Source organism: Schistocerca gregaria, chromosome X (genome assembly GCF_023897955.1).
Source record: "Schistocerca gregaria isolate iqSchGreg1 chromosome X, iqSchGreg1.2, whole genome shotgun sequence".
Classification (NCBI taxonomy): domain Eukaryota; kingdom Metazoa; phylum Arthropoda; class Insecta; order Orthoptera; family Acrididae; genus Schistocerca; species Schistocerca gregaria.
Window position 1 is genome coordinate 796,683,369 of NC_064931.1, and position 72,089 is coordinate 796,755,457.

Sequence of the window (72,089 nt, forward strand, 5' to 3'; positions counted from 1 at the left end):
AGCATTTAAACATCCCTTCACAAAAGGATCCAACGTTATTAACACGGGGAACCAGGGAGGCCATGGTACGGCGGGCTACGACCGATAGACTTCTGTCTAAACGGTATTTACCAATACCTAGGTATTGATCCACAGATATAAACAAAATGGTTCAAATGGTTATGAGCACTATGGCACTTAACAGCTGAGGTCGTCAGTCGCCTAGAACTTAGAACTACTTAAACCTAACTAACCTAAGGACATCACGCACATCCATGCCCGAGGCAGGATTCGAACCTGCTACCGTAGCCGTCACGCGGTTCCAGACTGAAGCGCCTAGATAAAAATAATGTAGTAGGAGACCTAGTGACGCCAGAGATAGTGAACAATGTGGGATATGTATCAGCCTCCGTAGCAGAGGTCGCCAACGCACGCCTGGATGCTGGCCCTCGACTCGGGGATATGTTGGTTCAAATCCTCGTCGTAGATGAACTTTTCACTCTCAGTAATTGTCCGGTGAGCGGAGAAATGAGTTTTCCATTTGCGCCAGTGCCCTATATTAAATTCCAAATCTCTCCACTGCGTCCCATTAAGCGAGGGTATGTAACTATGTTGGTGGTGATCTGTCCGTCGGATGGGGACGTTAAGCTTGGTCCTTTTTGATGCGATTCCAAAGGAGTTGGCTATGCGGGGACATCGGGCTTCCCTCTTCTTTCTCTCATCATTGTCATACAACACAAAAACTGCGTTATGCAGGTAACCATACGACTGACTTACGATCCGCAAAAACACTTGCGACACAACTTTCACATATTCACAAGGAAAAAGGATCAATATGCGGGAAGGAGGAACATAGTTTTCCTCAAACCGTGGAATTTCATTTCATTTTCCTCTCCCCCTCGTGGATGCTTCACTTCTGTTTCAGGATATATATATTTCTAGATTCCTCACTGGATCCTGGTTTTTGAAACGTTGTAAGCCAGCTTTCGTGTGGAACCAAAAAGAATCTGCCAGTTCACATTTTGTCAGCGTCACCGTGTTGACATGTGTGGGACAAACATTTGTGCTGCCCTTCTTTGTATGTGTTTAGTATCTCCAGTTAATACCAATTGCTACAGGCTCCATAAAAATTAACAATACCCTTGACTGCGTCGCGAGAATGTTTTGTAACCAGATCTGAAGTGACTGACAACATTTTTCCAGTATCCTAGCAACGAACTGGAGTCTGCTATCTACCGAGCGAGGTGGCGCAGTGGTAGCACACTGGACTCGCATTCGGGAGGACGACGGTTCAATCCCGTCTCCAGCCATCCTGATTTAGGTTTTCCGTGATTTCCCTAAATCGTTTCAGGCAAATGCCGCGATGGTTCCTTTGAAAGGGCACGGCCGATTTCCTTCCCAATCCTTCCCTAACCCGAGCGTGCGCTCCGTCTCTAATGACTTCGTTGTCGACGGGACGTTAAACACTAACCTAACCTAACCTGCTATCTACTTTAGCCTAGAACTTAACCTGTCTGATCAGTTCATTTCATATCCCTAGAAAGTGTTACACTCAGGTATTTGTTTTGCATCCCATCTGAGCCCAAAGCTTCGTGGCCAAACTTAAGAAGCTTAGCAGGGCTGCTGTATGGAAATTATATACGTTTATGTGCCACGTGACTTCAAAAATAGTACAGAAATTGTAGTACACTTGAGAAGTGTGCATATACCAAAATTTTCGGACGTAATTTGAATTGCATCTTTGAAAGTGATAGCTAAACTCACAATTTTATCTCGTGTGAGATGCTACAAGTTCAGATACATCAATACATTGCTGCACTGTATGGCAGGGAACTCACTCATATGCTGTAGCTTATTCGTACGCTAATGAGAAGGCGGAATGCAATCTGTCACGGGGTTTTGTAAGTGCACTCAGACCTCTTACCCCACTTAACCAAGCAGAATTTTAGTTCCTTATATTTTCGGAATACACCGCATATCATACCCAATTAAAATTCGAGCCACTTTAAATTATTCAGAGGGAGTGGCCCGCGTCGGCTTCGCTGTGATCTCTTGAATGTCATGCAACCTGAGGAACGGTTGCTACAGTTTCAATAATATTTTCGAAACAGCTTTATTAAACACGTTAGTGGCATCACTTGGAAGTAACCAAACCTAAGATGATCCGCTTACTAAAAATGTACGAGGGGTGTTCAGTAAGTAATGCACCCCTTTTTTTCCTGAAAGCAGGTAGGTTTCATTCAGGATTTCGATGCCTCATATCATATCCCACCCTTTTGGCTACAAAACACTATTTTTCAAAATAATCTCCGTTCAGTGCGACGGCCTTACTCCACGTTCCTGGGAGGGCCCGTAAGCCAGAGTGGTACTACTCTACTGGTCGACGTCAGACCTAACGTTTTGCTGCGTCAGTAGCTCTCCCATAATCCATGTACTGCTTCCCACCGTTCATTGGGCCCAACAGAAGGGAGTCGGAAGGTGTGAAATCCGGGCTGCAGTGTGGATGAGGGAGAACAGTCAAGTGAACTTCTCTCAGCTCTTCTCAGGTATGCAGACTTGTGTGAGACCTTGCATTGTCAGGGAGAATGAGAAGTTCGTTTGCATTTTTGTGGCGATGAACACGATGAAGTCGATCCTTCAGATTCCGAAGAGTAGCACTATGCACTTCGCTGGTGGTACTCGCACCATGACAGAGGACATAGAACAGAATAATCCATTCAGAGTCCCAGAAGACCGTCACCCTGATTTTACGAGCTGACGGTGCGGCTTTGAAATTTTTCTTCGTCAGAGGTGTCATATGGCGCCACTCCATGAGTTGCCGTTCTGTTTCCGATTCGAATTGATGAACCCATGTTTCATTCCCTATGACAATGTTGGAAAAAAATTGTCTCGCTCAGCCTCGTAACACGCAAACAACTGGGCGCACACGGTACTTCGTTGCTCTTTTTGGTCATCTGTTAGGCGGCGTGCAACCCAGCATGCACAAACCTTCGAGAACACCAACTGGTGTGTCAGCACAACCAACAGAGACGTCCAGTTGTGAAGCGAGGTCAATGATTGTGATCCGTTGATTACTTCGAATGAGAGTGTCAGCACGTTCCAACATTGCATGTATCACTGTTGTGTGCGGCCGGCTGGCAAGCCGGAGAACAGACAGGTTTGTGCGACCTTGTTGCGATGATAGCAGATTAGCAGATGCCTCGCCCGACGACTCACTAACACGTCACCATAGACATCCTGCAAGCGCCTGCGGATATCTACGATGCTCTGGCTTTGCGCCAAAAGAAATTCAGTGACAACTCTTTCCTTGGAACGCACCTCCGTTGCAGACGTATGGCACCGCCACTTACCGGAAGTTCATGAAACTATAGGGGCTCAAGCGGGAATATTTCACAATTTCAGACAACAAATACCACATTTTGGTAACCAAAATTGGCCGAGAAAAAATGTGTTGCATTACTTATTCGACGCCGGACGGAGTGGCAGTGCGGTTCTAGGCGCTACAGTCTCGATCCGCCCGACCGCTACGGTCGCAGGTTGGAATCCTGCATTGGGCATGGATGTGTGTGATCTCCTTAGGTTAGTTGGGTTTAGATAGTTATAAGTTCTAGGGGACTGATGAACTCAGAGGATAAATCCCGTAGTGCTCAGAGCCATTTGAACTAACTTAATGGACGCCCCTCGTATTAAATACAGTAGGAATCTATATAAAGAAAAATTAAATTTTCTGTTTCTGTGGTCAGAATATTCGGTATTTTAGTACTTGTGAGCAATGTATAGTTCATAAAGAAAGAAATATTGCATATCAACGAACTCTGGACATTACTACACTACTGGCCATTAAAACTGCTGCACCTCAAAGATGAAGTGCTACAGACGCGAAATTTAACCGACAGGAAGATGATGCTATGATATGCAAATGACTAGCTTTTCAGAGCATTGACACAATGTTTGCGCCGGTCGTGACACCTACAACGTGCTGACATGAGGAAAGTTTCCAACCGATTTCTCATACACAAACAGCAGTTGACCGGTGTTTCCTAGTGAAACGTTGTTGTGATGCCTCGTGTAAGGAGAAGAAATGCGTACCATCACGTTTCCGACGTTGATAAAGGTCGGCTTGTAGCCTATCGCAATTGTGGTTCATCATATCGCAACATTACTGCTCTCGTATGTCGAAATCCAATGACTGTTAGCAGAATATGGAATCGATGGGTTCAGGAGGGTAATACGGAACGCCGTGCTGGATCCCAACGGCCTCGTATCCCTAGCAGTCGACATGACAGGCATCTTATCCGCATGGCTGTAACGGATTGTGCAGCCACGTCTCGATCCCTGAGTCAACAGATGTGGATGTTTACAAGACAACAACCATCTGCACGGACAGTTCGATGACGTTTACAGCAACATAGACTATCAGCTCGGAGACCATGGCTGCGGTTACCCTTGACGCTGCCTCACAGACAGGAGCGCCTGCGATGGTGTACTCAACGACGAAACTGAGTGTACTAATGGCAAAACGTAATTTTTTCGAATGAATCCACGTTCTGTTAACAGCATCATGATGATCGCATCGGTGTTTGGTGACATCGTGGTGAACGCACATTGGAAGCGTGTATTCGTCATCGCCATACTGGCATATCACCCAGCGTGATTGTATTGGGTGCCATTGGTTACACGTCCCCCTCACCTCTTGTTCGTATTGACGGTACTTTGAACAGTAGACGTTACATTTCAGATGTGTTACGACTCGTTGCTCTAACCTTCATTCGATCCCTGCGAAACTTTACATTTCAGCATGATAATGCACCACCCCCCATGAACCATGGACCTTGCCGTTGGTAGGGAGGCTTGCGTGCCTCAGCGATACAGATGGCCGTACCGTAGGTGCAACCACAACGTAGGGGTATCTGTTGAGAGGCCAGACAAACATGTGGTTCCTGAAGAGGGGCAGCAGCCTTTTCAGTAGTTGCAGGGGCAACAGTCTGGTTGATTGACTGATCTGGCCTTGCAACATTAACCAAAACGGCCTTGCTGTGCTGGTACTGCGAATGGCTGAAGGCAAGGGGAAACTACAGCCGTAATTTTTCCCGAGGACATGCAGCTTTACTGTATGATTAAATGATTATGACGTCCTCTTGGGTAAAATATTCCGGAGGTAAAATAGTCCCCCATTCGGATCTCCGGGGGGGACTACTCAGGAGGACGTCGTTATCAGGAGAAAGAAAACTGGCGTTCTACGGATCGGAGCGTGGAATGTCAGATCCCTTAATCGGGCAGGTAGGTTAGAACATTTAAAAAGGGAAATGGATAGGTTAAAGTTAGATATAGTGGGAATTAGTGAAGTTCGGTGGCAGGAGGAACAAGACTTTTGGTCAGGTGAATACAGGGTTATAAATACAAAATCAAATAAGGGTAATGCAGGGGTAGGTTTAATAATGAATAAAAAAATAGGAGTGCGGGTAAGCTACTACAAACAGCATAGTGAACGCATTACTGTGGCCAAGATAGACACAAAGCCCATGCCTACTACAGTAGTACAAGTTTATATCCCAACTAGTTCTGCAGATGATGAAGAAATTGATGAAATGTGTGATGAGATAAAAGAAATTATTCAGGTAGTGAAGGGAGACGAAAATTTAATAGTCATGGGTGACTGGAATTCGTCAGTAGGAAAAGGGAGAGAAGGAAACATAGTAGGTGATTATGGATTGGGGCTAAGAAATGAAAGAGGAAGCCGTCTGGTAGAGTTTTGCACAGAGCATAACTTAATCATAGCTAACACTTGGTTCAAGAATCATAAAAGAAGGTTGTATACATGGAAGAATCCTGGAGATACTAAACGATATCAGATAGATTATATAATGGTAAGACAGAGATTTAGGGATCAGGTTTTAAATTGTAGGACATTTCCAGGGGCAGATGTGGACTCTGACCACAATCTATTGGCTATGACCTGTAGGTTACAACTGAAGAAACTGCAAAAAGGTGGGAATTTAAGGACATGGGATCTGGATAAGCTGAAAGAACCAGAGGTTGTACAGAGTTTCAAGGAGAGCATAAGGGAACAATTGACAGCAATGGGGGAAAGAAACACAGTAGGAGAAGAATGGGTAGCTCTCAGGGATGAAGTAGTGAAGACAGCAGAGGATAAAGTATGTAAAAAGACGAAGGCTGCTAGAAATCCTTGGGTAACAGAAAAAATATTGAATTTAATTGATGAAAGGAGAAAATATAAAAATGCAGTAAATGAAGCAGGCAAAAAGGAATACAAACGTCTCAAAAATGAGATCGACAGGAAGTGCAAAATGGCTAATCAGGGATGGCTAGAGGACAAATGTAAGGATGTTGAAGCTTATCTCACTAGGGGTAAGATAGATACAGCCTACAGGAAAATTAAAGAGACCTTAGGAGACAAGAGAACCACGTGTATGAATATCAAGAGCTCAGATGGCAACCCAGTTCTATGCAAAGAAGGGAAGGCAGAAAGGTGGAAGGAGTATATAGAAGGTTTATACAAGGGCGATGTACTTGAGGACAATATTATGGAAATGGAAGAGGATGTAGATGAAGACGAAATGGGACGTAAGATACTGCGTGAAGAGTTTGACAGAGCACTGAAAGACCTGAGTCGAAACAAGGCCCCCTGAGTAGACAACATTCCATTAGAACTACTGACAGCCTTGGGAGAGCCATTCATGACAAAACTCTACCATCTGGTGAGTAAGATGTACGAGACAGGCGAAATACCCTCACTTCAAGAAGAATATAATAATTTCAATCCAAAAGAAAGCAGGTGCTGACAGATGTGAAAATTACCGAACTATCAGTTTAATAAGTCACAGCTGCAAAATACTAACGCGAATTCTTTACAGACGAATGGAAAAACTGGTAGATGCGGACCTCGGGGAGGATCAGTTTGGATTCCGTAGAAATGTTGGAACACGTGAGGCAATACTGACCTTACGACTTATCCTAGAAGATTAAGAAAAGGCAAACCTACGTTTCTAGCATTTGTAGACTTTGAGAAAGCTTTTGACAATGTTGACTGGAATACTCTCTTTCAAATTCTGAAGGTGGCAGGAGTAAAATACAGGGAGCGAAAGGCTATTAACAATTTGTACAGAAACCAGATGGCAGTTATTAGAGTCGAGGGGCATGAAAGGGAAGCAGTGGTTGGGAGGGGAGTGAGACAGGGTTGTAGCCTCTCCCCGATGTTATTAAATCTGTATATTGAGCAAGCAGTAAAGGAAACAAAAGAAAAATTCGGAGTAGGTATTAAAATTCATGGAGAAGAAGTAAAAACTTTGAGGTTCGCCGATGACATTGTAATTCTGTCAGAGACGGCAAAGGACTTGGAAGAGCAGTTGAACGGAGTGGACAGGGTCTTGAAAAGAGGATATAAGATGAACATCAACAAAAACAAAACGAGGATAATGGAATGTAGTCGAATTGAGTCGGGTGATGCTGAGGGAATTAGATTAGGAAATGAGACACTTAAAGTAGTAAAGGAGTTTTGCTATTTAGGAAGTAAAACAACTGACGATTGTCGAAGTAGAGAGGATATAAAATGTTGACTGTGAATGGCAAGGAAAGCGTTTCTGAAGAAGAGAAATTTTTTAACATCGAATATAGATTTATGAATCAGGAAGTCGTTTCTGAAAGTATTTGTTTGGAGTGTAGCCATGTATGGAAGTGAAACATGGACGATAACTAGTTTGGACAAGAAGAGAATAGAAGCTTTCGAAATGTGGTGCTACAGAAGAATGCTGAAGATTAGATGGGTAGATCACGTAACTAATGAGGAGGTATTGAATAGGATTGGGGAGAAGAGAAGTTTGTGGCACAACTTGACTAGAAGAAGGGATCGGTTGGTAGGACATGTTTTGAGGCATCAAGGGACCACAAATTTAGCATTGGAGGGCAGCGTGGAGGGTAAAAATCGTAGAGGGAGACCAAGAGATGAATACACTAAGCAGATTCAGAAGGATGTAGGTTGTAGTAGATACTGGGAGATGAAGCAGCTTGCACAGGATAGAGTAGCATGGAGAGCTGCATCAAACCAGTCTCAGGACTGAAGACAACAACAACAATGCACAACCTCATGTTGCAGGCCCTGTACGGGCCTTTCTGGATACAGAAAATGTTCGACTGCTGCCCTGGCCAGCACAGTCTCCAGATCTCTCACCAACTGAAAACGTCCGGTCAATGGAGGCCGAGCAACTGGCTCGTCACAATACGCCAGTCACTACTCTTGATGAACTGTGGTATCGTGTTGAAGCTGCATGGGCAGCTGTACCTGCACACGCCATCCGACCTCAGTCTGACTCAATGCCCAGGCGTATCAAGGCCGTTATTACTTCCAGAGGTGGTTGTTGTGTGCACCGAAGTTTGGTGAAAATGTAATCTCATGTCAGTTTTAGTATAATATATTTGTGCAACGAATACCCGTTTGTCATCTGTATTTCTTCTTGGTGTAGCAATATTAATGGCCAGTAGTGTAATTAGCTATACTAAATTGAAATAGGGTAGCCGCCGACCGAGGGATGAAACTACTACATAGTACGTCACCCAGCGAGAAGGACAGCCATGGTGACTGTTTCGTCTCGAAAATTTATCGTCACTAGGTGCGTACGTCTTCATAAACCTCAAATGGATCTTGTCAATTACATTTATTTCATTGTTGCACCCCAACGTATAGCGTTGACGATGGTAACGTTCAATGATATGTCATGATAGTTATTGATTAGTGACAGATGATCAGAGAGATAATGATTGCTTTTATGTGATAGACTGAAACCACAATAACTTGAAAATGAGTTTCCCCAATCTCTTAGAAGTCACAACGGCTGTCTGTGTTTCCAGGTATCGTCCCTGCCATAAGTCTCGAGATACCTGATGTGCTGGTTTTGAGGCGTGCGACAGCAAAGATTAAATTTTATTGCCAGGCCTTGTATCGCTGGAGGAAAGGTAGTATGCCAGCTTTGCGGGAAACTCAGTCTACCTAACGAACTACGGGGCTAATAATGCTCGCCGCAACATTGCGTTCTGTAGCACTTGCTGCTTTTGCATTTTGTCTGAAGCAGCGTAGACCCATTTGGCCAAGTTTTCGGCGAAAGTAATATAGTTATAACTGTGTATAATATGTATGTTTCAAATACGAGAATAAATAAATAAATCGCTTGAAGCAATCATTCGCAATTCCTACAAAACGTGGTTGTAGAGCTATTGTTATGAAAGGTCAACGAAGCTTTCACTGCAATGAAAGTAAATTTGACCAAGTTGAATGTAATGACCTGTTTTTCTGATCTTTTAATTTACATCCAAGTAGATTCACTGAATGAGTTATAATTATAATGCCAAATAAACATCAAAATTTGTTTTTATGCGTTCTAACCTTTTGTAATGGCAAGAGTGAACAGGGATTATGGTGGGACCAACAAAAATAATGTAAATGACGAAATAGATGAGAGTCTGGGAATTTAAAAACATGATTCAATATGTACATTTGTTTGCTCCCTACTGACACGAAAATGTGCTAGCGCCGCTGGGGGACACTTAGCCTCTTTTAGGTATTGCGACACAATTGGTTTACGCCCACATCTACTGGCGTGTGGAATCTTCATACATGTGAGCGATAGCCAAACCTAAGCGTCCATGTGCTGTGCTTTACGAGTGTACACGCAAACGAGTGCTAGTAGTATCTTCGTGAGCTCCTTGCACCACCACAAGAAAAGCGTCGTGCTTGAACACGTTGGAGTAATAGTCTCTGGACTCTGGAGATGAAGGACGCCTAGATCACAATTGAAGCAAGGGCGACATGAAACATAAGCAATCTGTTCAGAATATTGAATTCGTAATACAAGTGAAACAATACAGTTTCTAAGCCAATGCTGCAGAGTTCGTAGACCGGTTAGTCTTCAACTCGGGCCGCGGCCAGGCGGCGCGGGCCTTGTATTCTCTTCGTGGAGAGGCCGCTGCTGTCTGTGTCGTCCTACAGAGGGGTCGCTCAGCGTGCTATTGGCTGACGTCGTTTCACAGCTGTAACGTTCCTAGCTCGTCGTGCCGAAGTTTGACGTTACGCCACAACATTGATAGCCCCATATGTGAATTTCTTTTGTGAAATCTAGCAATGCATTGTATATGAAACGCATTGGGGAGGTTAATGTTTGCTACAATTCCTTCCTTATTCCAGTGGATTTGGACAGTTCTGATATGTATTTTTTTTTTGGCAATGATAGCTGTTTTATATGGAATGAAGACTTCTAGAGTCTCTGAATGGATCAGTTTATCTACTCGATATTCGTCCATCAGCACCTGTATTTAATTTGAGTACCATCTTTAAAATGAAAATGAGAATAAATTTTCGTTTGGGGATTATATTCTGTTAGGAGAATTTGCATATTTTGTTCGATTGAAATTTGGGAATTTAAAAACAGGATTCAATATCAGTTTACTGACAAGAAACTCTGCGAGCGCCCCTGGGTAAATCTTAGCCTCTTTTCATTATCATGGAGATAAGCTGCATTACTGCATTAATTTCTTTCTTGTAATTCCCCTGTAAGAGACTGAATCTCGTTAGGGTGTGAATTTTTGGTCAGCAAAGTCATCTGTAGTTTGACTTGCTTCGATGGTTGGTGAGATCACCATCAGTACTGGCATACGCGTCGCCTTCTTTAAATAAATAGATTTGTGTAAATTAATTTTGACTATGTAAGTGATTTTCCCATAATCATATTCATCGATAAATCAGTTTAGACCAGCTTTGTATGTATAGTGAACTGGTATACATGATTTATGCAGTGGACACCAAGGTTAAGTTAGCTTTCCTATATTTTCAAAAAGATTTGACAGAATTAAATAACATGTCCGAAAGAAATGGTATTTATTGTTGTTCAGAATCATTTATGTTTACGTATCCAAACTATAGATCAGAGATCAGCAACAGGCGGACCAGGGTCTGTATACGGATCGCGGAAGGTCGAACCTCGGACCGCCAAATATTCTTAAATACAGTCCGACGTTCAACTAAGTATCCCGGCGCCTCGTTTCTTACTAGACTAGTAATTTAGTCGAGTACTGAATAATCTAGTAACTAAACGTATCTAAAAAACAAAAATTTTGTCGGGTAGATTAGCAAATCATTTAGTTGAGTCGATCCATTTCATGCTATTTTTCTCGGCGATTAGCGCCTCCCGCCACGTGTCACTGCTCACTCGTTCATTTGTTAAGCATGTCCAAACCTGTCGTTTTAGTCAAAGAGAGCACAGTGGGCGGTCGCTCTTTACTTCGTTTCGTCAATCGCACGCAGGACGCAGAGCAATTATTCATTTGTTTTACAATTTGTCGTGTGAAAAACCTTTCCGTACATACATACCTACATTAATAATGGGTCCTAAAAAGTGAAAAGTGGACACTGAAAATAGGAGATTTTTGACTGAATGGACTGAACAATATTGTTTTACGCTGCCTGATAGGCCTCAAGAGGTTTCAGTTTGCTTAATATGTAATAAAACTGTCGCTGTTATTAAAAGTGGCAATTTAAAGCGACGCTATGAAACAACTCATCAGCAATTCCACAAGACTTTCCTCCTGGCAGTGAGGCTCGTAAAGAAAAACTACACGTAATATAATGCTATTATATAATGTATAAATGTGATATGTATAACTGCTTTGTAAACTTATCAAGGTAAAATTTAAATTTAAATTACAGGAATATCGTACTTCTTACGAAAAAGGCACGAAATTGCTGGTTCGCTGCATGAGTGAGCAAGAAAAATGGGCAGAAGCAGCGTTACGTGTGTGCTGGACACTTTGTAAACACCAAAACCCATTTTCAGATTCTGACATAATGAAAGAATGTATGTTGGAAGTAGCCTCGGCACTTTTTGAAGAAAACAAGGATGTTGTCGCTGCAGTTCAAAGTATTCCAATGTCGGCAAGAAGTAATACAAGAAGAACGGAAATTTTAGCTACTGATATTAAAAGCACTCTGCTTGAACTTTTGGAAAAGTCGCCATGCTACGCCATTGCACTTGACGAATCATGTGACATTGTCGGTGATGAACAAATATCTATTTTCGTGAGATTTTTCGACATTGAAAATAAGATATTGAGGAAAGAACTGCTCGCAATATTGCCTTTGAAAGGTAACACTCGAGGAGAAGATTTATCCAAAGCTATTGACGAATTTATTAATAATTCCAACATTCGTTATGATAAAATAGTGTCGCTTTCAACTGATGGCGCCCGAGCGATGATTGGCAAAGGAAAAGGTGTATAAAGAAAATCAGGGTTCAGAATCCAGGTCTAATATCGTATCAGTGCATAATTCAACATACTGCTCTTTGTGGAAAACTCAGTGCTACCCTGAAAGAAGTAATGGACAGCTTGGTGCAGTTGATTAATTTTATGAAATCTCATTCTTCTCTTCAACACCGAAAGTTCGAGAAGTTTCTTTCAGAATGTGATGCAGCGTATTCTGCCTTATTGCAATACAACAATGTTCGTTGTTTAAGTAAAGGTCAAGTTGTTCAATGCTTCTGGCTAATATAGGAAGAAGTTACCCCCTTGTTGCAAATCTTGGATACGCAGGGAGCAAAGAAGCACTTAGAGCTCATAACAAACGAGCGAAATATGATAACTTGTTTTTCTGAAGGATATTCTGAAATATTTAAATGCGCTCAACACAGAGTTACAAGGGAATGGGAAATTAATATGTGTTCTGATACAAAGCGTGTCTGCTTTTGGTCGTAAGCCGGTATTTTTCAAAACGATATTGCAAGGCATGAATTTATTCATTTCCCAACAATTCTTGAGTATAAAGAAGAGAACTCTGAAAACGAGATTGCAGTGTTTGTAAGATTTCTGTCCGATCTAAGGGACGAATTTGCTACAAGATTTCAAGACTTTTCAGAAATTGGAAAGCTTTCTCAATTCCTAGAATTTCCTTATCAAGTTGATGCATGGGTAGAATGGACTGATGTGGCTGCTAAGTTGTTCAGCGTTTCAAAGTCTTCACTTCAAGTGGAGATAATCGACTTACAAGAAGATATTCTTTCCAAATGTATAAAACTGTATCCACTGAAGAATTTTGGGGTAAACACGTTTCAGAAAAATATGAAAATGTAAGGAAGTAGCTATTAATCTGGCCACTATGTTTGGTTCGACATATATATGCGAATCGTCGTTCTCCAAAATGAATTTTTCAAAGAACATATATCGGTCAAGGTTGACGAAAGCCCACCTTGAAGACATACCCCGCATTTGCTATACCCCTCGTACACCGGGCTTTAAAAAACTGGCTCTAGACCGTCGATGTGATTTCTCACATTGAATTTATTACAATATTAACTGAGAACTACTTATTTTACTTGGTTTACCCTTTTTTTAAAACTAACTTGACTTGAAACAAAATAAAAAACAGTACCTTTTAATTATTAGTTTTTTCTGGCTCTCCGCAAAAATTTTTACACCGAATCCGAACCCTACTAAAACTAATTGCCGACCCCTGCTATAGATATAATAATACTATACTAGGTGATTTAATTACAGTAAGCACGGTTTTATACAGTTTTGTAACAGGTTAATTTGGTAGCTTGAAGTGCAGCAACCTCCAGGTCTGACGTGTCCTGGGAGTAGGGAAGCACCTCGAGATGTAGAAAAGTTCATTAGAGGAAGTGCTAGAGCTAGAAGGTGCTGGAGGTACGTCTTCGATTCAGTGTCACGTTTCGTTACTCGTTGCCCAGCTTTAGTATCTTTGGCCATCGTAGTTGATAAGCATTCAGCAGGAATGTGACCTCATGACACTGTCTGACGTTAGAATGAAACACGAACTGTAGATGGGAAAACAGAAGCCAGATATAAAGATTTTGACAAGCTCGGTCATTATGCACTGCCATTTCGACTGTGCTAGCATCTCAATGAAGGTGATGAAACTTATCATTCTACTAAATGCATAGTTTCATCACAACGTACGACAAGAAAGAAACAGAGATAGTCCCAGATAGAGGTTGAAAGGATCTGTGTCGAGCCTGTGCTTCTGCAACAGTGAGAAAGTCATGGTCTGTAGAGTCATCTAAGCCAACTGATGTACCATTGCACTTACCACAGTCTGGCTTTCCATGCGTGACTTTCACAGATAAAGCATTGACGAAACTATTGCTAGAGCAGTGTATGTGAGTGTGTCGCTTTCGCTATTAGAATCGGAATAAAGGCAAAATACCTTCCAAAAGATACGGTCTACTTATGAGCCACCTTTGCGTCATACACTTGCAGCTGGTCTTCCAGACATTGAATACCGATGCCTGCAGGAAGAGTATATGCAAAAGAACCTGAAGTCGCACTCACTTGTATTAATTGTAGATGGCTGGATGGATGTTGCGAGCCAGTGTGGTTAATTTCTTAATAAACCCACCAGATCCAAGATTTTACAAGAGAAATCGTCCTGGAGAGCAGAGAGAAACTTCCCAATATTGTGCGGATACTACCACCAACTTTATCAATAAGATAGGCCACTAAAAATTCGTCACTGTTATAACAGACAATACTCGAAATATGGAGGCTGTTGGCAACCTTTCACAGCAATGATCTCCACGTATCGCCAACATGTGTTGCACAGCACACAGTATCAATCTATTGATAAGAGATGTTATGCTTTATGAACTTAACTGTGTGGTCAAAAAGCATTATGAAATCTCTGCAGTACAACTATGTTTCCAATTCAAAAGTGAAACACGGTGCATTAGCTGTGATACTCAAACTTCCATCCTGGACGCGATAGTTTGGAGTGGCACTATGTTTTGCTAGCGCGCTACATGACAGGGAAACAATTGGTCGTCCTAATGAGGAGCTCGACAAGGCTGTGAAGAGAGCCGTGCTAGAGGGAAACATGGCAGAAACAGGAAGAGGCTTTGCAGTGACTGGAACCTATGCTTGACTCTATAGCGCGAGCAGAACACGTAATATCATTTTGTCAAAGTATATGAAATTCTGACTGCGATTCGAGATGACATATAGACATATAGTGCTGGGAAAAATATTTTCTGAAGATAACTAATCAGTTATAAAAGCTGCTGTGGAAAATAGCAAAGGGTCATGTGAAAAACATTTAGACCCACAGTACAAAGGATGAACTCCTACTGCAAATGAGGAAAGTAAAGCTCTGGAGTATGCAGCAATACTAAGCAATTGCCATAAATTTGAATTCTCTAGGGGAATTTCAGAGCTGGTATTGCTTTCTTTTTGAATAATCGTCTCTGTGATACTGCCAAACATATGTCTCCATCGAGGTGGTGGCGAGGACTGTGCACAGAGCAACCTTGATGCACTTTGGCATCCAGAATTTTAAATGTGCTGCCATTAGTACCATTAAATGATTCAGAACGCAATTGGATTCACACACACATCCGAAACAGGCTGGCTCCAATACGGGAAGAAAGACTGGTGTCACTGCAGTGGAACCTAAGACACAATTTTAATAGAGCAGATACACAAAATCCTGCAGAAGAAATCTTTCCCCATCGAATAAGAACTCAAGGATGCGGCTTACTGTGTAGTGGAAACTGAGTTATTAACTTTACTTCCTACATCTACATCTACATAAATAATCAGTAAACCACCTTGTGGTGCATGGTGGAGGGTCTCTTGTACCATTACAAGTCATCTTCTTTCTGGTTCCACTCGAAAATAGAGTTAAAACTACTTTCTAATAGCCTCCGTACGAGCCCTAATTTCTCGCATATATCTTCATGATCCATGTACGTTAGCGGCAGTAGAATCGTTTTATAGTCGACCTCAAATGTCGGTTCTCTAAAGTTTCCCTGTACTGCCTTACGAAAAGAGCATCGTCTTCCATTTTAATTCACAGAGAATCTCAATTAAAGTTGCGTTCTGATCGAACCTGCAGATAACAATGAATTGCTTCTACGTGTTACTGTAATCCGATCTGGTAGGAATCCCAAACACTGGAACAGTACCCAAGAACTGGTCGCACCAACGTTCTATACACTGTCTCCTTTATGGATGAACTATACTTTCCCAAAATTCTCCCACAAACAAGAAGTAAACACTCGCCTTCCCCACACCCTATTTATTCCATTTTATATCGCTTTGCAACCTTATGCCTGGATTAGATTACATTAGATTAATTATTCATTCCATAGACCCGGAAAAGAGGGAATCGTCCTGAGTGTGGAACATGTCAGATAAACTCATTACAAAAATATAAATAGAAAAACTTGAGTTTCATTAATTTTAATGATCCTCAGTCAATAAACAGTAAAATTATGTACATGACTTAAATTTAAACTTCTAATATTTACAGGTTTAATACTTTCATCAGCTTTCATTAAATCCATCATTCACACATTTACTAATTACAACCAAGTATTGTCAAAAATTAAAGTAAATTATTCATTTCAGTGATCCTCAATTAAGAACATTCAGATTATGTACAAGATTTAAAATTAAACTTCCACTATTTACAGACTTAAGACTTACATCTGCTTTCCATACATCCATCATTCACACAGTAGGTAGTTACTTGGCTGTTACAACCAAGTACTGTCAAAAATTAAAGGATGATAAATTTTCATTAAAATAGTCTACTGCGCTTATTGAGAAACTCATGGATGGATTAGAAGGAGTTGGTCAATAAACATTCTTTTAATTTATGTTTAAATTGTGCCTTCTCTAAAACTAAACTCTTAATGTTTGCTGGTGACTTATTGAAAATATGCGTTGCTGAATGCTGGACTCCTTTCTGGGCAATAGTAAGTGATTTTAAATATTAATGTATATTGTTCTTATACCTAGTATTGATACTGTGTACTAATCAGTTAGTTGGAAAAAGAGATGTATTATTTATAATATTTACAACAAACTTCATTAAGGAATAAATATACTGAGGAGCTGTGGTTAATATGCCCAATTCTTTGAATAGGTTTCGGCATGATGTTCTTGGATTTACATGACTCATTACTCTTATTATATGCTTCTGTACTCTAAAAATTTTGTCTCTGTTTGTGGATTTACACCAAAATATGATACCATATAACATAATGTAGTGAAAATAAGCAAAATATGCCAGTTTTTTATATTTATATCTCCTATGTCTGACATCATTCGCATTGCAAACACAGACTTCTTTAAGCGCTTTAGCAGTTCGTTAGTATGTTGCTCCCAACTGAATTTATTATCAAGTTGTAGTCCCAAGAATTTTACACTCTCAACTTCTCCTATTTCCATGTCGTCATATTTTATACACACACCAGAAGGAAATCTCTTGGAAATTCTGAACTGCATATAGTGGGTCTTTTCAAAGTTTATTGTCAGTGAATTGGCTATGAACCATTTACTAATGTGAGTAAAAATTTGATTAGCTTCTCTTTCTAAATTTATATTTGATTTACTATTTATTGCGATGTTTGTATAATCTGCAAAAACTTGGCATCTGGTAATGTAACAGATGACAGGTCACAAGAAATAGTAGTGGACCTAGTATGGAACCTTGGGGAACACTACATGTAATTTCTTCCCAGTCAGATGATGTCTGATTGCCTCCTGCTGAAGTGTTACTGTTAGTAAGATATGACTGAAACCACTTTGTAGCACTACCAGTGACGCCATAATGTTTTCATTTACTTAAAAGAATGCTGTTATTCACACAGTCAAACCGTTTTGACAAGTCACAGAATATGCCAGTTGCCTCTAATTTGTTGTCCAATGAATTAAGGACATTTTCGCTGTAAGTGTAAATAGCTTTCTCAATATCAGAACTCTTAAGAAACCGAAACTGTGACTTTGACAGTGTGTTATTTTCACTAAGGTGCTTAAATAGACGCTTGAAAGTAACCTTTTCAAAGATTTTTGAAAAAGCTGGCAAAAGTGAGATCGGTTAGTAACTTAACGGCATTTCCTTGCCCCTTTCTTGTGGAGAGGTATAACTTCAGCATATTTAAGCCAGTCTGGGAATGTTCCTGTGACAAGTGATTGATTACACAAATAAATTAAGATATGACTAAACTCACATGAACACTCTTTTATTAACTTTGTTCATATGTTATCATAACCACCAGAATGCTTTGATTTCAAGGACTTTATGATGCATTCTATTTCTTTGGGTGAAGTAAGTGTCAATTCCATTTTACTGAGATTGCTTGTGTGCACTGGTCTCAGATATTCCACTGCATTATTTACTGAATCTGGCAACCCAACGCTAACTGTAACAGAGACAAAATACTTGTTTAAATTGTTTGCAACACAACATACGTTTGTTACCAGGGTTTCATTTATTTTCAGAGCTATTTGTTCCTCCTCATTTGTGGTCCTACATGTCTGATTTAACTATATCCCGTATTGTTTTTATTTTATTGCAGGATCTATTTATCTTCTTCTCATAATGCAGGTGTTTAGATTTCTGGATAACCTTCTTCAATATTTTTCAGTAATTTTTGTAATGAGTTATAATGCTAGTATCAAAGGTGTCCCTACGTATCAGATAGAGTATCCTTTTTGTCTCACATGATATCTTTATCCCTTGTGTGATCCAAGGTTTCTTATTAGACTCCTGCTTAATTTGAGTTACCTTCAGGGGAAAACAATTTTCAAATAAGGTGCTAACTTTATTAATGAATGTTTTGTATTTTACATTTGTGTCTTTTATACTGTAAACATCCATCTAATTAATTTCTTTGCGCAATATTCTAAATTTCTCAGTTTTTGACTGTTTTGTTGACCTTCTGTACTCAGTTCTGATACATGTTTTACCCTGACAATATTCAAAATTTTATGTTTAACCTATGTGGCTGTGTCAAACTGCACCCTTCTAATACTGTGTTAGAACGTAACATGATTGATATTCCTAACCATCTGCATTAACTTACATTTTTCTTCGTTTAGAGAAGCAGTCGTTTATAATGCCTACCAGAAAATTTGTCTAAGTCACCTTGTATACTCCTACAGTCACTCAATTACCACACCTTCCCGTACAACACAGCGTAATCAGGAAACAGCCATAAACTGCTGCTTACCCTGTTCGTTAAGTGGTTTATATTTGCAGAGAATAAAATCAGTCCTATCACACTTCCCTGGGGAACTCCTGAGAATATTCTTGTGTGTAATGAACGCTCGCTGCTGAGGACAATGTACTGAGTTCTTTTACTTAAAAAGTCTGCAACCCACTCACGTATCAGCATCAGACGCTAAATAAAAAAAAATGGATCTGCTTCTTCCAACCAAGCCACTGACACCAAGCTTTGTGATTACACGTTCCTCATGTTGGTGCTCTTTTTAAGGATTCGATAATATCTACAAATCCAAAACTGGAAATCCAATTAAACAGAACAAAAGTGGCCAATGTGTAAATTGCCTATTTTCATCATATTAAGTCATGGAATTATATCAATTGTCTTAGTTCAACACATCCAGATAATTAACATGTATTTGGGTTTAGCCTAAAATAAATTAATTTTGTACAAATTAATATGTGCTTGAACCCTTGCTGGCCCTGTGGCTACAGTTGTGTAAATTAACTTGTTCTGTGTCTTAGCTGTAACTGAAGAACTTTTTCTCAATGGCAACATGAGGTACACGTTTGTGAATGATCAACCTTTTTATCATGCGCAAGTGTTGCCAACTGTTGGGCATTACTATGAAAATATCAGCCAGTTAACGTAGCAGTGCGCAGCACCTCTTGACCACTACAATGCACGAGGGCAGTTGGTTCGCTATATTCATCTGTGTAATTGAACAATGTAATTGTTTTTGCATTGTAATTATTGAATGATCATTTTACTACTTATTACAATAGAGAATATTTCTTAATTAGTTTTTTAGTCCATAAAATGAAGCCAAAAGTACAAAGTAGGTTTTTTGAAAACGGGTACATATTTTTGTATAAATCTTGCATTTAAAATCATTAAAAATCACCTAAATGCATGACCACATCAAGAAAAAATTTCCTTCCTCAAGGTCTGAAAGAGTTATTGTGATTTTGCTGACGAACTGAACTCCTTAATTTTATTGGTGGCATATACTGAAATTAATGTTTTATTTTTAATTAATAAATACAGCTGACATAACGTAGCCTTCCAAGATAAACAGCACAGGGTTGCTCATAAGTATGTCTGGAGTTTCAGTAGACGACTGCTACCTGCACATAGAACAGCTTTCTCAGATTCAATGCGTAATACTCGCAGTACAGATGTTTCAGAGCGCACTACCAGGAGGCAGTCTTGTCAGAATGTGTAGACTAATCAACCGTTCCATATAGCCACATAGAATTAGTTCGCGACTGCAGATAGGCAACCCTGTCAACGATTTACAAAGCTGTCTGTTGTTGCGCAGTCTCAACTACGTGCAAAAATCAAATGGCTCTGAGCACTATGGGACTTAACAGCAGTGGTCATCAGTCCCCTAGAACTTAGAACTACTTAAACGTAACTAACCTAAGGACATCACACACATCCATGCCCGAGGCAGGATTCGAACCTGCGACTGTAGCAGTCGCGCGGTTCCGGACTGCGCGCCTAGACAACTACGTGCACGCACATGCTGTTCTGCCCGTATTGACATTTGCCGCATCGCAAACGTTGCCCCAACTGAGCACAAATAAAGTTATTTGAAAACCTGGTGTGGTGTTCTATTCACTGAAATGTGTTTACTGTATGCTTTGTACCTTTTGCGTAGTCGTACTCTGAAACGCAAGAGGTATAATAACTCCATTACTATAACAAATAGCTTCCTGAAGTGAGCTTAACGTAGTTTGATAATAAATTAGGTTCAAAACGTGGGGCTAATAAATTCTCCCACCCAAGATCTTAATTGTAAAGTGTAATAACAGTTTATGCGTACACAGTCGATGACGAACGACTCAGTGTCTGGAGGTGTACCGGAAGCCATACGGGCGACGCAGTTTTCGGTCGTGAGGTGCGCTTTAGTCCATTCCTTATACTCTGCCGTAATAGTTAGCTGAGTTACACGAGTAAGGGGAGGTCCTCGAAAGATGCATGTGAAAATAATTACATCATTCCGTGTTTCACCCTGGTGTTTCAGAAGCAACTGCTGCAGAGCTGCAGGAAACTAAAAAGCAATAGCTCTCTATAGTGTCATAGAAGCATTGGCAGTTTGTAATCTTGCACTGTCTTGCATGTAATAACTGTTGACCTTTTCGTTAGTTGTTAGTTCTCTGGGAAAAGATTTAAGTACATTGTCCACATATCTATCAGACTTAAGGGTTTGGAGGGAAAAAACCGTTGATTCAATAATTCGTGTTTTCATAACGTGCAGACTCACCTGATGCATATGATGAGGGTTTTCGTAACTAACACTTTCATTATACTGAGAATTTATGTATCCTGATATTAGTTCCCACGCAGTGTTGGACTCGGCACCTGTTTTGAGTATCAACCACTGTTATTTATTGATTACGTAATTTTACTCTTTATTTCTTTATTTTACTATATTTAAATAATACTATGCACTTACATCACAAAGTGTAAAGCACCTAGGTGGGAAAGAGGAAACGAAATAGAACTGCACAGGTTGAGAGGGCATCTGATTATATATTAGTGGTTACAGAATCAAGTCAGATTTACACACAATTTGCCAGCAGGTGTGGCCGTGCGGTTCTAGGTGCTTCAGTCTGGAACCGCGTGACCGCTCCGATCGCAGGTTCGAATCCTGCCTCGGGCACGGATGTGTGTGATGTCCCCAGGTTAGTTAGGTTTAAGTAGTTCTAAGTTCTAGGTGACTGATGACCACAGATGTTAAGTCCCATAGTGCACAGAGCCATCTGAACCATTTTTGAACAAACAGTTTGGTAGTCTGAAACGCTTGTCATATGACTCAGGTCTGGATGCCTGTAAAGATTAGGCTGGTCAGGCTATCATAAAACCGTTGTATTCTCCCCTGAAACAACTGGCCTACAACTCTGGTAACTGGTCCTTGATATCCTGGATACTGGCAGTAGGACGCAGTTGACAACTAAGCTGGTCCCACACAAGCTGTGTTGGGGACAGATCTTGGGAGCTTACTGGCCACGGAAGTACCTCAGTTTCATGTAGTTCGTAGAGACACGTGCAGTGAGCGGACGGGCGTTGTTCTGTTGAAAAGGGCACCACGATACTGTCGCATCAGACATGTGAGGACGCATAACGTCCGTGCCGTATTGTTGTGTCATGCGATTTGGTTGGTTGATTGGTTAATTTGGGGTAGGGGACGAACAGCGAAGTCATTGGATCCATGGAGAAGGAAGTCAGCCCTGACCTTTCAAAGGAACCATCTGCGCATTTGCCTGAAGCAATTTAGCAAACTCACGGAAAACGTAAATCAGAATGGCCGGACGCGGGTTTGAATCGTTGTCCTCCCGAATGCGAGTCCAATGTGCTGACCACTGCGCCATCTCGCTCGGTCCATAAGAGCTGCCCCAATCACTACCAGTCGTGATCTGATGTCATATCTAGCAGGTCTAACACCACTGTGCCTCTCCAAAACATTGGAAGGATGTGACTTCTCCCCAGATTCCAGCCGTACTCGCCAACTATGGCCATCTGGAGTAGTGCAGAACTGCGATTCATTGCTAATTACACTGGGAAGCTTTTTATCAGCAGCGTATGATACCTCGTCATGGAACCGGTCTAAACGCAACCTTTTACACATGCGACGATAGTTCTCCACGTATGGAACGAAACAAAATGTTGCAGGCAGTGCATTATTTGTTCTCGGATTTCCGGTGCAGATGCGAAGAGGCTGACTGCAGTCCGCTTGGTGCACAACACGGCGATCCGTCCTTGTGGTAATCAGACCTAGTTGACCGGAACATTTACGACGAGTAAGCGTCCCCTACAGTCCCAAATCACGTGACTGTCACATCCACATGCCCCACAAATCTGTATATTTCACAGTTTGACCAGCTGGCCCAATACAGACCCAAAGTGAGGGCTCTTTACAATTCTGTCAGATGCTGTTAACGCTGTCTCACATGAGTACGCGACATCTCCGTGTTCTTTTCAGTCGTACCTTAATATCTGACACTGTTAATACCCCTTATATAGTTGGTTCAAATGGCTCTAAACACTATGGGACTTAACATCTGAGGCCATCAGTCCCCTAGACTTAGAACTACTTACACCTAACTAACCTAAGGACACCACACACATCCATGCCAGCGGCAGGATTCGAAGCTACGATCGTAGCAGCAGCGCGGTTCAGGACTGAAGCACTTAGAACCCCTCCGCCGACTCCCTTATAGCCTACCAAGCCTGGTAACAAAACTAAACACCAACAATAATGCAATCTGCTAGCCGCTCTATCGGTCACAGAGGATTACGACTCTATTTACATACCTGCTGGTGGAACGAAGTTACGGTGACATCCGACCATGCCATATGAGTGTTTCAGACAGTGCTTGTAAGTTTACTTTTCGCTGTTGTGGGTTACGTTGACATATGGCTATGTTGTTACGTAGGACTATTGGTTGCGTATCTTTTACTGTTATAGTCGTGTGATTTCTGTATTATCGCACATTTTTCATCCTTTTTCTACTTTTTGATCTGAAAATGAACTGCACAGCATACTGAAACCGATAACCAAAATTCAAATATATACAACGATTGGTGCAGTCTTCTTTCATTATGTTCACAAAAGAAATCTATCGTGGACCAATAGTTCCGGCATGTTCCTCTGGGCAGTGGTAGGGGTGCAATCATATCGGCGGATATATTCGGAATCAGCAGTGCCATCGTGAGGCGAGCACCGTGGCCGATTATTTCAGTTATGCGTCGCAATTTGCAACATGACGTCAGACGCGAAGCAGGCGCGAGTGCGATCAATCACCACCACCAGTGCAGGTGCGCCCCCTCGCTGCCTCGTTACTAATGGCGCACCACCCACGGGCTGCCTGATTGCTAAGCAATCGCATCGTCCTTTAGCGGATTCATTTATTGCTCATTTGTTCTGCCTAAGGTCTGACCACACCAGTAGTAATAAGGTACAATGGAAAATGAATAAATTAAAGAGAATATCGAAAATCTTTGAGTTTTATACTATAACAACCTGAACTGTTGCCATGTGATACAGACCATCTTAAAAGTCTATGCACTGAATCAGTTCATTGCAGATAATAGCACTCTTTAATTCGTAACGTCAAATAAATTTACTCACTTTACCTGTTTTCGTTCATTAATGTCTTATTACATATTCAGGGGAATATTTGCATTGAGGTGGAAAATGTTTATAACGTACACTGAAGAGCCAAAGAAACTGGCCTAATATCGTGTAGGGTCCGCGCGAGCATGCAAAAGTGTCGCAACATGAAATGCCATGGACTCGACTAATGTCTGACGTAGTACTGGAGAGAACTCACACCATGAATCCTGCAGGGCTGTCCATTAATCCGTCAGAGTACGAGGGGGTGGAGACCTCTTCTGAACAGCACGTTGCAAGATATCCCAGATATGCTCAGAAATGTTCTTGTCTGAGGAGTTTGGCGGCCAGCGGAAGTATTTAAACACAGAAGAGCATTCTTTGAGCCACTCTGTAGCAATTCTGTACGTGTGGGTTATCGCATTGTCCTGCAGGAATTGACCAAGTCCGTCGCAATGCACAATGGACGTGAATGGATGCAGGTGATGGGACAGGATGCTTACGTACGTCTCACTGGTCAGAGTCGTTTCTAGACGTACCAGGGGTCCCATATAACGCCAACTGTACACGCCCCACGCCATGAAAGAGCCTCCACCAGCTTTAAACCTCCTTGCTGATACGCAGGGTCTCGATACCCGTACACGTCCATTCGCTCGATACAATTTGAAATGATACTCGTCCGGTCACGCATCATGTTTCAGTCATCAACAGTCCAATGTCGGTGTTGACTGACCCACGCAAGGCGTAAAGCTTTCTGTCGAGCAGACGTCAAGGGAATACGAGTGGGCTTTTGGCTCCGAAAGCCCATATCGATGAAGTTTCGTTGAACGGCTCGCACGCTGCATTGAAATCTGCAGCAGTTTGAGGAAGGGTTGCACTTCTGTCACGTTGAACGATTATCTTCAGCCGTCGTTGGTCCCGTTTTTGCAAGGTCTTTTCCTGGTCACAGTGGTGTGAGAGATTTGATGTCTTACCGGCTTCCTCATATTCATGGCACACTCGTGAAATAGGCGTACGGGAAAATCCCTACTCCATCGATACCTGAAAACTACCTTGAGCAGTTAAACAGAGAACCGACTCGTGACGATAACATATTAGACCTTCTGGTGAGAAACAGACCCGAACTATTTGAAACAGTTAACGCAGAACAGGGAATCAGCAATCATAAAGCCGTTACTGCATCGATGATTTCAGCCGTAAATAGAAGTATTAAAAAGGTAGGAAGTATTTTCTGTTTAGCAAAAATGACAAAAAGCAGATTTCAGTGTACCTGATAGCTCAACACAAAAGTTTTGTCTCAAGTACAGATAGTGTTGAGGATCAGTGGACAAAGTTCAAGACTATCGTACAATATGTGTTGGATGAGTATGTGCCAAGCAAGATCGTAAGAGATGGAAAAGAGGCCCCGTGGTACAACAACCGAGTTAGAAAACTGCTGCGGAAGGAAAGGGAACTTCACAGCAAACATAAACATAGCCAAAGCCTTGCAGACAAGTAAAAATTACGCGACGCCTAGCGTAGTGTCAGGAGGGATAGGAGAGAGGCGTTCAATGAATTCGAAAGTAAAGTTCTATATACTGACTTGACAGAAAATCCTAAGAAATTTTTGTCTTATGTCAAAGCGGTAGGTGGATCAAAACAAAATGCCCAAACACTCTGCGACCAAAATGGTACTGAAACAGAGGATGACAGACTAAAGGCCGAAATGCTAAATGTCTTTTTCCAAAGCTGTTTCACAGAGCAAGACTGCACTGTAGTTCCTTCTCTAGATTGTCGCACAGATGAAAAAATGGTAGATATCGAAATAGACGACACAGGGATAGCGTTCCAAAGGATTGGAAAAGAGCACAGATCATCCCCGTTTTCAAGAAGGGACTTCCAACAGATTTGCAGAACTATAGACCTATATCTATAATGTCTATCAGTTGTAGAATATAGATGCCGTGTTTCTTGACTTCTGCAAGGCGTTCGATACAGTCGTTTAATGAACAAAGTAAGAGCATGTGGACTATGAGACCAATTGTGTGATTGGATTGAAGAGTTTCTAGATAACAGAAAGTAGCATGTCATTCTCAATGGAGAGAAGTCTTCCGAAATAAGACTGACTTCAGGTGTGCCGCAGGGGAGTGTCGCAGGACCGCTATTCACAATATACGCAAATGACTTTGTGGATGGCATCGGAATTTCACTGAGGCTATTTGCGTATGATGGTGTGGTGAATCGAGAGGTTGTAACAATGGAAATTTGTACTGAAATGCAGGAGGATCTGCAACGAATTGACGCATGGTGCAGGGAATGGCAATTGAATCTGAGTGTAGACAAGTGTAATGTGCTGCGAATACACAGAAAGAAAGATCCCTTATCATTTAGCTACAATATATCAGGTCAGCAACTGGAAGCAGTTAATTCCATAAATTATCTGGGAGTATGCATTAGGAGTGATTTAAAATGGAATGCTCATATAAAGTTGATCGTCGGTAAAGCAGATGCCAGACTGAGATTCATTGGAAGAATGCTAAGGAAATGCAATCCGAAAATAAAGGAAATAGGTTACAGTACGGTTGTTCGCCCACTGCTTGAATACTGCTCAGCAGTGTGGGATCCGTACCAGATAGGATTGATAGAAGAGATAGAGAAGATCCAATGGAGAGCAGCGCGCTTCGTTACAGGATCATTTAGTAATCCTGAAAGCGTTACGGATAGATAAACTCCAGTGGAAGACTCTGCAGGAGAGCTCAGTAGCTCGGTACGGGCTTTTGTTGGAGTTTCGAGAACATACCTTCGCCGAGGAGTCAAGCAGTATATTGCTCCCTCCTACGTATATCTCGCGAAGATACCATGTGGATAAAATCAGAGAGATTAGAGCCCACACAGAGGCATACCGACAATTCTTCTTTCCTCGAACAATACGAGACTGGAATACAAGGGAGAACCGATAGAGGTACTCAAGGTACCCTCCGCCACACACCGTCAGGTGGCTTGCGGAGTATGGATGTAGATGTAGATGTAGAGATGATGTGTCCTCTCACTCGTGCGCCGACTATAACAACACGTTCAAACTCACTTAAATCCTGATAACCTACCATTGTAGCAGCAGTAACCGATCTAACTACTGCGCCAGACACTTGTCTTCTATTGGTGTTTCCGACCGCAGTGCCATATTTTGCCTGTTTGCATATCTCTGTATTTGAATATGCATGCCTATACTAATTTCTTTGGTGCTTCAGTGCAAAACCGTCTAATCAGGATGATATGGGGTGTCCATAATTTTTTCCAGAACAAAGCAAATACTAAACCAAATTGGCTGGCGCCAAATGAGACTAAAAATGAAACTGTACAATAATGATATTGAGCATGTTGCGACCGCTTGGAGTAACAATATTGGATCTTCTGTTCAAGAGGCAGTATATTTATATCCTCTCCGTTAACGTAGTCCGTAGATGCACTGTGGAGTGACGATTCCACGTTCTGTGACACTTGTCACTTGGGAGTGATATGCTCGATTGAATTTTTCATATCTTATTTGCTAATCATCGGGGTGAACTTCCTGATTAACTAGTCTATGTACGAAAATATGGCACTGTAAATTCAGTAATGTTTCAGTTATACATATCTACCTGTGCACAACGGTTCGAACTGGTGTAGCGAACAGTTCTTGCTACCAAATAGGCAAAACTATATCATAAGGAGGGTATCGCAAGGCGCCTCAGTTACTAGGCGTCTTGACAGAATAACAAGCATTCAGTGACCTGAAAATACAGAAGACGTCGGCCAGAGCCTCTGGAAGGAGGTGTTGCTACATTTTACACCATTGACAGAGATTTTGGAGACGTTGGCTATAAAGCCATAGCCCAAGTGTTACATACAGAGCCGGCCGTTGTGGCCGTGCGGCTCTAGGCGCTTCAGTCTGGAACCGCGTGACCGCTACGGTCGCAGGTTCGAATCCTGCCTCGGGCATGGGTGTGTGTGATGTCCTTTGGTTGGTTAGGTTTAAGTAGTTCTAAGTTTTACGGGACTGATGACCTCAGATGTGAAGTCCCATAGTGCTCAGAGCCATTTGAACCATTTTTTGTTACATCCAGCACCTCAAACCTGTTATGACGTACTGCCCAGAAGTCCTACTCTTTAGAAACACTAGCCGACCAGGCTTTTATATATACAGCAAATTCAGACATACGTTTTGAGTTATGCAGTTATTGCCGGCTGCAGGTTACGAGGCGGGGTCTACGGCCGTCTACCCTCCAAGATGAACCATCATTCTATCATTGTCAGATTCTGCCATCAACAGCTGCAGTCTGATACCTGTGCCGAGTGTAAATGCTGCCGAGTTGACGCCTTCTCATCGGCAAGCGACCCACTGGGTGAATACCATCTGCTGACGGCAGCTTCCCTTTTGAGCTGTGGTTTCGAGTCTGGGTTATATACCTACCCAGCGTAGCCGCCTATGCGAGCAATGTCCCTGTTCATCGACCTCTGCTGGCATAAATGGAAGTAACTAAATTTATGGGACAGCGAGGTGAACATATAGAGATGGCGGTAGTATCGCAGACACAAGGTATTTGGTCGTTGCGTTGGAAAAGTTGGCATTTGTACTCAGGTGATTCATGTGAAAAGATTTCCAATGTGATTATGGCCGCAGGACTGGAATTACGAGACTTTAGACGTGGCATGGTAATTGGAGCTAGATGCGTAGGACACTCAGTCGTTAAAGAATTCAGTATTCCGAGACCCACAGTGACAGGAGTGTGCCGAGAATACCACATTTCAGGCATTATCACTAACCGAACAACGCACTGGCAAATGGCCTTCACGTAACGACTGAGACGGCGTTTGCGTGGAGTTGTTAGGGGTAACACACAAAAAACACTGCGTAAAATAACCACAGGAATCAATGTGCGAATTATGGCGGAATTTGTCGTTAATGGGCAATGGCACCAAACGACCGACTCGAATGCAATTGCTAACAGCACAACATCGCCTGTAGCGCCTCTCCTGGGCTCATGACCATGTCCATTGGAACATAGACGACTGGAAAACAGTGGCCTGGTCAGATGAGTTCCAATTTCACTTGTTAAGGGCTGATGGTAGGGTTCGAGTGTGACTCAGACCCTATGATGTCATGGACCGAAGGTGTCAACAAGGCGCTGTGCAGGCTGGTGGTAGCTTAATAATGGTGTGGACAGTGTTTGCATGGAATGGTCTGAGTCCTCTGTTTCAACCGAATCGATCATTGACTGAAAATAGTTATGTTCGACTAATTTGAGCCCATCTCCAGCCATTCGTGGACTTCATGTTCCCAAACAACGAAGGAAGTTTTGTGGATCACAACGCGCCATGTCCTTTGGTCACAATTGTTCGCGACTGGTTTGAAGAAGATTCTGGACAATTCAAGGGAATTGTTTCGCCACACAGATGACCTGACATGAATCTCATGGAACATATATGAGACATAATCGAGAGGTCAGTTCAAGCACAAAAATCATGAAGGGCTGTAGAGGCAGCATGGTTCCAGATTTCTGTGTGCGACTTACAACGACTTCGTGAGCCATGACACGTCGAGTTGCTGCACTTCACCGGGCAAAAGGAGGTCCAACACGATCACGATATTAGGAAATATCCCATGGCCTTTATCACCTCAGTGTGTGCAGTCGCTGTCTGCCACAGCACAAGGCGGGCATTCGCCACCGTTAGCATCCGTGGTGTAGGTCGCTGTTCGATCCCGCCTGGCCCAGTACAGTCAGCGCTGATAGCTATACTTTTCCGGTTGCCACCGTCGCCTGAGGGAACCCGCAGCGCTCCGTCCTTTTGACGGCTGCAGCTGACGCCGGCGCGCTTAATCGGCCTAAGCCACCTACAGCACTGTTTCCATGGCGATCTGTCACCCAGCCCCTGCCACCACTCTACGGTAGCTACGCACTGGAATGTGAAGTGCTATTCACCCTGACCTCTCACAGCCAGCATCACATGCTACGATAGAAGTCATACACCCGGCCTCTGCACAGGAAATATTCAGCTTTGGAATAATAATAAGGTGATGTAGCATTCACTCTCTTCTAATGCGGACTTCCGTTGATATTATGTAATATTTAAGATGCAGAACGAATTACAGAGTGAATGGTAAGTGTATTGTTAATTATATGTTTGAAAAGATGTGAATAAATGTCATCTAATCGTGCAGTAAATACTGGAGCTGGCGCCGGCGGCAGTGCCCGAGCGGTTCTAGGCGCTTCAGTCTGGAAACGTGCGACCGCTACGATCGCAGGTTCGAATTGTGCCTCGGGCATGGATGTGTGTGATGTCCTTAGGTTAGTTAGGTTTAAGTAGTTTTAAGTCTAGGGAACTGATGAGCTCATATTTGAAGTCCCAGAGTGCTCAGAGCCATTTGAACCATTTGAACTGGAGCTGGCGGGGATGCTGATTGTAACACAACCAATTTCCACACTAACAGAAGAAGGATTTTGGCTTTTTTTTACAAGCATGTGCCAATACTAGGTAATCAGAAACGAAAAAGAACTTTAAGTTTAAATTACTTAGGGAGGTTACGTTTCCGTATGAACTCTACTCGTACTATAGTCGGACCAGGAAAGATGTTCCACGTAATGCTCTGTAAGATAATGTAGTACGTCTCGGGCAATTACTGTGTATAGAATATAGCGTATAGAAAGTTAGCTGTTAGAAGAACTTTGATTTAACATCTCACTTTCGTTTTTTGCCTGTCTTTGTGAACTGTGATATTTGTAGCTTGTTCTTCTATGTGTAACTCAAAATTGCAGCTATTTCCATCATAGGTCCTGGTACTTTATGCGCTTCGAAATTCTCTAAAAAGCGCACTGAGATAATTGTATAACGATTATAATGACATCTGACGTGGCTACCATGAACGTAACAGTCATCCTATATAGGACAATAAGTGGACACCAAAACAGTCTATGATCATAAACATTTGTTTTATTCAGTACTCAATTTCGATCGTTGTGACGACGATCATCATCATATTGATCTAAAATAGAATTTGTATATTTATGAGTAAAAGTAGTATGATACGTTAACAACATTACAAGTAGTCGCATTCACTTTTTCTGAGAAGCATGTAACGAGCAACATACCTGTCTCCTTCATGCTAACAACAAGAAAAATGATATTTATGACTATGATTGGCATTGTCACGTAGAATAAAAGCATGATTAAATTGTAATAAACGCTCATGGACCGTAATAGAGCGCAATTCATTTACAGCTACAGTACAAACAGCTGAGGGGACTTGATCGCTAGTGTCACGTGCGGTAAGCATAGTTTACAATGGCGTTTTACATGGCCAGAGATATGTTTAACATTCAAAAATACGGTGGATTAAATAACTAAAAAAAGAGCTGGAGCTTTAACAAGGATCCACAGTAAAATTTTATTTAAAATTATAAATGACAGCTCTCAAATAGAAGTCTGGAACATGTAATGAAGTTAAGACAGCCACGCTAGACAAACGAGGATTGGAATCCTCCATCAGCAGCGGCTGATGATTTCCATTGCCTACGACCTGTCACCTCAGATCCGCTTGTGGATCGTCGTCATTGTCACCCACCTACTAACCTCCATCGCCGTGGTCGTCACACCACAGCCACCTCCGTCAACGTCACCCATCGATCCGGTCACCACTGCTGTCACCCCTCCCACTATGGCGACATTTCGCCGCTGGTTGGTGACTTATCGCACACCTGCCCCACTGATGAGGCTTTAATCCCTTCAACACGCCGCCTAACAAACGCTGAAGTGTTTCTGGGGCCATCCTCAGCCGAAACGGCATTCCTCTATACTGATAATGGCTGCAAGGCAACGAAAACAGTCTTTCATCTGTCTTCTGGAGTCACCTCCAATTGATTGTACATGCTCCTCAAATTCATCATCGGGAAATACCGGCGCTGTCCAACATTATCAATTGTTTTCGTGATGTTTGGAATGAGTTAAGCGTCTGTTATCGTCTTACTGTCCAAATGACTATAGGCGCAGCAAAATCGATAATTTCTTGAACTGTCCATAGGTGTTGTCGGCACCATTTCAGTTTTTGTCCTACCCTTCCCCTCATAGGCTGCTACTTTCTTTTACTTGTTGGCTGATAAATTATTCTAAAGTGGGTTGCAGGTATAGGCTTCTGACTTTGGGCTCAGTTGGTTAATGGCGATCAGTTGATGAGTCGATGCTTTCAGGGGAAGTTGATTGGCTGTCGTTTTCTGGGAGAGTCCAGTCAGTATTAACGCCAGTAGGTCGCCTTATGGGACTGTCGAGATTTTCCTAAGTGTTGAATAGCAGATTTGCCATGCTCACATGAGTTAATAGCGAATACTTCAAAATATTTTTAGCTTGTGAACTTTGAATGTATCATGGTAGACGAACTGGTCTTGATCCTCCAACTTTACTGTGGTTATTTGCAAGTAATCTGAAACTGTAATTTTAACTAGTTCACAACTGTGGAACTTAAACTCTAAAATTGCGCTAAACAATCTTTGATTTATTTTCCAAGATTTTTCCAGAATCTGATGCGATACGTTGTGTAAGATATCTCTCCTTAGATTTAAGCTCTTGCTCCTAATAAACAATTTATAAGCTGTGATAAATGTTGAAGAAAAGTAAATAAAAGCATTTTCGTGAAACCTTAAAATAATGTAACTAATATTATTTTTTCACTGCAGATTCCCGCCTTCGTATATTTTTAACTTTATGACTAGATTTTAGGGTAAATGCGACAAGTGTGCTTTGCTGGCCTCTAGACTCTACAGCAGCCAAGTCTTAGAAATTCAACCACGCATTCAGAGGTCCTACAAACTGTGTGTTTCCTTTATCTTTGAATTGATAATTCACGGAGGTGCATGTGGGGGTTAATGAGCTACAGTTTACAGAACAGTTGCTTTTGGAAACATCGGATTATTTCCTAGCAACACGCTAGTTGCAAAGTGTAACTGAACAAGGCATTTCATGCAGTTGTAACACACATCTATTTGATAGCTAGTATTTATAATTTTAAATAACATTACACGGTGGACCCATGTTTAAGCTCTAGTGCTTTTTTCTTACTATGTGAAAATGTCAATCATAGCTACATATTTTATTTACAATTTTTATTAACGTCAAAGAGACAGATATGTTGTTCGTTAGATGCTTCTCAGATAATGTGAAAGAACTACTACTTATAATGTTAACTTATGTTAATTTTTTACTCTTAAATATGCACATTCCTATTTAAATCAATCTGGTGTTCATAACAGAGATCAAAATCTTTCATTGAATAAAACAAATAATTGTGATCTTAGTGTAGTGTCACCACCTAGTCTTAGATGAAATTAGTAAGAAGCTGCTGTGGAGTGTTGCTTTAGCTATCGCTGGCTATTAATCACCACACCACGACTTGAACTATGTTAAGAACTACGTCAACGGGAGCTGGGCAATAGTGCAACGAATGGGCCACGGAGGGATGTAAATAACTGTGAATTTTGAGACAGAGTCATTCATAACACACCAGTACAACCACGACACCAGGGCTACCCTACGCAATGAGACGAAGGGCGCCATTGAAAGCCATTGGTTGAAGACTGGGATGGGGCAGCAGCCTTTCACACTAATGCCAACCTGGAAACTGGGTGTCACAGTGCAGCAAACCTGCCATCTTCACCTGCAGCTTCTAGACTCCTACCAGTAGGCAGCTGGTCATGCCATGGACATGACACCCTTCCCTCATCACTGCACAAAAGGGTTGAGGCAGTAAGAAGAAGGAGCATGCTGCTGATGTCAGAATCTTGACATACTAACCGGCCACCAAATTGCTACCCAGGTCTGACATCAGCACCGCTGGGCGTCGACGAACATACTGTCCATCTGGGCTGTGGGCCAGCCACATTGTGACCGTAGCCAGTCTGCTACGCCGTAGTGGGGCATGTTTGCCTCTGATTGACGAAAGAGAAATGTTGTAATTAAAAGCAACTGCGTGTCTCAAGAGTCACTAGTCTCTCACTAGGCCCCACCGGCTCAGCACTCAGGCCCACGATCAGCCAGCCGTGCTCTAAATGGAAATGAGCGTTTGGCGTCATTGACCGGGAGGCCCCTTACGGGGCAGGTCCGGCCGCCTTGGTGCAGGTCTTATTACATTCGACGCCAGATTGGGCGACCTGCACGCCGATGTGGATGAAATGATGGTGAAGACAACACAACACCAAGCCCCTGAGCGCAGAAAATCCCCGACCCAGCCAGAAATCGAACGCGGGCCCCTTAGGACGGCAGTCTGTCACGCTGGCCATTCAGCTATGGGAGCGGACAGCCGTGCTCTACAGAGTGGTGTCAGGAGAGTATCTTCGTTAGGGGGCGAGTGAAACTGTTGTTTCTGTTCTGTGACAGACCTGGACTCGAAAACTGAGGGTCACTGGAACTTCAAAGCTACTTTTGTGAGGCTGGAAGAAGCGATGGATATTAGTCAATTCCCAGGGAAATATAAGGATCAATGGTTAGTACCTGTGTGATGTACTCATCGTAATTTACGTAGGTATTCTGCACCTTGTATCGAGTCTGTGCTCTTGTACATTTTACGTGTCATTGTTTTGGCCATAGAACGAGACAGTGCTGCAAGTCCAGGTGGCTCATGATTAGATGCAATGTAAAAGTATTGCCGTGTTTTTAATAAAGCATGGTTGCTTTATTATTATTTTTGAGTTTACGAAGTATGAGTAAGGGTAGTGCAATGGTGTAATCAGAGACGCAAACGTTAGTTAATGAAGAAGCACGATCAAGAGCAGAAAATACGTTTGCAAATAATGAGCTGACAGCGGGGAACGAGGAGTTGGGATTGTTTAGAACACAGAATCTAGGATTAGATCCAGTTGTTGCGGAATTATTCACTCCTTTTTCCGGTAGCGCATCTGAGAGCGTGTAATCGTTTGTGGAGGAACTATTGTCATCTACTAAGATAGGGGACTGATAGGACAAGCAGGTGTTGCAAGTAGCGAAGTTGCACCTTTCAGGAGAAGCTAAGTCCATTGTACGATGCGCAGGAGCTAGACACAAGGCCGAGACGCTACAGCTGTTAACACAGGGATTATTGCAGGGGTACAAGAAGCAGAATAGTGTGTGGTTTCTTCGTGACCAGCTAAATGTTACTTCTAAGATGTCTAACGAAGCCATTGAGGATTTTTCAGACAGACTTAGGAAAATACATGTATGTATGTATGAATTATACAGAGTAATGAGGCTAACCAGGATTTGTTACAGGATGCCAGGCAAAAGACACTAGATGCATTCCTGAGTGGTTCAGTACTGGATGTGTCTAGGAGGGTATGCACTGGTGCACATAAGGACCTCCATGCAGCACTGCGGCTGGCGATAGAATTTGAATTTAAACAGTGGTGAGCGATAGACGAAGTGTGTATATGGCCAATGTAAAATATTTTAATTGGGGGCACACAGGGCACATGCAGAGGCAGTGCCACGAGCCACGAAGGAAAAAGGGTGGTATGAACTATCAGCAGTATTATGGAAGTAACGGTAGGGGTGGTCAGGGTGGTCATAACCACTCGTTAAACCGAAAAAGGAACTCCAGAACCGCAAAAAGGCGTTCCCAGCTAAAACGAATACAGGAAATACGAATGCAGAGGTGGAATGTGCCATAGTGGGTATAGTAGGTGGAAGAAGATAAAAGTTTCTGTTAGACACAGGGGCTCATGTGTCAGTGGCCTCCAGAGATTTAGTAGGTAGGAGGCAATGGGAGCCACCAAATAATAATTTGTGTGGGTTAGGGGATGACCACATACAGCGACTGGGGTCATTAATGGTGAATTTCAAGTTGAAACCAACTAAGTTTAGGTTGTGTGTAAAAGTGGTGTCTCAAGTAAGTGAGGGTTACACCACGATCGTAGGGTTAGATTCTCTGCATCAGCATCATGCTGTAATTGGCATTTCGCGACGTGTGGTAGACCTTAGTTGGAATACATTGCGTCTAGTTTTAGTGACCCTGTTTTTGTTTTCCACAGCTTTAATCAATTTGAGATGGAGAGCCATTCAGCAACCCAATCCATTGGTAACCCGGGTCCCACTAGACTAGATCCCCTGGGTGTGAGATGGAGTGTATTGTTTTAAACATGGATATGCTAGACTTAAAGAACATTAGATGTATACATTAAGCCATTTAATGAGCAAGGATATGTGGTAGGCACATATACAAAAAGAAATGGAAGTGCTGAAGAAATTACAAGGAAGCAACCATAAAGTTTAATGTAGCGTAAGGAAGGTATAGTATTTCAGTAACTACTTGGGAGAGTGTAACTTGTTTTGTAATTTGGTTGTGGAAATATTCCATAGTGGTGAACCACTCCTGAGCAAGACCTGAGCGGCTGGGACATTTCTGTGGAGGGGGGCTAAGTAGCACCACTAACTAGTCTTAGGTGAAATTTGGAAGAAGCTGCCTTGGAGCGCTGCATTAACTACTGCCAACCATTAAGCACAGTGTGGTGAAGAAGTAATGTGAGATGGGCTAGGTATGTTTTGTGAAACCTGCACTGTACAGTCACAATAGCTAGAGAGGGGAGCACAGAGTCACCGCTCCAGGATAAGAAATTTGTTATGAGCTATGTGACAAAGAGCTAGGATATAGTGCAACAAATATGTCTTGGAACAGTAAAAATAGCTGTGAATTTTGAAACAGAGGCATTCAGATACCAGTAGACCTACCACAATTGCAGAATTATGCTAGACAATGAGACAACAGTGCTCTAACAGCTGCAGCCTTGGGTTCAAAATTGGGATGGAGCAGCTGCCTCTCACACCAAGTCCACCCTGGAGGACTTGCTGCCACAGTGCAACGGACCTACTGTCAATGCCAGACACCACCAGATTCCTGCCAGAAGGCAGTGTCATACCCCATGCACAGCAGTCATCCCTCATCACTGCAGGATGCAAGTCAGACCTGGGTCATCTGGGCCTGGGCATTCGTCATCAGAGCGCTGATGTGGGGACGTGTGCACCACCACCGCCAGAGCAATAGCCTACTGATGGCCCATCGGCTAGATTCCCAGGCCTGATGGCAGCACTGCCAGGTGATGGCGCAAGTAGTGTCCGTCTCAGGTGTGGCGAGCTGCGTACCAACTGCCCCGGCGTGTTGCTCCAGAGTGGGGCATACCCGTTTACATTTATGAGAGAGAAATACTGTTATTAAACCCAATAAAGTGTGTTCTCAGCGACCACCATGTCTATCACTAGACCCCACTGGCCCACCACTCATCCCCACCCTTGGCCAGCTGGCCCAACAGTAGACAGTAATGGTTATGGTCTATTTAGGAGGTGATATTTTTTCTTCATTCAATGTTGAGACAGATGGTGGTTTTGGTTTGGCATCCATAGAATGAAGATGTTTCAGGCTTCCCAACGAGTTGTGGAAATAGCATGGAGGACACTTTGCAATTACAAATTTATAAAAGGGGCTCAGAAGAACCGAACTAAGAATCAAATTAATAGAAGATTGTCATATTAAACAAATTAAATTTATGAAAAAACGATTACAATTATATACAACAATAGTAAGAGGAGAAATATAGAAATTATCCATGGTAGATGAAACGAACAGCTGAGGGCTAGATGCTACTACAGCGTAGTGAAGAGAACTGCACAGTATTTGACTGACTACTATGATAACAGTTAACTGTATTGTGGTCATGTTGTATGGAAATGACTAAGGAAACGGCATTCTATGAAAAAGACATGCAGCTTACCATGTCACATAGTTCAACAGATGTTTTTCCTTTATTGACTGTGAAATTTGCAACAAAAACAATATAGTAAAGTACTCCAACATCATCTGTGAATATCGAAAATGTTTTCCATTCCCAAACTAAGCTCTAAGTGTCTTTCCAATATGAAAATTATATGGAAATCGGAAGATAAATATTGTGTGCAATGCAGCCTGCAATAGGTGTGTACATAGAGAAGACGACCATTTAGCACCCATTAATGCCAACGTAATACCTACATGAAACTTCCTGGCAGATTAAAACTGTGTTCCCGACCGAGACTCGAACTCGGGACCTTTGCCTTTCGCGGGCAAGTGCTCTACCAACTGAGCTACCGAAGCACGACTCACGTCCGGTACTCACAGCTTTACTTCTGCCAGTATCCGTCTCCTACCTTCCAAACTTTACAGAAGCTCTTCTGCGAAACTTGCAGAACTAGCACTCCTGAAAGAAAGGATACTGCGGAGACATGGCTTAGCCACAGCCTGGGGGATGTTTCCAGAATGAGATTTTCACTCTGCAGCGGAGTGTGCGCTGATATGAAACTTCCTGGCAGATTAAAACAGTGTGCCCGACCGAGACTCGAACTCGGGACCTTTGCCTTTCGCGGGCAAGTGCTCTACCAACTGAGCTACCGAAGCACGACTCACGTCCGGTACTCACAGCTTTACTTCTTGCAGTATCCGTCTCCTACCTTCCAAAGTTTGGAAGGTAGGAGACGGATACTGGCAGAAGTAAAGCTGTGAGTACCGGACGTGAGTCGTGCTTCGGTAGCTCAGTTGGTAGAGCACTTGCCCGCGAAAGGCAAAGGTCCCGAGTTCGAGTTTCGGTCGGGCACACAGTTTTAATCTGCCAGGAAGTTTCATATCAGCGCACACTCCGCTGCAGAGTGAAAATCTCATTCTGGTAATACCTACAAATCATATCCCTTCAAATGAACCGTAAAATTTAACAGACTGTAATTTCAACAACACTAATACAGTTCACATTCTAAAAACAGCCTCTGTTGTCAGCTGAAACCGAACATGGTGACAGCACACAAAAACTGAATTTACTTATGAAGGCAGATCGGTACTAAAACAACACCATTTGTAACATTTGCCACTTACGTAGAAATGCAGCAATGGCTGGTTATGCGACTTCAATAGGAAGAGTATTGGACTCTTGGCTAATAATTAGTGGGATAATAGGTGTCTGAAAGAATATACTGAATTCCATGAGACTACTATTGAATGTCTTCAACAGTGTATTAGAAAGTACAATGAAACATTGCAACAAAAATTTAAAATTTAAGAGTGTGAAGAAAACGAAACAGAGATTGACCTTGGGTAGACACCCAATTCCTCAGTTAAGGTGCCACACAGTACATTAACTAACACCTGGAGATAATTAACCACAAATGTTAAGCTCTCTGTAAACATTTGTAGAGACCAAGAGACCAAGCAAAGATATACTAAGATAATAACTAAAATAATGAAATTGTAGAGTTAATGCCAAATGAGATGTTGAGATCCGTTCAAAGTATGATGAAAGAAGAGATAGGTAGACTGAAACGAATTCAATGAAAATGGGTAAATCTGAATATTTTACAAAAGACACCTACATAACTGTTTGAAATTGTCTGCAGAGGAAGGCATTTCCCTAAAACTGAAACAATGGTGGTAATAACAGTACTCCAAAAAGTAATGGCTGGATTAGAGATAAAATATGTAGATCTATGTGCCCCCTTTGCATAATGTACAAAATATGCACTAAAATTAACAAGAAGTGTATAGTTGTACTCAAAAAATAAAAAAGTTTATTTGAATGCAGTTCATATACAGACCATGTACAAATTAACAGAATGGAGCAATATCAGTCTTCATCAGATTCATCGACTGGAGAAAGACTTTCAACATCTGTTCTAATTGTCTTTGAAAAACAAAATGTTGACAAAACAAAACCAATGAAATGATGAAATGAAAGAGAGGAAATTGTAAGTATGATGTGTAATTGAAGTGAACTGCAAGTGAAGATGATGTGGCCACTACAATAGATAATACATGGGCAAAGAAATTTATTTGCAGAACTCAAGGAGATAAGAAAAACCTGAGTCACCGACCCAGTCAAAAGTGAGTGTGTCATACATGGAAGTCTTGTCGAGGGCTTTATTTAGCTTTGGGAAATCAAGAGTTGCTGCTGATGATAAACATAGTGATGCAGAGGTTCAAAAATGGTTGAAATGGCTCTGAGCACTATGGGACTTAACATCTATGGTCATCAGATCCCAAGAACTTAGAACTACTTAAACGTAACCAATCTAAGGAGATCACACGACACCCAGTCATCACGAGGCATAGAAAATCCCTGACCCCGCCGGGAATCGAACCTGGGAACCTGGTCGTGGGAACCGAGAACACTACCGCATGACCACGAGATGCGGACAGTGATGCTGAGGAACTGTATCAAATGACACTACTGAACTACGATCACATATGGTGTGCATCATTAAGTGTGATTAGCAATGGTCTTCATAGAGTGTAGTTGGTTTTTATAGAAATTTTTAAGCCCTTATAATACTTCAAAAATAATAAATTTTATTGGGCTGGAAAAAATATAAAAATTCATATTGGTCAATATAGTTTTAAAAGTTTAAAGAAGTTTATTTATCTAAATAACCAAATATTCACATCATAGAAGACAAAATTTTGAAACAAAAGATAGTATTACAAACGTTTTAGACTTTCATGATCCAACTATTGAAGCTGGCCAAGACAGCATGGCTAATAATAAACAAAAAATTGTTTCATTTAAATTAATAAATATAATTATAAATTTGGCAATGGATCATTTGTAGAAAAAATAAATATATACAGCAATAAATTAATACTATTTTTTTAAACATAACTCAGAACTTTGTTTACCTATAATTTATGAATGAAAATATCTTTATTTGTTCCTGTTTATATTTGAACAAAGTATTGATTTAGAAATAAATCTTCCTGTTGAATACAATAATTTCATACTTTTTAATTATGCTATTGTGAAATTTAACTTAGAAACGGATTAACCACATTACAATAACTGGGATGAGCTTCAATTCTAAAAATTTCAGATAATGTTTCTATATAAAATATAATTATTTATTAAGAAAGTCAACAAGCTAAGTTATTTTATTTTGTTTAAGAAATAGTGACCTTGAAATAAAATTTTTAAATATTATTAGCAGCAGTGAATATTTTAAAATTACACATGGTGGAAAAAATTTTCGTAGGGTCGATTGTGAAATCAGAATTTTTTGTTATGAATAGTAAATAATTAATGTGCATGATTTTCATTAATTTGAAAGTGGAAATATTAAACTAGACTACAACGTAAAGAAAAAACATTAAAATAATGAGATTCTTGTGCTGGAATTCCCAAAGCGTTTTTAAACATTTATAAATTTTAATTTTCTCCAAACCTAACACATTTTTTATCTTACAAATTAGTTCAACCAAATCTCATACTTACATTTTTATATAAAGTTTTATTTTGGAATAATAATAAATATTTCTTTATATTTGAGTAAGCAGTTAAAGAACGATTCTAGTTTGTTTAATACATTAATGAGCTAAAATTAATTTTTTATCCAATACTAATGATTGTGAATATTTAAATTATGGTAACAGGATTTGTTTTTTACTCAATAATGAATCTAAAATTATTTATCCAAAAAGAAGCAATAAACAAACTCATGAATATGTTTCAGTACCTGGAAGAAAGAAGTGCTAAATTAAATATAAAGGATTTAATAATAATAATCTTTCTGATACAGAAGTATGTAATATACCAAGTGCAGCTAAAGTTCATTACCTTGTTAAAAGTATCTTCACTGTAGATGAACTTCATGATTTTTGTGAATTACAAAGTATCTGTGGATGTTATAAACATTATGAATCAACACTTTGGAGGAAACAGAAGAATTGGGAATCCATTTCTACTTCCTAATTTTCATAACTATGGCGAAATATTTCAAACTAAGCCATCTATGACAACTGTCTATTACTATTTAATGGTAACACATTTTAAAAAAGAGTGCACACTATATCTTTCAAAAATAATATTAGTTCAATTGAGACTGATCATTGCTTAATTGTAGTGGAAGCAAAAATTATGAAAGCAGTTCAAGAAAATATCAAAATTAGTTAAAGGTTTAAAAATAAATGATTATTTATCCTGTGAATACAAAATGACAACAAATAATGATGTTTATGAATATGGCTATCAAACTCTAAATTATAGGGTTACTGCAAAACAAGATGTAATTAAAAAATTTGAGGATGTGGAACAAGAACATTTATGCAAATGACTAATTTTTAAGCTGATGGTTCTGTTTAAACATTAATAATGAAATACAATTAAGAATTAACAGCTATGATCCGGTAAGAGGCTCAGATTACATCAAATTAGAAAAAAATAAACAAAAACTCTTTTATTAGTGTTAACAATAACGATCAAAGCTATTTTCTAGTGGATATAAAATCTGCATAATGAAGTATAAACAAAAATCCCAGAATAGTTATTAAATATAAAAATTTAGCAATAAGTACTAACCAAAAACTTGAAAGGTTTTGGATTACCAATTAAGACTGATGATATCTCAAAACTTGAGAGCAAAATTAGTATATCTCTTAATGTTCTTTTTCTTTGGATGAACAATTCCATGTATATCCATTCGACTACATTCCATTATCCTCGTTTTGCTTTTGTTGATGTTCATCTTATACCCCCCTTTCAAGACGCTGACCATTCCGTTCAACTGCTCTTCCAAGTCCTTTGCTGTCTCTGACAGAATTACGATGTCATCGGCAAACCTCAAAGTGTTTATTTCTTCTCCATGGATTTTAATTCCTACTCCGAATTTTTCTTTTGTTTCCCTCACTGCTTGCTCAATATACAGATTGAATAACATTGGGGAGAGACTACAACCCTGTCTCACTCCCTTCCCAACCACTGCAGATGTAATGAAGGAGGAAATCATTGAAGCAATACAGGCGGGGGATGCTCATACGTCCCCGGACCTGATGGCTTTCCTCTGGAATTTTATCGGACACTTCAGCAATTTCTGGCACCAGCATTGACTGATATTTGTCCCTATCTTATGTTTTCCACGACGCAGACCCCTGGGGCGTTCCTAGAAGGACTGATTGTGCCCACACACAAACCACGAGGCGGATCCAGGATCAGTGATTATCGCCCCAGTGACATGAAGATTTTCCCCCGGCTTCAGGCAGTACGCCTAAAGCGATCGGTCCATTGTGCTGTGTCTCAGGACCAGGCATCGTTAGGAGGTGAACACAATATTCGCACTGCACTGAACCAATATCGAGATATGATCTCGCTAGCCAACGCTCGCCAAATGCCAGGAGTTTTGGCCTCACTCGACTTTATGGAGGTACTGCGACACATGAGGTATCCGGACATCATAGTTGGGGTAGTGATGCGTCTCCTACGCGGTGCGACGTCCAAGGTATTACATAAAGGCCGTGTCACGCCGCCGATATGGATCCAGCGCTCGGTGCGAGAAGGCTGCCCTCTTTCGGCGATATTGTACGCCCTCGTCCTGGAACCACTACTCTGTGGTCTCCGAAAACGACTGACTGTGATGTTCCTTGGGGGGAACACTTTTTCCTGTACTGCCTCTTCTGATGATCTGGTACTCTTTCTTCGCAGTAATGATGATGTTCATGCAGTACTGGCGTGGGTGGCGACCTACGGCGCGGCATCGGGGAGCAGTCTCAATGTCCACAAATCGCACTCTCTGTCTATAGGCAGAGGTCTATCCGACGAAAGCGTCGCACCGCTACGAATCAGTGACACAGTCCACTGTCTTGGCATTCATGTCACATCCTACATGAAGCGCTCGACAGCCCTTAACTACAGGCGTTTATTGAATCAGATGAGAGCAGGAATAAGTGAGCACCGTCTTAGAAATCTAGACCTCCTGCAACGGACACGATATGCTAACGTCTATTTGGTGTCACACATCCCCCATTTTGCACAGATACTTCCGATACCACCTACTCTGGCTCACCACATGTTGGGGGTTTTGGGATCCTTTGTTAGTACGAGCATGTTATTTAAGATTCGTTACGAGTTCCTAACCCTCCCGAGGAGCAGAGAGGATTTAGGCCGTTGTCATGTTCAGAACACAGCGGAGGCCCTGTTCTTCAGCTGCCACCTGCACCTGTGGTGACGAAGCCCGACGTGCCTCACAAGTCTATTACTGGAAGCATTACGACCCACCTCACTCACGCCCCCTGTGATGATATCGGACATCCCAGCACCTTTCCTCTACATTACCCAATTCTTCCTTGAATTAAGCTAGATCCACACCGCACTACTACCCACACGCTTGATGACGACGAGGGCGAAATATACCGCCATGCAACTGAACAAGACGTCGAATGTGATTGAAAGCAAACACACCACTACAAAGTGTCGTGCTATGTGGCAGGCAGTGTATACCACCACCCTTCATACTGACGTGCAATCTGCATGGTATATAACTGTTAATGGGAAACAGTTGTGCCAGTCCCGCTTACATCACATCCACCTCGCCGCCTCACGCATGTGTGGCACAGGCCCAAGCGATTGACACGGATGAACATCGTTTCAAATGCGGGCCGTCAGATACTGGCATTTCTCACACGCACGATTCCCGACAGGATAACTACACGATCACTTCTTTCTCAGATGGAGTGTATTTTCCGAGAGCAAAAACGAACTCTGTGACGTGGATTAACGGCCACGCTGTTCACTACCTATTTGGCAATACCGACAAGACAGTACCCGATTTTTGGTATCACCTCAACGAACGACATTGTGCGATCGTCAAGAACCATTAACAAAGACAATATTTTTCTCATTTCCTTTGGAGCGCGTAACATAACCCGCCTCGCAGCTGGATTATCCATGACATGAGAAGATAACCTTCGAACCTCTTTCCAGTTCCTCTTATTAATGAGACTGAACAAACAACGGGAAAAAACACAGCAACGAGACGACAATCATCGGAAAATCCGCAGCAGGCTATAGCATGGAGCATCCTTATGTCGTAACAGGACTACCTTTATTATTCTGGTTATGTCGCCGAAGAGGAACGGCATTCCTTTATTCATTTGTGTAAAGTAGCACCGTGATGTATTAAAAAAGTGGTTACAGTAAAAAAAAGTAAGCAGGAAATCGTGGGTTCGAATGCTATCATGGTGTACATTTTCACTCTTCCCCATACATTTTGCATAAAGTCCAGATGCAGTTAACATCAACAGCGGCTTCCTTTTCCTTTCTCCCTCCTCTCCCTTCAATTTAGGCAACTAACTAGTTAGAAAGGATGAGATGGGGGAGGCAAAGCTTAAATCTTATTGGTCCAGGCGGGAGGGAGAGGGGTTACCTGCCATTTGGTCGTGAATGGTATGCGTTTCTCATTAGTTTTATATTACAAAAGACCATGTGACAGTATCGTGTTGATGATCTTGGATATAACTAGTCCAATTGCCCAAGGTGCTTCTGTATGGATTGGGTTCCACTGGATGGCCCGTAACGTACCATGTAGAGGTATCAGCGGTGCCTCATGTGGAGAGGACAGGGTATGACCTTCAATACAACTAGCTCCACTCTGAAATCAGACACTGGAGGAGTAACCAGATATCTCCTTACCTTATCTGTGATCTTTAGATAAGACCGTTATATGAGCCAAAATGTACACTGGATAACAACTGTCCACTTAAATCGTGTTATCTTATCTGTTACTCTTCCTTGAGTACTGCTGGAGTATTTTGTGTCCCAGAATTCGTACTGCATATGTTTTGTTAGTCATATATACTAAAGCGCCAGAGAAACTAGTACAGGCATGCGTATTCAAATACACATACATGTAAACAGGCAGAACACAGTACTGCAACCGGCAATATCTGTATAAGGCAACGAGAGTCTGGCTCAGTTGGTAGATCAATTCCTGTGCTACAATGGCAGGTTATCAAGATTTAAGTGAGTTTGAATGTGGTGTAACAGTCGGCGCACGAGCGACAGCACACACCATCTCCGAGGTAACGATGAAGTGGGGATTTTCCCGTACGACCATTTCACGAGTGTACCGTGGATGTTAGACATCCGGTGAAACATCGTATCTCGGACATCGTTGCGGCTGGAAAAAGATCCTGCAAGTACAGTACCAACGAAGATTGAAGAGAGTCGTTCAACGTGACAGAAGTGCCACCCTTCCTGAAACTGCTACAGATTTCAATGCTGGGACATCAACAAGTGTCAGCGTGCGAAACATTCAACGAAACATCACTGATATGGGCTTTCGGAGCCAAAAGCCCACTCGTGTACCCTTGATGACTGCATGATACAAAGCCTTAAGCTATGACTGGACCCGCCAGCACTGACATTGGACTGTTGGTGACTGGAAACATGCTGCCTGGTCAGAAGAGTCTCGTTTCAAATTGTATAGAGCAGATGGAAGTGTACAGGTGTTGAGACAACCTCATGAATAGTTGGGCCCTGCATGTCAGTAGGGGACTGTTGAAGCTGGTGGAGGCTCTGTAATGGTGTGGGGCGTGTGCAGTTGGAGTGATACGGGACCCCTGAAACGCCTAGATACGACTCTGACACGTGAAACGTACGTATGCATCCTGTCTGATCACCTGCATCCTTTCATGTCCATTGTGCATTCTGGAGGACTTGGGCAATTCCAGCAGGACAATGCGACACCACATACATCCAGAATTGCTACAGAGTGACTCCAGGAACCCTCTTCTGAGTTTAAACACTTCCGCTGGCCACCAACTCCCCAGACATGAACATTATTGATCACATCTGGGATGTCTTGCAACGTGCTGTTCAGAATAGATCCCCACACCTTCGTACTCTTAAGGAATTATGGACAGTCCTGCAGGATTCATGGTGTCAGTTCCCTCCAGCACTAGTTTAGACATTAGTCAGATCCATGCCACGTCGTTTTGCGGCACTCCCTCGCTCGGGCCCTACACGATATTAGGCAGGTGTACCAGATTCTATGGCTCTTCAGTGTAATTTGTTGATAAAATGTACGCTAATGCCCATAGTAACTAATCATATTAGCGTGTTAAATTGTTGAATGTAAGAAGACTTGTTTTTTGTACTTCTAATTATATTTAAGAGGAACGTTAACAGATTCACTGATTTTCTATGGAACATTATTTATTTGGTTTACGATCAGGAATCCGACTGTGAAATGAAGATTCAAATAGAGCAAGTGATCTATTATAGCCTTTGGGTCATTTTGTGCCACCTTTCGGTAACTACGTTAGTAACATTTGTTAATGAAAATGAAAGAAGTATCATTCAGACGTAACTTAGCAAGGAAATACAACGAGGAAGTATAACGTACGTATAATTGTTCAGAAAATGAAGTACATCTCTATGACGCCGTCCTTAGCTCTTGCAGATATCAGCAATTCATCTTTCATCTTCAGGATACCCCACATACGAGCTAATATGGGGCTTTCAGTCCAGAAAAGATTATAATAATCAATTAAACAATAATTATCGTTATTATCGATCCCTTTCATCGCAAAAACAGGCGAATTTTTTCTATTAACACTGTACTTTAACTTTCAATCTCAAAGTCATTATTATTGTGGATATCTGCAAATATCTGCATCGGTGCAGGCTTTTATCCATAAAGTAGGTTTTATTACTTTCAATCGCCGATACACCCGCGCAGATTTCTAGTGAAACAGGAATGTAACATTAATCTACAGGGGAGTAAGCAACAGACGAAGGACTCAATGATGGAAAACTCTTCTGGCTATAACACCTCTTCAGTTCACATGGATAACTACCGAGCGAGGTGGCGCAGTGGTTAGCACACTGGACTCGCATTCGGGAGGACGACGGTTCAATCCCGTCTCCTGCCATCCTGATTTAGGTTTTCCGTGATTTTCCTAAATCGTTTCAGGCAAATGCCGGGATGGTTCCTTTGAAAGGGCACGGCCGATTTCCTTCCCAATCCCTTGCGCTCCGTCTCTAATGACCTCTTTGTCGACGGGACGTTAAACACTAACCACCACCACCACCACATGGATAGCTTACGTTGACGTAACATGAAGACGCATATTTTTGTCTTACAGTCTCCCATTAGGCCAGGTTAGTAGGGTGCTGACGGTGGTGCAGTACGTACTACAGGATGCAATACTTTGCATTGATATATTTTAGTGGCTTTTCCTGCGTCCTGATTCTGGTTTGCAAAATTACGTATTTGATATATTTTGATTCAGTGCTCTTGTTGTGCCGCATATCTCGTAATCGGGATATCTTGAAACGCGTACTGCATAGTGATTGTTAAAAAAATTGTGGCGATCGAGACAAAAACAGGTTAGAAAAATAGTAAACTTCTCTTGCTTTATTGGCACTGCTACATTAGGGTTAAAGATCTCTTCAAAGACTTTATGTCCAAGAAGATTTATCACGAATGTTGTTGTCTGCTAGCAGGTCATGAGTACAGGGTTCCAAGATTCTAGATGCTGCAGGTTGTTGCTCGAATTAGCTTTCTTTCTATAAAGAGCAACTCTCGCTGAGTGGAGAGAAATTGAAGATATCAGTAACAACAAGAAAAATAACTTTGATAACGTTTTGGATCATACCAGTGCCCATTCCCTCATTTTGTGTGTCCTATTTTTCATTTGTAATAACTTTTTTTTATCATATTTAAAAAGGAAGTTTTGAATGGATGTACGTGTTATCGAAAGCTAATGTCACAGAAATTGTGACGTAAACTATTTATCATTTTACACGGCTCTCTGATGGTTGATGCTAAACCACCTTAAATTACGGCTATATTGAGCGCTGAACAAAAGGCTATTTCTATGAAATTTTATGCGTCCTTAATCATCTGCTCATCAATACTGTCATACTTGTGATGATACAATGTGACATACTATGTTGTAAAGCACTTGATTTTTCATACTGACGCTACTGGGAACAGAGGTCAGTCCTGTCACCATTCTTGGTGCAAAGATTATTCCCAGAATAGATTTGCATTCTAGGGAAGCGAGGTTGAAATCGCTTCCTATACATTTGGCTTTAGAGTAAACGGAGGAGCATTTTCTTTGAAAACATAACAACCGACGTCGTATGCACCTCCTGTCCAACAGGAAGTTATGCAGAGTTTCTAATGGGTCGGTCAACTATAAATCAAACTCCAGGCTTATTCCCATCTATTGTTCCGTGTGTGTGTGGAGGGGGGGAGGTCTTCTTTGTTTGCCGGAATTACAGATTTCATAGCAGGAAGCATACCAGAGCCAAGTGTTGTTGCTATACATTGAAACAAAGCGAGCTCGAGGAACTTCCATCTGGTCTTACTATACCTGTTCATCTTCTTTCTTTGGGGTACGTTAGGTCAATCACTTCTAATGTTATACGCCTTCCTAATAGCCCAGTATTTTTTCATTCATTCTGATCTTGCTTCCTTTCCTTCTTCAGAGATGTGGATTGCTCGTTATGTTTTGATTTTGACTTGGAACTTCTATTTCTTATCGTTGGATATTTTGTTTAGCAGTTTTATCTGTGCGCATATTATCTGTGATTTGGTGTTCTTCTAAGTCCTTCTCCTTTTCCTTAAGCAAAATTTGGTTTTGCTTCTTGTTGCGGAAGCAGCCAAAGAAATATTTTAATGTCTGTTTAAATTCATTATATTTATAAAAATCAGTTCTTTTTTCATTGTGACTGACAGTTTTTCGGTTCTTTAGTAAAGGGTTTTGTTTCAGATGTGGAATTCTTTGTCGTTATGGAAATTGGGACGTAGAATTTTCATTAAGATCTACCTTTCTTTGAACTTCAAAATTTCACCTAGTCCTTTGTTGGTGAAGGGCACGTATAGAACTTGTGGCTTGAGTCTATGTTATAGTGCCTTGTTTTTGCATTCCATGAAATGGCGTTTTTGTTATGAGTGTTTTAGATGAGTTGGAAGTCCAATTCATTCAGCTTCATTTATTCTACTTTTCATAGCCTTTTTCTGGAAGGCATTAGAGTTGATCCATTATACAAGGTATTTGCATTCCTTAACTATTTCTATTATTGACCTCCCACATTATGATCTTTCCACTGTTGTTTTTTGTTTTTCATTACTTTTGTCTTTTCGAAGGATAATGTGATACCAGTTTTCTCTACTGCTCTTTGTAGTTAGAGGGTCTATTCTTTGGCTTCTTCCCAGGTGTCGGCTAGTAGGGCCATATCATCTGCAGAGACTTGGCAACTGACTTTGATACCTTTCTTTTATGTTTCCAGTCGTATTCCAATATGGGTCATCGTGTCCCACTCTCTGAAAGCTTTTTCTAACAAAGAGTTAAACAGCAGTATGAAGAGTCCATCTCCTGCCCGTAAGCAAGTTTTTACATGAAACGGATCGGAGAGTTCTTCCATTTAACTCTGGGGTATGTTTTGATAAAGATTTTCCTGAATACGTTAGTGGTTTTGTTGTCTAGGATTAATTCTTTTAGTATAGATGTTAGGGTTTCCCAGTCTATTATGTTCAATGCTCTTCGAAAGTCAGTATTAGTAATAACATACCATTTTGCTCTTAGTTTTTGGCAGCCCATGAGGTTTTTATGGTTAGAGTTTGTTGTGGTCAGGCTCTTTCTTGCCTGTAACCCGCTTGTTATTCTCCAAGTGGGTGGTCCAGTTGGGGTTCTTCTCTCTTTAGTAGGACTTTAGAAAACACCTTTTACGTTAATGTCTGTTTTGGACCATTTCTTATGGAGTGGGTGGATGAGGGCAACCTTGCATTCGTCTGCGACTCTTTCATTTATCGAAATTTGCTCAGATATATTTTGGAGAGAGTGTAGAGAACTGATCTTGACAATTTCCCGAAGTTCAGCTATTACTTGATTCTCTTCGGAGGCTTTATAGTTTTTAGATGCGTTGTGACTGTCCGTAGTTCCTTAATGTTGGGTGGTTCTGAAGTACGGTTGGTAATTTTTCCATGGGTTTCTCAGAGCTGAGGAGGTTTCTGAATTATTCTGCTAATATTTTGCAACTGTGCCTGTGGTTGTTGGCAATATTCGCATTTTTGTCTTGGAAATGTAACTTCATTGAGCTTTAGTTGGTTATTTTGCTTTTAAAAGTTCCTTATGGTATTTTGATGAAGTCTGCGTTGATCTTTAAAGAGGTATTTCTCTTCTTGTTTTGTTTCTTTTTTGTGATTCGTTTTTGTTCGCTAATTTTCTTACACTTGAGCTGTGCCTTTTATGTTCGTTTCTCTGTAACTGCCACTGCTGTCATCCTTTTCTTTGCAGATCAAGGAATGGGGCACAGTTTTCTATCCAACAGGCACGTTGTTTGACTTTGTTTATGGGCGCTTGGGTTCGAATTTAGTTGTCAGGCTTTCTTTTATTTGATCGCAGTTTTGGCTTTGCATGTGTCCAGTTGAGTGCGGAAGCTTAGTACCTTTTCTCGATCACTACTTCTGCTCTTGTGGTTGTATATTTGGGTTTCTTTTTGGGAGGGGGTCGGGGAAGATTTTGAGCTTTATTTTAGAAAGGTAGTGATCAAATCCTGGGATGGCTCCTCTGAGGACTGTTTTATTTCGTGTATTTTTTAAGGCACTTCCATTTGAGTGTCACGTGATCGATTTGAAATTCTCCTAGATATAGATTTGGTGAGACGCACGTTTTCTGTTTTCTAGGTATATTTTTAAATGCTGTGGATTTCTAACTCATGTAGTGCCTGGTATAATTCTATCAACCTGACGACATTTTGGTAAGTTCTGTCATGTGCTGCGTATTCTCTGACAATTTTTATGTGTTTTTTCTCATTCTCTACCGGGACATTGACGTCTCCCATGAGTAGGATGTTGTGTTTTTTCTGGAATATTTTGCACAACGTCTTGTACTCAGTCCCAGAGATTTCCACCTTTGATTTGTCCTTTTTATGTCATTAATTTATGGTGACACTAGCATTCTCAGTGGTTTATATTCTGTTAATAGATTTGAACGGGAATGTGGAGAGTCTTTCAGACTGTGATTCAAAGATGACAGGAGTCCTAAATATTATGAAGCCAGTTCCAAAATGGGGTGTGTTTTTCATAACTTTTTGCCTGCCTTTCCTTTCTGTATTCTCAAACCTCCAGAATAGAAATTGTTTGATGCATGAATCATTTTTCTTGTAGTACCGTTATGAGAATTTTGTGGTTTTTTGAGGGTATGTGTAAGAGGTATTAGTTTTCAGTTTTTAGAAGAAATTTGCAGTGAAAGTAGCTACGTAACTTAGTGTCTTATATTTCATTTTGCTTGAGATTCCTAGACGCTCCGACTCTTCTCTGTGTAAAGCTGCAGACTCCCTAGAAACTGATTTTCAGCTTACTCACTTTGGTGAAGTGGAGTGTCTCCATGGGGTAATTAATTTCACATTGAACTCTTCCATGCTTGATAATATTATAAATGGAGTGACCCTTATTGTTAGGGCCACAGGTTTGCACGATTGTTAACCCTGGAGGAATTCTCAACTGTCCCTAACCTGGAGAACAGATGCTGACCAAAGGCTGCCCAATATCTGTTTTTGTTTTTCTTTTCACTGTTCTGATTTCATTAGTGTATTTGATTTTGCTCGAAACTGTGTTAATTACAAGTTATTAAGAACTGAAAACTTAACTATAGTATGAAATGGGTAACTTGGACTGAGCTAATCCCTTGAGTTTAGCATGTTGACACCACTCATTAAGAAGACTGGTATTCCGACCTTAAAATAACGCGTTTCAATTTCTGTAAAGTAGTTAGTTAATTTCAGGTATAATTATAATCAAATATCGAATACACCTCGAATTACTTTCTTCATTTGTGCCATTATGCCTCGTAGGTGCCAAAATTTACCACTCTACTCATGTTGCATGTAGTAACATAAATCGTATCTGAATTAGCTAAATCTAACCTAGCTTTATCCACGCAACTGAACGTTCTTAAGCCATCCCAAAATAGTCAGCCCCGCGCGAACTAGCATACCCAACATCGATGTCTCAGAGTTGCAAGAACCTGGTATCCTGTATGTTACTGAAAGCTCTTTGGAAAAATTTCACTTCGCACCTTCGTCATCGATCGCTCTGTACTTTAAAGTTATCAGCAGTTTATATTGTGTTAAATTTCTCCGTGTCAACTAAATACATTTCTGAGCACAATTATCTGTCGTCGTGCAACTTCATGCGTCCACTAACTATGTAATTCAAAGGCAACTGTGATGTTCCACTGCTAGCCTCCGTATGTGCAAGTGTACTGTGACTGGCTTGGCATTGTCAAACCGTTTCGTAGGAGTGTGGGATCGTCTATTTGTAAACATTTAACGCACGTGAAAACTGGAACTAATCATCATACTGCTTATATCGACAATAAAAGTAGGAAAAGTTACGCTATTTAAAAGCTGTCTGATGAACATCATTTTAAGATCTACAGCAATTCAACAAACTTTCTACAGTGAAATTCGAGAGCCTGTTAAAGAATTGCTGGAATGTCAGGATACAACGTTAACGACTTAAGCTATTACTTGGTTACGGTCTTGATCCACAGACCTTGGGAATACATCTGTCTGCTTAATATTAAATGAAATCTTGATTTCAGAAATTTAAATGATTTTTCAGCGAAGTACACATACTTAGACAATCTGTTGACAACTTCATTCAACACACATTAAATATCTTCGATTACACCAAGTAACTGAGAAATAATCCGTACTAACAGTTATTCGTATTAAAAATCTAGGAAAATATTTTTAATTCTATAACATGTTTGTACCATACCTGAATTCTAACATATGTAAATATACTTCGCCACACTCTGTATACACTTCATGATTTTGTCATAACTTGATAAATGCAGTGATATGTGTTAATAACGCTGGAAGATCTGAAGGTGGCAGATGTATGCTCAAATAGGCTATCGGAGGTCTAAATGCGCGGTTGTGACTGACTGTACTAAAGTGTTAGTTCATATATACATTAAGCATGGCATTTAACCATGGAAATTGATCTTAATTACTAACAACGTATTCTGAGAATGTAAGAAATCATCTTCTGGTTTTGTCTATAGAACTATACTTCTCATTTTTTTCTCTGCCTCGTGATGGCTGGGTGTTGTGTGATGTCCTTAGGTTAGTTAGGTTTAAGTAGTTCTAAGTTCTATGGGACTGATGAGAATAGATGTTAAATCCCATAGTGCTCAGAGCCATTTGAACCATTTATTATACTTCTCATTGTAATGCCATTAAATCTAAATCATTGTCGACTAATGGTCCTTATCGAACATCACAATTATAATCAACTATCCACACTGCAAGAACCACTTTCACGTCTTGCATACCGGACACACCTATTTCCGCCGCTGCTCACCAACGCCATGTTGCCCAGGGTCCTGTTTTATACAGGGTGAGTCACTAACTATTGCCACCTAGAATAACTCCGAAAGAATGAGAGAAGCTGAAAAGATTGTTGGACGAAAGTTGCGTGGGACGATGGGAGCCATAATATGACGTTGGTGTTTTGGTGCTAGGTGGGGTCGCTTCAACTTTGTTGTTTGAATGGGATGCTATAATTTGGTACTTATTTTCTGATAGCGGCTATCGAGACGGATTCAATGACATGTAACAGTAAGGTGTTTGAAGTTCAACGAAGGTCACCAAGTTGGCATTTACTGAAGGTGTTGGAAGTCATGACCATTGGTATCAGTGCAGTGCTGCAATCTTCTTATCATGGATTGAGTGGTATTCCTTATCACTTCGACACTTATCGAAGCACATGCTCTGACAATTCTCTCTCCTGTCTCGTGCAAATAGTGAACATTAGCCGAATAAGCTGTATCCATCTGACGTGCCATTGATTTGTAAACACCATTCGACGGTTTCGCTGTGCAACACCAATAGGAACAGTAAGACTAGTATCGTCGAATCAAGCGAATGTGTATTCCTTCTAAGAACAAGTCGATAGGCTTCTCATTTACGGAAAATGCCAACGAAATTCAGTGACAGCTAGAGCTTTATATGCTGAAAGTTACCCTCAACGTACACAACCTACACGTCGTACATTTAAAAATGTGTATGGTAGATTGAGAACAATTGGATCTTTAACGCATCAGAAACATATCCAGCAAAGAAAAGTTACTAACGAGGAAACGTAAATTTATACTCTTTCCACTGTGGTTCGAGAGCCTTGTGATAGTTCACGTCAAATTGCAAGGGAATCTGGTGTGAGCCAGAGTAGTGTTGTTCGTGTTCTGCATCGCCATAAATATCATCCTTACCATATCAGTATACACCAAGAATTAACTGGTACTGGTACTGAATTCTGTCGATGGGCTCAACTACTGACTCAGAAGGATCACACATTTATTAATTTGATTTTATTTACTGACGAGGCTACATTCACGAACCATGTAAATGATAATTTGCATAACATGCACTACTGGGCAACTGAAAATCCATGTTGGTTGCGGCAAGCTGCACACGAAAAACCGTGGTCGGTGAATGTATGTTGTGGGATTCTGGAGGACAGAATTACAGGTCCCTATTTCATCGAAGGAAATCTTAATGGTACGACGTATAGCACATTCCTGCAAGAAACATTAGGTCTGTTATTGGAACAAATACCTTTAGGAATAAGGAACAGAATGTGGTATCAACACGATGGGTGTCTGGCACATTTTTCACTGACGGCTAGAAACGAGTTCTAGAGACCGTTCCCAAATCGTGGGATTGGACGCGGAGGAGATGTGTCATGGACGGATCGTTCGCAGACTTGAAACATCGGGATTTTTTGTGTGGGGATTCGTAAGGGACATTGTTTATAAAGACTACACCTTAACATTTGCGAGAGAGAATTGTCAGAGCATGTGCTTCGATAAGTGCCGATGTGACAAGGAATACCACTCAATCCATGATAAGAAGATGCAGCATTGCATTGATACCAATGGTAATCACTTCGAACACCATCTGTAAACGGACGTTCATGCCAGCTTACAGGAATGGCCTGTATGCCTGCATGCTAACACTTTACTGGACGACGTCAGATGCAACGACTTGCTGCACTGATAACCACCGAATAACGCACGCACTGCTTCCCGGGCCAAATAGATGGCGTTCAGAAGGTGCGAGATCCAGGCTGTCGGGCGGACGAGGAATGATAGTCCAATGAAGTTTTGCGAGCTCATCACGGGTGCAAAGACTTGGGTGAGGCATTGCGTTGTCATGGAGAAGGAGAAGATCGTTTGCATTTTTGTGGCGATGAACAGGCTGAAGTCGTTCTTCAATTCCCTGAGTTTAGCACAGTACACTTCACAGTTCATCGTTGCACCATGAGGGAGGACTTAAAACGGAATAACCCCTTGAGTGTCCCAGAAGATCGTTCCCACGACTTTGACGGCTGAGCGTGCAGATTTGAACTTTTTCTTCGGAAGAGAGTTGGCGTGGCGCTACTTCATGGGTTGTCGTTTTGTTTCCGGTTCGAAGTGATGAATGTATGTTCCATTGCCTGTGACGTTATTCGACAAAGCAATGTCGCGCTCAGCCTCGTAACGCCCAAGCAATTCCTCACAGTTGGTCCTCCGTTGCTCTTTATGGTATCATGTTAGGCCGCGAGGACCCAGCAGGCACACACCTATGAGTATCCAAGCTGGTGGCCGAGTGTGTCACCACTGCCAACAAAGAAGTCCAGTTGAGCAGCGAGATGGCTGACTGTGATCCGTCGATCACCTTGAATGAGAGTCTTCACACGTTCCAGCATTGCAGGAGTCACAGCTGTGTGCGGCCAGTCGGCACACTGGAGACAAAACGACTCACCTTGCTTCTGTTCACTGCCAGGTCTCCGTAGGTTTTCTGCAAGCGCCTGTGAATACCTGCAATGCGGTGGTTTTCATCCAAAAGAAACTCAAAGACTGCTCTCTGCTTGGAACGCACTTCTGTTCCAGGCACCAGTTTGGGGACTATGTAGAGTGCCGACACCTACCCGATGTCATGAAGCTATAGGGGGATATACCACGATATCCCACTACAAAGATTGCATTTTTTAAAAAAGTAATTGCCACAGAAAAAACTGTGTTGTATTAATTATTGAATGCCACATGTTCGTCCACAAATGTTACACCATGGTGAATAACATCGCGTTGGGGTCCAGTAGTAATCAACAACAGTGTTAGTGCGTAGCGATCGGCTGAAGGCGTGTTTGGTATGCAAGTTGGTAAGCTGGTTCCTGCATTGTCAACGGTAGACACCAATAGAAAGGTAATAAAATAAGTCAGTAATGTTTAGATTTGTGTCGTCACCGTAGGACAATGTTTCTAGAGGCGAAATTTCTTGGACACAGTCGGAAGGTTACAGTTTGCACCTCAAATGTATTGTTTTTCGAAGTAAAGAAAAATATCTATGGCAGAATGTCATGTATTAAATCACATACAAACGTTTGAAAACAGCTACCTAAAATTTTTCAAAGTGGATAATGTTAAAATATGGTTAATTCATTCAAGTTCTACATCTACATCTACATACGTAATCTAGATGACACCGTACGGTACGTAGCGGAGCGTGCCCTGTACCCCAACTACTCATTTCCTTTCCTGTTCCATCCGCAGCCAAGATTACTAACTCCAGTGCTTTATTTCGCGTAAGATAATAGCTTTTATGGACGATTTGTATTTCCAACTTATTCTCACATTTTTTCATTTATGCAAAACTTCCAGACAGTTGCCTCCGTGGAACACAGGCGACCGTTCACTACTTCTTTTTTCACAGAGCGAGGGGAAAATGACTGACTATATTCCTTCGTATGAGCCCTGTTCCTCCTACCTTATCTTCGTGGTTCTTATGCGAAATGTACTATGAATTTAAGAGAATCCGCTCGGCTTCCCCCCACGGAGATTAGAGTCTTCCTGTGTGCGTGGTGTGTGTTGTCCTTAGCGTAAGTTAATTTAAGTTAGATTAAGTAGCGTGTAAGCCTTGGGACCGATGACCTCAGCAGTGTGTTCCCATTTGAACTTACCACCCCAGTAGAATCATTCTGCAGTCAGCTTCAAATTTCGATTCTGTAAATTCTCTCTATAGTGTTCCTGGAGAAGAACATAGTCGTCCATCTAGGGATTCCAGTTTGATTTCCCGAAGAATCTCCGTAATACTTGCATGTTATTCGAACCTACCGTGAACAAATCTAGTAGCCCAGCTCTGAACTGCTTCAAAGTCGGCCTTTAGTTCGGCCTGATGCGGATCCCAAAGACTCGAGCAGTACTGAAACCAGGTCACACTACCGTCCTAAACGTGGTCTCCCTTACATATGAACCACACTTTCTCAAAACTCTCCTAATAAACCGAAGTAGACCATTAGCCTTCCGTACTCCAGTCCACACATGCTCGTTCCATTTCAAATCACTTTGGACCGTTACACCCAGACGTGACTATTTCAAGCAGCACAGTACTAGTGCTGTATTCAAACATTACGTTTTTTTCCCTACTAATCAACATCAGCAAACAGTTGCAGATTACTGACCACTCTGCACGTCAGATTATTTATGTAAACGGAAAATAACAGCGATCCAATCACACTTTTCTGGGCCATTCCTGACGATCCCTATGTCTCTCATGAACACTCACCGTCATGGACAGTGTACTGGGTTCTATTTCTTAAGCAGTCTTCGAACGACTCACGTAACTGGGAACCTATTTCATATGCTCGTACTTTCGTTAACCGTCTGCAGTGGGACACCCTGTCAAATGCTTACCGGAAATATAGAAACACGGAACCTGCCCGTTGCTCTTCATACATAGATTGCAGTTTATCACGTTTCGCGCGTGTGATGCTTTCTAAAACCATGTTGATTAGCTGACTGAAACTTTCTGTCCGCAAGGAAATATATGATATTCGATCTCAGACTCTGCTCAAGGATTCTACAGCAGCGACCCGATGTTAAGAACAATGGTCTGTAATTCTGTAGGTCCGTTCCTTTATCCTTCTTATATTCAGTAGTCACCAGCGCTTTTTTTCATGCGCTTGGGAATTTGCGGTGGGTGAGAGAGTCGCGATAAATGAAATATACGTAAGGGGCCAGCGCCGCACAGTATTGTTTATAACACCGAAATGGGAATCTATCCGGACTAGTCGGCTTAGCTAACACTCATTTCACAAGACTTTCTGCGAACGTGACGTCATTTTGACGACACGCTCAAGATCAACATCCGCTCAACTAGTATGGACTGCATAACAAGCAAGAATATGAATGTTATTGCTTCTCGTCTCACTCGCACGAATTTTAGCTGTCCTCTTAGATTCCTGCTTAACCACACACTCGGAAATCGCTACACATTCGGAAACACAGAGCCTAATATTTGTAAGAAGGAAGATAATGAATTTTATTGTTGCTCGTTTTAGTCGCAGCAATTAAAACTGTCTTCTTAGTTTTCTGCCTAACCACACACTTGATAATCACCACATATTCATAAATAAACAGCGAAATATTTGTGTCACAAGACAATATAAATGCTATTGTTCTATTTTTCACATGCAGAAATTTTAGCTGTCCTCTTAGGTTCGTGCCTAAGTCGAAGCACAACCAAATATTTATTTCATCATTCGTTCTCTAATCAGACTTAAATGTAAATAACATCGAATTTTGCAGAACATAATTGTACTTCATTCGTAAGATAGTCCCAGAAACGCTTAACTGTTGTATGCTTCGAGCGTAGATCCTTTTATTGACTCACGAATCTCTACTGATCTTTGCCTGTGGTCACTCTCTTTTGAACCGAGAGTGCTACAACTTTTGCTTCCTCAGTATTTTCCGAATTTCGTTGTTAAACCACGGTGGGTCTTTTCCGTCCTTAATCCACTTACTAGGCACATACTTCTCCAGAGCACGATTTAAAATCCGTTTCTACTTTGACCATAATCCTTACGTGCCTTCTGGAACTAAATGATATCAATTCATTGTCTAAGTGAGATTCCAACAACAGCTTATCTGCTCTTTCTAGCAGTAACTTGGGAAGATTTTCCCCTGCTGATGCATCAAAGTTTGCGATATATCCGAGGACAATCCGTTTTCAAAAATACAAAAACAGGCGAAATTCTTTAATTTACTAAACTGTGACTCAATGAAAGAGGGGAAAATTAACATATATTAAATATAGAAGAATATCTTACGTGATATTGAGGGTGGTCTCCAGAATCCTCCATACCTCACCGATGGATCCTCCAACTCTAACAACTACACCATTCAGCTCTTCTATTATAGTGAAGTATGGATCCTGCAACAAATGACGAATATGGTTACATAAATCAAGTGAAGAAAGTGATTTAAAAATAATATATTTCTAAATCAGTGGCTGATGTGTAAACTCTTAGGACAAGGACACGAGATTTTGTGTAGGTAGTGACAAAAGAGATGTTTGTAAATATACGGAAAAAACTATGTTTCTTCCAGACGTCCTTCGGGCAACAAGAGGAGCACGTGTGTATCTGTACCCTTAAAAAATTTTTAAAAAATTAACTTTTTAAGTTACGCAATCATTAGCAACAAATCACACACCTGCATCTAGTTTAATTGCTTAGAAATAATTTTTGTAGTCAGGGAAAGACTTTATACTCACCCTGTATTTCTATGCTTCTCAAGTTACGTTAATGCAGCCTTATTAAGGTTTTTTTCTGTGCCTTAGGATTCACACAGAGATTTTTTCTTTTAGGTTAAAATTGTTTTTAAACTTTCCGAAGTACTCTAACGGTGTCAGACCTTCTTTCTGTTATTTCATTGTCTGCTGAAAAACAACTTCTAACATGCAACTCTGACGCACACACGACTGAATTCCATTATTGTTATGACGAGAATCAGAAAAATGTTTAATAGTCACGTTACATTGTTTTAAAAAACTACGTCCGGATGCAGCTAATTACTTGTCAGTAGGCTGTGATGACAACCTTTGTCAAGTTTGTTTCGCGCTGGACATAATGTGATAGGCACGAATTCAGTTTTAATGTCAATGCACATGTGAGATAATCATGAGACCTTCATAAGCGTGCACGTCGAAAGGCTTTCTGGAACCTGTAAACCCGATTTGCCAAATCTAACACGCGACACGCGTGAATAGCTGTAATATTTGACTGGTTAAGTTAAACAGGTTTGTGCTAGTTGGTCGGAATTAGATCTCTGTTCAGAGGTCCGCATTTATTGCCGCTGGAGCGGAATCACCTGCATTCATTCCAACGAATAAGTGAATTGTGCTGTTGTTACGGATCCCGCGCTTGGAGCCTCATTTACTGTATTGTTTACCGGAGTAATATTCACAGCGTGCACGTACCGGGAATGGGGTAAGCATTTAAACATGTCTCAGAAGGCGCTTCTGCTTCACATATGTGCTTCAGTACTACGATGACTTGCAATGAACTGAGTGTAAAGGATGGAGGAACGGAATTACTATAATCATGGTACCGTAAGTACTTTTGACAAAAAATAAAAATAAAATGGAAAAGTCTAATTTCATGTAAGAAAGAAAGGTGTGGATGGTCACTGAACTAGACAGGAGTAAGCCGGCCACTCTTTAACAGAGTAAGACGTCCAACGTAAAAACAGAGGGTGAAGATCAGACACCACAAAAATTTTTGAAATATTTACTACACTCTCCTCCCAATTAGCTCAGGCGGACAACTGGTGCACACTTAAATGTGATTCGGCCCTCTCATCAATATATCAAATGCACTCAGTTAAATTGAGGTGTATAGCAATGCGTACACCATGCACATCACTAAATAGGAGATCCTCCTGGCAATCTATGAATCCAGTAGCCTTTCGGCCGGCCGGAGTGGCCAAGCGGTTCTAGGCGCTACAGTCTGGAACCGCGCGACCACTACGGTCGCAGGTTCGAATCCTACCTCGGTCATGGATGTGTGTGATGTCCTTAGGTTCGTTAGGTTTACGTAGTTCTAAATTCTAGGGGACTGATGTCCTAAGAAGCTAGGTCCCATAGTGCTGAGAACCATTTTGATCCACCGACTCCTGGGATTTTTCTGCCTCGGGCGAAAATTTCAAAATCAGACCCCTTTCTTCCCAACCTGGCATTTTCAGACATATTCAACATTTTTCTCAATGTCCTCCATTCACGACGTCTTATTTTCACATATCACACATACTCATAAGGTTTTTGACGTGGATACGTCTTTATGACCGGACCTATGCAGGGGTCACTAGTAAGTGAAACAGATGTGAAACATTTAGAGTGTAGAAATCAGTACAGCAGAGTGATGAACTGCATTGTCGGCGGTATTGTCGGAGCTTCTGCAGTACGACCTGGAAGTTCATAGGATAGTAAGTGAAACAGATGTGAAACATTTAGAGTGTAGAAATCAGTACAGCAGAGTGATGAACTGCATTGTCGGCGGTATTGTCGGAGCTTCTGCAGTACGACCTGGAAGTTCATAGGATAGCGAGTGCGTTAATATAAATCCTTCATTTGTTGAAAAATAAACAGCTCTATAAATCACGTTTCTTTAAGTATGTACATAGTAATTAAGTGAAAACGGCTATCGTGGGATATAGAGAAAGCGTCCTTTCCGACATGCCATGACCGAGATTTTTTCTCAAAACAGACAGTTTTGTATGCACTTTCATTCATTGTAGCGAAAAGTTACAATGAAATCATAAATAGAGCTGTTGAAATGCAACCAATGGGAAACACAACGAAACAAGAGAAACCGTTCTTGCTTTTTGCTGTAGTTCCAAAATAAGATGTGATATGATTTTTCCTTACATTCTTAATATAAATATCTACTGATTATAGTTTCAACACCAAGAAAGAACTTCAGACAAACCAAACAAAAATTGATGCAGAGGAGCGTGACAATAATAAGGTGAATGTGAATGCTATTAATGGTAGGTTCAAAGTAGAGGGAGTGGTTGGAGAGGGATGCCAAGCATCTTCTGACGTGTGAATGCCGCTCAACCACAATGTCTCGGTTCAAAATACCAAGGTATGTGACCGGTGGAGCATATTTTACTTATTCTTTCCTTATGTATTACAGTGAATTTTTCTCAGCGATACTGCCATCGTATTCATGGTTGCCATGTAGGGACTGTTAGGCCATCATACGCTGACATTTATTTTTATTTCCTTATTATAAGATTTTCGATCCTGTAGGGGCTTTGAAGATGAAGCAGGTACTTTCCAGATGTAGGGGTATGGTGGCAACTTACTTAGCCAAACTGCCATTAGTAAGTTTTGCTACTTCAAAAGACGCAACCAAATTGATTAACTCCTGTGCTATATTTTTCATCCGTTTCACGCAACAATATATTATTTCACATAAGATAGCTTTTACGAATCAATTGTATTTCCAATTACTCTCGCGTTTATTCATTTATGCAAAACTTCCAGATAGTTGCCTCTGTGGACCTAGGCCGACTGTTCCCTATTATTTTTTCACAGAGATGTACCCCGGGGGGGGGGGGGGGGACAGCTTGCTGGGGATGACACGATGTGCCACATTATGTTTCGTAAGTCCCCTACGACTGATAAGTCTGCTTGCTAGGTACCGTTGATTTCCACGTGCATTGATATCCAATGTCAAGGTCTCTGAACTCCAGACAAATTAATAAAGCGTAGCATTGGAAACTGTCTGGTACGTCACAAACCATGCGGACTCTAGTACTGTGGCCAGCTGCTGTAGATTTCTCGGCTGAGGATCCATGCCGTGAACAGCCCGATCGAAGTGGTCCCACAGATTTTCAATTCGATTAAAGCCGGGGGAGTCTGGCGGTTAGGGGACTACGTTAAAATCATCCTGGTGCTCTTGGAACCACGCACATACACTGCGAGCTGCTTGACACGTTGCATTATCCAGCTGGTAGATGCCATACAGGAAAATCAAACTGCATGTGGACAAGGTATCCAAGGATAGAAGCGCAATTGTGTTGATCCATAGCGCCTTCCATAATGACGAAACTGAATGCAGCCATGCCACGAAAACATTCCCCAGACCATAAATGTTGCAGAGTGTTTCCTTTCAGACGTTTTACGTCGTACACGTTAACGGCCATTTGTCTGATGGAGTATAAAACGTGATTCATCTCAAAAGGCCACCAGTCGCTATTCATTAGAGCCCAGTTGCGTTATTTGCGTGCAAATTTCAGCCTCGGTTGTCGATGAACAGCAGTCATAATGGGTGCATGAACAAGGCCACTATTACAGAGGTCCATACGCAGTAACTCCGCTGGGCGGTTATTGAAGAGACGCTGCTGGTAGTCTCCCGAGTCATCTGGGCAGCCAGCTGCTCAACAGTTGCGCGTGTATTCGCTCGTACACATCACTGCAGCTGTCGTTCTCCCCTGTCACCTATGGCCAGTGGTGCACCATAGTTGCCTCCATGCTGGTTTTGGATAGCGCCATTTTGCCATGCATGCTATACCTTAACCACGGCGGCACACGAACAGTTTACAAACTTAGCCATTCCAGATATGCTTCCACCCTTGGTCCGAAAGCCAACGATCATGCCCTTCTGGGAGCCGGGCGCTGTGGCCGTGCGGTTCTAGGCGCTTCGGTTCGGAAGCGCGCTGCTGCTACGCTCACAGGTTCGAATCCTGCCATGGGCATGGATGTGTGTGGTGTCCTTAGGTTAGTTAGGTTTACGTAGTTCTAAGTCTAGATGAGTGATGACCTCAGATGTTAAGTCCTATAGTTCTTAGAGCCATTTGAACCCTTTTTGGCGTCAGATGAACTCTTCGTTTCCGTATTGCAACGACAACTGCGCAGTTCTCCACTCTCCCCTGACACGCTTTATATATTCTTCATTGCTAGTGTTGCCACCTGCCATCTGTTAGTGGTAACTGTATGTTGACGATGATCACACGTGACGGTCACGTTAATGTGACTGGATCGTGTGTGGGAATTGTGCTTAGGTGGAACAATAGAAGTAAAAAGACTGAGTGGTGTCTTAAGAAGCAGAAGAAAAAAGTAAAGGGTCTCGATTTAATTATCATTTCATTCTAGAGAAGCTGCAGGGTAATCAATGGTGTCTGTTCTTTCGGGAACAGATACCATCTTCATATAGCTAAAGGCTACCCGGCCATTGACCTTCTTCTCTGCGAAAGCGCACACATTGCCCCAAATTTTACGGGACTCGTGAGCCTTGTCTGGCGCGAGTAGTGAGTTAATGGGCAAATATCTACTAAGAATACTACGAATGTAGGTTTTGAACAGTTGGAAATAGGGGTCTCACGGGAAGCGTTCAAGGGATAAGTCCCTGCATTCGCTTAGACGCATAGAGCGTCTGTCATTTAAGCAGGAGATCCTGGGTTCGAGTCCCAGTCGGAGGCACACATTTTCAGCTGTCCCCATTGATGTATTAACAACACCTGTCAGCAGCTAAGGATTTCGATTTAATTATCATTTCATAAAAGCATAGAGAATTAAGAAAAAGATGAATAAATGTGTGAATGCAAAAGGAAATTTCTCATACATGACTCTATCAGCCACCTTTCGTATCTTACAGTTAACCGACTTTTGCTCATAATGATTGGATACCAACTATCATTTTTTTTAAAAAATGAAGTCACATACTTGGGTTTTGTGTATGGATGGAAAACTGTGTGACAGAAGAGGACAAATTAAACTTGCTGGCATTGACTTTCCACTTTGAAGTTCGGATTTTATTATTATTTACTTGATGAGGAGAGAGTATTTTGAATGGTGAGGGAAACGTAAAAAAAAGGAACTGAATCCGGATTGACTATTTCGTATTTTACAGGTTTACAAATGCGAGGTGGTATATATGCACTGTCACTAGGCACGTAATGTAAGATGGTCGGATACACTGGAGGTCGTATCAAAGAAGCTAGTAAATTTATATCATGATGTGCTCGGAATCCCTCAGTTGCCTGACTGCACGTTCTTTCAATTAGAAGCAACTCCGGTGACTTACACGCCCATACACTTTCAAGTTGAATCCGACCCACGTCTCGTTCCTGGCGTATCGTAACAGCATTCAGAGGAGAAGGCTAAGGATAAGAGCAGACTTAAGCATTCTGTTGTCTGATCTCTATTCAATCCCATGAGCTTACTGACTCCGGGCTCGCACTTTAATGCTAGACCACCAAGTCGAACATGGAAGAAACTGTAACAATAAAGAGCAGTCAAATGAAAACGACACACACGGAAAAAAGGAAGGAAGCTCTTCATTAGCTCAAAAGTAATCGCCATAACTGTTATTACATTTATCCAGCTGAGAGACAAGGTTGTGAATGCCTTCATGAAAAAATATTGGCAGTTGCCTACAAAACGTTGATTGTATCCAAGCATGCAGCCATTCTTTGGAAGCAAATCAGCGGCCACGAATGTCTTTCTTCTGGGCTCCAAAAACATAGAAATCTCATGGGAAGAGACCAGGACTTTTTGGAGCTGTAAGGTTTCCCAACGAAACATATGTAGCATACTCGAAACAGACTTGGCAACATGTTGACTAACATTGGCTGTCATGTGTCACAGTGGAATAAATGTACACACTCATAGACTGCAAACATACCAGGCCATTTTCCTAGTGTTGGACAACACATTGCCACTGCGTGCTCTACCTATGTGAAATGCTTATGTGTTCTGGGAAGAGTATGTCCTGCACAACAAAGCGATTTGCTTGGTTGGAGGAGTGGGGGAAGTCGAACTGAGCACCACTACATGACAGCATGTATGGGCAGAGACAGAGAAACTAACTCTTCAAATGTAATTATTCAATCATTCACCAGAAATGTTGGCTGATATCTCCTCTGATTCAGAGGATGAGTAACTTATGGAGTAAATATCCAAACAGCATATTTTGTGGAATATGGCCAACACCTAGTTGAAAAATCAAATTAAAAAGAATTAATTTGGGCAGATATCGGAAGAAATGTAAGTAAGCAGGAATGTCCATTATTATGTCTAGTCTATTGCATTTGCAAATATATTTGTACTAATTCCTTAACGATAGCTTTAATATGTTAGATGATGATATTATTATGATCAGTACTGTGAATGACAATTAAAATTTAGTCCATTGAACTAATCAGTCAATCTGCTTTGCTGCATATTTTGTCTTCACTGTCTCTGCTACAAGTGCTGTGCCACACTGCTGTGTGTCTAGTAGAAAAGGCTTTGCAGCACACTGGGATTCACTGTTCACTTCTAAGAGAAGCTGTAGCACCCACTGACTTTCAACAAAATAAAATCAAGCCTTTACAATGCTTTCCTCTCTTTCAGGCCTGAAAATTTGCAGACTTTAAAATTATGTTGTTGTATTCCACATAATTTAGGAGATATAATGTGACAATTATGAACTACTGCTATAACTCAACTTTCTTAAGAGCTTCAATATTTCTCTATGGCAATGGCACAACATTTTAATTAAATGAAAAACATGTGTCAGAAGATGGTTCTTATATCACTGTATTATATACAGTTGCCAAAGGTTTTAATCAGCATCCTGCGGCCCACTATGGACAGTGGAATCTTATTGTGCAGAATGTTAGTAGTAATGAAACAAGAGTTCTGATACAAATAGCAATTCATACACAAATTTCAAATTCAAAAACCCAGACTTCATTATTTCTCCCCCCCCCCCTTAATCAAAAAATCTCGTCCACCCAACCTGCAAAATACATATTCAATTTTTATCATTTTAAACTTCTCAAAACCCTTAAATTTTGTATTCCCTAAATTATTGCTGCCAAACCTTAGTTACCTATATCGAAAGATTAGAGTTGTGAAACCTCAACTGCCTATACCAAAAAAAAAAAGAAATTCTTCTGCCTGATTTTCGAAATTTTAAAACTATTAAAATATGTTCTCTATGAATGCAAGCAAGAAAACCACAAATCGCGAAGACACATTTGAATCAAAAACGATTAAATTTAATTTCCTTCTCTCTACATACAATAGAAGATAATGGCATACAATGTCGAGATGTTTAATAACTTAGAAAATTATTGCAAAGGAAAGCAAGGATTAAGTTTAAAAGATTTAGAAAGTTATTGCAAAAAAATGGAAATTCAAATGTAGCTAGATACGATGTGTGGGAGTTTCTTGACTATTTGAGAAGGAAAGAAATGAGTAAAAATACGAGGAAGCAAGAACTAAAATATAACAATTTAAGAGAACTTCGATCAATTGCTATAACAGAAAAACTGAAGAATTATTCAAGCTTAGAAAGCAAATCTTATTGATCTTATTGCAAGATCTGTTGACAATAAAATCAGTGATGACTGCAATAGCTTGAATAAGAACAATCTAAAAGAACTTCGTGAAGTCTGTAAAGTTAAAAACAAAAAAAAACTCTAAATTTAGAATAGACCAATTAACTGATTTTATCAAAGGAACTGAAGTTAACATGAATAAGTATTAGAATTTAAGTAAAAACCATTAAAAGAACTAAAACAAATCTGCAAAACTAAAAACTTACAAAAATACTTTAAACTTAATAAACAATAACTAATCAATCTTATTAATAGATCTGATGGCAAAATTATTAACAACAAGTATCTTCAAAAATGTCTAGTCCATAAATAGCAAGTAATTAAGGAAAACTATTATCAGGAAAACCTACCAGAGTTCAGTGTTGATTTTTCACTTCACTCAAATGAATTTATAGAAAATGTTTAGCTATCGAATCAAGGTTGATAACTTATGGATTGGATAAAGTAGATAATACTGTTGCGCCACAAGAATTTGGTAGTCAAATTAAAGAAGAAATAATCATCACATTAAAGTATATTTTATGGCAAAGAAGATTAATGTTAATATGAAATTTTATTGTATCTTTAAAAGACAAGAGGGAATCCAAAAATTTAATTTTTAAACATCAAAGGAAGTTATATTAAGAACAACAGATTTATAAGCTTATTATCAAAATTAAACATATGAGGTAATGACGGAAATGAAAGATATGCAAAGAATTAAATCTTGTTGGTCTCTGTTTTACATAGACAATTTAGAGTTATATGTTAATAGACTTAATCAAATTATGGTTCTTCATATATCGATTAACCAAAAGTAATTAGTGATAAAAAGCAGTAATTTGTATAAAAACACAGATCAAAAATGCCTTTTTACTCAATAAAATCAGCTTTACATCCTACTGAAAGAGATGCAGAAAAAATTAATAAATACAAAAATATTGACTTAGAATAAAATGAAATTTTTCAAAAGGAGAAAATTTATATTCCATTTCAGTTAACAGACAGTCCAAAATATGAAAGGGAATTAAATATTTCAATCAAAGAAGTGGTGAAGAAGGAGGAAAAAGTACTTTATATCCGCTTCACCATACACAAAATAATCAAGAAAAACATGTAAATCTTCTTTTGACACGAGATGAAAATAATTTGCATCATTGTTGGATAAAAATCTATTCAGATTAAGTAGCACATCAACAAGCAAACACAACGGAAGAGTTTATCTTTGTGATAGATGTTGAAGATACTTCTAGCAGAAGAGAAACTAGGCATTCAAGAAATCGATTGTAAATAACACAAAGATATAAAAATAGGTATGCTCTTTACAGGACAAAACACTGAATTTAAAAATAATAATAATTTATTAATGGTTACATTAGTAGTTTATGTAGATATGAATTGTCTATTATAAAATATTAACACTTGTCACTGAAATCCAGAAAAAAGATACATTAATAAATATCAAAAACATTTGCCAATTTCTTTCAGATATTATGTGAGATATTCGAATGGTGACTATAAAAATACAGTTATATAAGTTGAAGAAGATACAGCACAAATATATGCTGAAATGTTAAAAGAAAAATCGACAGAAGCTGCTAGTATTATGAATGAAATGTTAAATTCAAATTGACTAAAGAAGATGTACTCATTTTAAAAATTGAGAAATTTGCCATATTTGTGAAAAAGAATTTAAATTTGCAGGAATAGGGAAAACGATCATTGTCTGTTAACAGGAAAATATCACGGAGCTGCAAATGAAAAAAATTAAAAGTGCAATCTTATTGGGGTGGCTTATGGGCGCTCAACATTGAGGTCATCAGCGGCACTCTTATTTAGAGGAATACTAAATTTCGTCTAGTTTATATTCCCAATTTAATAAATTATGATGTTCTTTTGTTTATCAAAGAATTAGCAGTACACAATGCAGATATTGATGCAATCTCAGATAGTCAACAAATAAATATTTCATTTAGTAAAAAGGTTAAAGATGGACTAGACTTAAGATTTATGCTTACATTCAAATATATGGCTTCAACCTCACAAAAGAACAATTTGGAGAAACAGCAAAATATTCTGAATGCAAACAAGTAGATTTAATAAATAAAAATGAGTTTATCCTTACAAATAGATTGACTCAGAAGAAAAAGTGCAAGAAACAAATTAGTCCAAAAAATGAGTGCTTTTAATCGAGACTTAATGAATCAGATATTTCTGATGAGGATTATAAAAGAGGAAAAATAGTCTGAAAGAAGTTCAGTATCAAAAATTTAGATGAATATACAAGATTATGTAATAAATCATATGATTTAATTTTAGAGATACATGTATTAAATCTCATAAACTTGATCCATCATGGTATGTTATAGTTCCAGGACTAGCTTGGGATTAGATGTTAAAAATGAAAAAAAATTGGGCTAGATTTATTACATGATTAAGATATGAGATTGATTCTAGAAAAAGAATTTGAGGTGGAATTTCTCAAAGAATTAAAAGATAGGCAAAATCTAATAACAAATAAATGAAACATTTTGAACCATAAAATTATTGAATTATGTTGCATACTTAGATGCAAATAATTTGTATAGTTGGTCAATGCCACAATGTTTTCCATTTAAATAATCGTGTTTTAATGCTGAAAAAATTCTTAAAATTGCAGATGATCATAAATATGCTATATTTTCAAAGTTGATAGTATATCCAAGTAAATTACATGTTTCAAGTATTAATTTACCTTCAGTGCTAGCACAAGGAAATTAATTATTGACAGTTCTGAATGACAAACAGAAATACGTGGTTTACCATAGAAATCTTAAACAATACTTAAATCTTGGACTAAAATCATTTGAACAATCAGATTGGTAAAAGAAACATATTAACATAAATACAAAAATGAGAAAGAAGCCTGGCAAAAAAGTTCATAAATAATTCAGTGTTTGGGAAAACAAAGTAAAATATTAGATCGACTAAATATTATGACCTTAAAAGATCCAGGAAGGTGTACAAAATTTACTTCAAGACAAAATTTTGGACACACTACAACATTTGCATAAAATTTAGTTGCACTTCAGACAAAAAATAGTGATCATGTATGATAAACTAATTTATAGGGAATAAACATTCTAGGTATTCCGAAATAAAAATTTATAACTTTCATTATGATGTTATGAAACCAAAATATGAAGAAAATTATTGATTTATGCTCTATGGATACTGATTCTTTCAGTTATGATATAAGAAATGATGATTTCTGTAAAGATATGAAATCAATGATAGACGAATTTAGTACAAATTATTATCCAAGAGGCATGATATATGGAATTCTGTAAGTTAACATGAAAGTTTTAGGAAAATTAGAAGTTGAAAATAGTGGAAAAATCATGCAAGAACTTTTTAGCTTAAGATTAAAAATATATACCTATACAGTTTGCAAAAAACAAGAGAAAAAGTCTAAAGACGTTAGAAAATCAGTTGTGAAAAATGAAATCATTTACAATGAAAATAAACACATTTTAGATCACAAACTAAAGCATTACACTAAAATGAATTAGATCAGATTATTAAGACGTGAACTGTAAACAGTTGGATGCAAAAAATCTGTTTTAAGTTCTGATGATTGTGAACGAGTTGCTTTACAAGATGGGATTAATACATTGCCATATCCATATTACAAATTAAATCAATAGAAAATAAAAGATGAGAAAATGATTTCTTAAAAAACTAAACAGATGTACAGAAGGTAAAAATGATTTCTTAAAGTTACTAAATATTTGAAAATAAAATAAAAATGATATCTCAAAAGAATTACACCACTGCATCAATGATTAAAATAAAAAATAAAAATACTTTTTCATGATCTGATCCTTTTTTATGTGATTCTAAATAATATTTTCAGACAATTTTTCTACAAAATATTGAAATTTTTGAATTTCCCTTTCCTTATGTTTTTGACAAAGTAACACAAATTTCTCATTTTTCGAATGATCACAGTTATGAACATACTTAG

The 72,089-nt window shown here is 40.4% G+C and overlaps 3 non-coding genes across 3 annotated transcripts; 1 reads left to right on the forward strand and 2 right to left on the reverse strand.

Moving 5' to 3' along the window:
* Positions 1-38,146: 38,146 nt before the first annotated feature.
* Positions 38,147-38,221, reverse strand: Trnas-cga (transfer RNA serine (anticodon CGA)). Its single transcript has one exon. It is a non-coding gene; the product is annotated as a tRNA-Ser (tRNA).
* A 226-nt stretch (positions 38,222-38,447) lies between these two features.
* On the reverse strand, positions 38,448-38,522 carry Trnas-cga (transfer RNA serine (anticodon CGA)). The gene has a single exon. It is a non-coding gene; the product is annotated as a tRNA-Ser (tRNA).
* A 9,208-nt stretch (positions 38,523-47,730) lies between these two features.
* On the forward strand, positions 47,731-47,803 carry Trnaa-cgc (transfer RNA alanine (anticodon CGC)). The gene has a single exon. It is a non-coding gene; the product is annotated as a tRNA-Ala (tRNA).
* Positions 47,804-72,089: the final 24,286 nt, after the last annotated feature.